Source organism: Schistocerca serialis, chromosome 1 (assembly GCF_023864345.2).
Source record: "Schistocerca serialis cubense isolate TAMUIC-IGC-003099 chromosome 1, iqSchSeri2.2, whole genome shotgun sequence".
Taxonomy (NCBI): domain Eukaryota; kingdom Metazoa; phylum Arthropoda; class Insecta; order Orthoptera; family Acrididae; genus Schistocerca; species Schistocerca serialis.
The window spans coordinates 200861527-200933615 of NC_064638.1; the positions used below are offsets into that span (position 1 = coordinate 200861527).

At 44.6% G+C, this 72089-nt stretch overlaps 1 protein-coding gene across 1 annotated transcript; it reads right to left on the reverse strand.

Moving 5' to 3' along the window:
* Nucleotides 1–15820: 15820 nt before the first annotated feature.
* Nucleotides 15821–32181, reverse strand: LOC126458981 (uncharacterized). Its single transcript, XM_050095833.1, has 3 exons — nucleotides 32131–32181; nucleotides 29887–30230; nucleotides 15821–16049 (listed from the first exon to the last, which is right to left on the reverse strand). The coding sequence occupies exons 1-3, from the start codon at nucleotides 32179–32181 to the stop codon at nucleotides 15821–15823; spliced, it is 624 nt and encodes a 207-aa protein (XP_049951790.1).
* Between the last annotated feature and the right edge of the window lie 39908 nt (nucleotides 32182–72089).

A 72089-nucleotide genomic window follows, 5' to 3' on the forward strand; every position in this document is an offset into this window, starting at 1 on the left:
CCGTCTGCTTTGACCAATGACGTCACCAATATGGCGAAAACGACCATTCACACCACCTCCCATATCGCGACTATGACGTCATTAAGTAAACATGACATCAAACACAAAAATAGATCGAAAATCCATCAAACACATAATCCTCCAAAAATATAATGAAACTAATGGGACAAGCGGGGAAATTGGGGGATTTGGGTGGGGACAAACTAAAAATAAACACACGACACTAAACCAAACGACAAAACGCTAAAATAAAACGACTACAACCTTCCCAAAATCAACTAAAAACAATATCCACTGGAATCGAACACTTCCCTTGAGTTATATAGGTCAACAGAAACTACCGATACCAAATCATAAAACCCACAACTACAACCATGTCCACAATCATTACTACCTCAAAAAACACAACAACAAATGAAATCGAGCACTTCCCTTGACCTATATAGGTCAACAGCAACTACCGATACCACACTATAAATCTCAAAACTTTCGCTACCACCACACTTAATACTAGCATAAAAAGACACCTAGGAAATCAAAATTGGAATTGAACACTTCCCGTGACCTGTTATCCTTACGACATCTCCACATTTAGCCGTCCCTGGTCCAAGACGCTAGAACTTTAGTAAGTGTCATTTCTTCATGACGCACTGAATACTTCACGACTTCATCCAAAAATCCGAATAGTTGAAGAAATTTTGTTAGAGACAACGCACTGTCACCCCTCATCGCCGAAAACCGAAAACTGTTGACGCTGTCAGTCACATCCATACCTACCAAAGACATAAACAAAGCAATTTACCAAAATTCACACACGATGAACAGAAAGAAACTACAATAACGTTGACATAACAAAACCAAAATCGTTAACTCACTGAAAAATATTCCGCAGAAAGCACAGTCACTACCGACACCACACACGTGCAATGCTACCACGCAAATGAACCCCATACGCCACATTTTTTTTTCTTTATTGTGATTTCATTCCCCTGCCACATATGGGCAGGGGAGGGCTGCCAGTGGCACAATCCGCCGCTCTTCAGCCGAGTGACACTACAACTAAAACAAGAATAAAATGATACATACATAAGGAGAAAAAAGGGGAAAATAAAACAGAGTAAGGGGAGAAAATGGAGGTAAAATATACACTGACATGGAGACGTTCACGGGGGACAGTTAAAAAATTCACCAGAAAGAAAAAAAAAAGCACAGTTGGCGATTCTTAAAACACAGAGAAGACACTGAATGCGCAGGCACAGGTTAAAAGTCGGCCACAGTAGTAAAAACACGCCGGAACAACACACTCAAAACCCACTCGGAGCACACACGACGAGGAATAAAACTGCCAGGTGGGACCTGCCGAGGGAAAAGGTCAGAGAGGATGGAAAAGGAGGGGAGAGCATGGGGCAGTTGGGGAAGCGGCGGGATGAAGAGAGTAGGGGCGTCAGTGGGTTCACGAAGAGGCAGGAGACACATGGGGCGGGAGAGGAAGAGGGAAGACAGGGCAGGAGGGAGCACAGAGACACTGAAAGGAGGCACAAGAGGTGGAGGGGGAGTAGGAGGGGGAAGCTGCTCAGGAGGAGGGAGGGGGAGGAGAGGGAGCCCTGAGGAGGAGGCATAGAGATGGGGTTAGAGTTGGTAGGAAGGGTACACCACATAACACGCTACCCATAAACACACCACCAGAGAGAACCACCAACCGCAACAATACGCCACCTATAAACACGCCACACACGCAAACTAAACCAAAAACATCACCTACCACACAACACATAAATACACCACCAGAGAGCACCATCAATCACATCAAAACGACACCTACAAACACGCCACTCTCGACCCTAATTCCGATATGAGGTTGCTGGTTTGAAAGAGCCACTGCCGTCTTTGTTGAATGAGATCGCTGATTTTTGTCCTCTGTTGGTAGCTAAAACATTTACTTCATTACAATAGCATTAAGAAAGGAAATGTTTACTTGGATTTGTGAAAGTTCAGTCCTAATTTCAGAACGTCACTCCCTGTCAGAGTTTTATAACGAACACTGCTGCTTTCCATGTAGCTAACAGAACATTTTCGCTCATGATAACGTTTTGCAAATGTACGCTATTCTGGCGATCGTAAAATGCGATAGCCCTTTAATGCTAGAGAAACATGGCGAAGCAACTTGTGCGCAGATGGTAAGACATAACTTTGTTAACCGATACCGATATACAGCTGGCAATCTTTCTAGTCGGCCTATCAATTCCAGAGATCCTCCCCTCCCCCTCCCATTCTCTGGAAAAGTGCAAAACATCCCCACCAACACCTGAGGTTTTGTGGACCTCCTACCACGCCGTGCGTCAGCGCCGGCACGGAGACCTGCCTCTGAACTAGCAGAGTGCCCCATTGATTCGGGCTGAAACACGCCTCCTCTCTCTAGGACAGCTGCAAGACCCACCCGAGGCAGGCGATGAGTCGCACGGCGGTGAAGGTGTGGATGTTTTACCAAATAGGCGCGCCTCCACTGACGGAACAGTTTCTGTCAACCTGCAGATTATGGGGCCCCTCATCATACAAGACATTTCCAGTCAGCGTTTGGTGTGGGAAAATCTTCGGCACCTAATATACACTACTGGAAATTGAAATAAGAACACCGTGAATTCATTGTCCCAGGAAGGGGAAACTTTATTGACACATTCCTGGGGTCAGATACATCACATGATCACACTGACAGAACCACAGGCACATAGACACAGGCAACAGAGCATTCACAATGTCGGCACTAGTACAGTGTATATCCACCTTTCGCAGCAATGCAGGCTGCTATTCTCCCATGGAGACGATCGTAGAGATGCTGGATGTAGTCCTGTGGAACGGCTTGCCATGCCATTTCCACCTGGCGCCTCAGTTGGACCAGCGTTCGTGCTGGACGTGCAGACCGCGTGAGACGACGCTTCATCCAGTCCCAAACATGCTCAATGGGGGACAGATCCGGAGATCTTGCTGGCCAGGGTAGTTGACTTACACCTTCTAGAGCACGTTGGGTGGCACGGGATACATGCGGACGTGCATTGTCCTGTTGGAACAGCAAGTTCCCTTGCCGGTCTAGGAATGGTAGAACGATGGGTTCGATGACGGTTTGGATGTACCGTGCACTATTCAGTGTCCCCTCGACGATCACCAGTGGTGTATGGCCAGTGTAGGAGATCGCTCCCCACACCATGATGCCGGGTGTTGGCCCTGTGTGCCTCGGTCGTATGCAGTCCTGATTGTGGCGCTCACCTGCACGGCGCCAAACACGCATACGACCATCATTGGCACCAAGGCAGAAGCGACTCTCATCGCTGAAGACGACACGTCTCCATTCGTCCCTCCATTCACGCCTGTCGCGACACCACTGGAGGCGGGCTGCACGATGTTGGGGTGTGAGCGGAAGACGGCCTAACGGTGTGCGGGACCGTAGCGCAGCTTCATGGAGACGGTTGCGAATGGTCCTCGCCGATACCCCAGGAGCAACAGTGTCCCTAATTTGCTGGGAAGTGGCGGTGCGGTCCCCTACGGCTCTGCATAGGATCCTACGGTCTTGGCGTGCATCCGTGCGTCGCTGCGGTCCGGTCCCAGGTCGACGGGCACGTGCACTTTCTGCCGACCACTCGCGACAACACCGATGTACTGTGGAGACCTCACGCCCCACGTGTTGAGCAATTCGGCGGTACGTCCACCCGGCCTCCCGCATGCCCACTATACGCCCTCGTTCAAAGTCCGTTAACTGCACATACGGTTCACGTCCACGCTGTCGCGGCATGCTACCAGTGTTAAAGACTGCGATGGAGCTCCGTATGCCGCGGCAAACTGGCTGACACTGACGGCGGCGGTGCACAAATGCTGCGCAGCTAGCGCCATTCGACGGCCAACACCGCGGTTCCTGGTGTGTCCGCTGTGCCGTGCGTGTGATCATTGCTTGTACAGCCCTCTCATAGTGTCCGGAGCAAGTATGGTGGGTCTGACACACCGGTGTCAATGTGTTCTTTTTTCCATTTCCAGGAGTGTATATGTTAACAGCTCATGTCCAAAACTACATTTGAGAACATTTCTTACATCTTTTTCATAATTTCTTGTAAGACAAAGGAAACGTTAAACTTATTTTAAGAAGCAATTTTCGCACCAAACTGATTGAATTCTATATATTTTAAGAAAAGTGATTTGCTTATATTTAGAGCTGGTCTGGCCAAACAGCACTCCGAGCGCCACGGCAAATGGTGCTGAGGGGAACAGGAAATGCAAAGCGAGTCAGCAGCCGGGCGCCACTAGAGAGAGCCTGTCGCCTTGTCATATTTTTCCGCGAACACCGAGTGTGCTAAATTAGATTTACGTTCTGAATTAGGAACACTGCTGCGTCTACGCACTTGTTAAAAGAAAAAGTGGAGAAGTCACATCATTCAGTGCTAAATGGAAATTGCTCTTTGAACGCCATGCAAACTGCTTAATGCACCGTCACACTATTATGAGCTGGGAAAAACATTAATTGGAACGTCGTTACACCACCAAGCACAAAGACGATGTGATTAGGCGAAGAAGAGTTAAGGGGAAAAATATAGCAGTGGCAAAATCTTTTATGGTCGACCTCACCAGTTATTTGATTTCATCAAGTCTTTTACAGCAAGGGGAGAATGATTTACATTTAGAACCGACTATATTGATGTTATAAAACAAAAGTTAATCCTGTCGAAAAATCAGCTTCTAGTTCATGACATGGAACATTTCTCAAAGCTCAAGGCAGTCATCTCTCGACCAGACATTATTATCTTCGTTTCAGTAATTGAAAAATTTCGTCATGAGTTCTCAAAGAAATGTCAAGACTTTGCACGTTGAAGACTGATTTTGATTTTTGTCAGACCGTTCATGGTTGTGGCTGCTGATGTACCCCCTCATTACCTCCCACTGGAGCTGATGTGATCTCTTAGTCCACTACAGGAATTTACAAGAATCTTATACAATATTACATCAAGAGTCATATCCTCGACTGCACAGACAATTTGGTAAAGTTAGTTAACATTTGGTTCCACACAAGTGTGCGATCGGTATTTATTCTGTTCTAAAATTGGGCTAGTCCCCTCAACGTTTGGGTTTAGCAGATTTTAATTTCTGTGACACCACGTGTTTGTATCACGAACCGCAGTTCCATCTGTATCACATAGTAGCTTAGCACCCGATACTTTTAACGCTTAGTCTGTATCGGTTGCACAGATTTTTTTTTGTTTTTCTTTAATCAAATTTTTATATTGTTAACAAATTACAACACCCTCTAAACTTTTCACGCTAACTAAGGCCATAGATGCATTGTCTTGTTTTATAATTCTGACCAAAAAGTAATTCCGGTAACTGTAGTTCAAGGATTCTGTTAATCATGCCGTTTGCGTTCTTGTGATGATATTTCCACTCAAACACATACTTCTTTGTATCTAACCTAGAAGTGAAATACTCGTACCAATTTCGTAGGCTAATCTTTAAAAACTTTCAATGTAAGGAAATATTTTCTTCACAATTTTACCCCCTAAAGGATTGAATTTCTGTAAAGAGTAAACACATTTTTTTTTTAATTTCTAACAGAGAAACCAAATACTAATTTCCAAAGATTTAGCTTTTAAAACGTTTCCGTAATGAGTTGACATAAAAAAACTAGAAATAGGGTAAATTAGTGTTTCTTTTGGGTTATGGTTTTAGGGCGCAAAACTGCTACGGTCATTAGCGCCCGGTCTGGGGCTTAGGAAAAGGTAAAAAAAAACTGGAGATCAGCAGCAATGGGAACGAAACTCAAAAAAAGTGGGGAAACTAAAAACAGAGGGAAAGCTTAAAAAAACAATATAAAAGGGGGGCTGTTTGTCCCCAAAAAGAGCTTCAAATGACTGACGTCATCTCACTGACATTAATAAACTCGAGAAAGTGATCGGCTGAGCGCGTGTCATCTGCTAAAATGGAATATATATCAGGCGACAGCTGTAGACGGGCGCGTAACGGAGTAAAATAGGGGCACTCAAGTAAAAGGTGTCTCACCGTCCACAGTTGAGAGTAGTCCGGAAAAAGTGGGGAAGGATCGCCACTTAAAAGATGTCGTGGCTAAAAAGACAGTGCCCTATCCGGAGTCTTGTTAAAATTACCTCCTGCCGACGACGGGTTCGGGAGGAAGAGGTCCAGGCACAGGGAAGAGTTTTCACGTCCCGCAATTTATTATTGGAAAGTGTCAATCAATGTGCGAGCCATAAAAGAGCAACACGACGACACAGAACACTCCGTAGATCGTCAAAGGGAACCATGCGAACAGCAGGCTGAAGAAGAGAGACTGCAGCCTTGGCCACTATATCGGCCGCCTCGTTTCCACTGATACCAACATGTCCTGGGATCCAGAGGAACGCCACAGAGACGCCCCCCAAGTGGAGCAAGTGGAGGCAGTTCTGAATCCGGTGGACCAGAGGGTGGACAGGGTAGAGAGCTTGGAGACTGTGCACATAATATACTGTATCCGCTGATGGCGACGGATGTATTGGACAGCCTGGAGAACAGTGTAAAGTTCCGCGGAAAAAAAACGAACACTGGTCGGGAAGCCGAAATCGATTAGGGGTGTCGCCAACAATGTAGGCACTCCCAACACCAAATGATGTTTTTGAGCCATCAGTGTAAATAAATGTGGCACCCTTCATTTGTGCGCATAGAGCAGCAAATGTCCGACGATAAACAAGAGAAGGGGTATCATCCTTGGGAAACTGACAAATATCACGGAGCAGGCAGGTCCAAGGCCGGAGCCAAGGCGGTGCTGTACCCCAAGCTGTCAATAAAGTTTCAGGAAAGTGGAAGGAAAGTGAGCGTAGCAGTCGACGGAAGCGGACTCCCGGTGGTAGTAGAGAGGAAGGGCGGCCTGCATACCCTAAATCCAAGAAGGCCAGCTCGCCGATTGGACAGCGGAGGTTCAGCAGTCTCAGCATAAAGGCTTTCCACAGGGCTGGTGTAAAAAGCTCCAGACGCTAAACGTAATCCACGGTGGTGGACAGAGTCGAGGCGCCGAAGAATAGACGGCCGAGCAGAGGAGTAAACTATGCTTCCATAGTTCAATTTCGAGCGCACTAAGGTGTGATAGAGGCGGAGAAGCACCCCAGGAGGTACCATTCAGGACACGGAGGGTGTTGAGGGATCGCAGACAGCGAGCCGAAAGATAGGAAACGTGGGAGGACCAGCACAGTTTTCTGTCAAACATAAGACCCAAGAATTTAGCGACATCCGTGAACGGAAGGTTGACAGGGCCTAGATGTAAGGAAAGCGGAGGAAACTCCATACGACGCCAAAAATTGACACAAACGGTCTTACTGGGAGAAAAGAGGAAGCCGGTCTCGATGCTCAAGGAGTGGAGGCGATCGAGACATCCTTGAAGATGTCGTTCAAGAAGGCTGGTCCGTTGAGAGCTGTAGTAGATCGCAAAATCGTCCACAAATTGGGAGCTCGAGACATCGGGAAGGAGACAATCCATAATTGGATTTATGGCAATGGCAAACAGTGCAACACTTAGCACGGAGCCCTGCGGTACCCCGTTTTCTTGGTAGAAAGTATGGGAAAAAGTAGTGTTCACCCGCACTTTAAATGTGCGCTCTGCCATAAATTCACGAAGAAAAAGGGGCAACCGAGCTCGAAAGCCCCAAGAGAACAGTGTGTGGAGGATGCCTGTCCTCCAACAGGTATCGTATGCTCTCTCCACATCAAAAAATATTGCTACCATTTGGCGTTTCCTGAGAAAATTGTTTATGATATAAGTGGAGAGAGCAACAAGATGGTCAACGGCAGAACGATGCTTTCGGAAACTGCACTGGGCAGGTGTTAAAAGACTTCGGGACTCCAGCCACCAGGCTAAACGGCAATTCACCAAACGCTCCAAAACCTTACATACACTACTCGTGAGAGAAATGGGGCGATAGCTAGAGGGGAGAGGTTTGTCCTTTCCAGGTTTCGGAACAGGAACGGCGATAGCTTCCGCCATCGTCTGGAAAAAGTACTGTCGGTCCAAATTCCATTATAAAGGCGAAGGAGGTACGATAAATGCAGCAACATTTGGATGTGGATACCATTCGGTCCTGGGGCGGAAGAGCGAGAAGAAGAGAGGGCGTGTTGGAGTTCCCGCATGGAGAAAACAGTATTATAGCTTCCGCGATTTTGAGAGGAGAAAGCAAGAGGTCGCACTTCCGCTGCACGTTTCTTCGGGAGAAAGGCTCCCGGGTATTTTGAAGAGCTCGAAATCTCAGCAAAGTGTTGACCCAATGAGTTACAAATTGCGATGGGTTCCACTAAGGTATCATGCGCGACAGTGAGCCCAGAGCCCGGGGAAAAACTAGGCGCGCCAGATAACTGTCGAATCCGACTCCAAACTTTCGAGGAGGGAGTGAAGGTGTTAAATGAGCGACGAAAGAATTCCCAGCTTGCCTTCTTGCTCTCGCGGATGACGCGACGGCAGCACACACGGAACTGCTTATAGCGGATACAGTTGGCCAAAGTAGGATGGTGGCGGAGAGCGCGAAGAGCACGTCGCCGCTCACGTATTGCGTCACGGCATGCCTCGTTCCACCAAGGAACTGGGGGGGGGGGGACGCCGGGGCAAATAGGAGGTGCAAGGTATTGAACGTTTCGCAGCTGTAAGAATAACTTCTGTCGTAGAACCGTTGCTATTCACAATATACATAAATGACCTTGTCGATGACATCGGAAGCTCACTGAGGCTTTTTGCGGATGATGCTGTGGTATACCGAGAGGTTGTAACAATGGAAAATTGTACTGAAATGCAGGAGGATCTGCAGCGAATTGACGCATGATGCAGGGAATGGCAATTGAATCTCAATGTAGACAAGTGTAATGTGCTGCGAATACATAGAAAGAAAGATCCCTTATCATTTAGCTACAATATACCAGGTCAGCAACTGGAAGCAGTTAATTCCATAAATTATCTGGGAGTATGCATTAGGAATGATTTAAAATGGAAGGATCATATAAAGTTGATCGTCGGTAAAGCAGATGCCAGACTGAGATTCATTGGAAGAATCCTAAGGAAATGCAATCCAAAAACAAAGGAAGTAGGTTACAGTACACTTGTTCTCCCACTGCTTGAATACTGCTCACCGGTGTGGGATCCGTACCAGATAGGGTTGATAGAAGAGATAGAGAAGATCCAACGGAGAGCAGCGCGCTTCGTTATAGGATCATTTAGTAATCGCGAAAGCGTTACGGAGATGACAGATAAACTCCAGTAGAAGGCTCTGCTGGAGAGACGCTCAGTAGCTCGGTACGGGCTTTTGTTGAAGTTTCGAGATCATACCTTCACCGAGGAGTCAAGCAGTATATTGCTCCCTCCTACGTATATCTCGCGAAGAGACCATGAGGATAAAATCGGAGAGATTAGAGCCTACACAGAGGCATACCGACAATCCTTCTTTCCACGAACAGTACGAGACTGGAATAGAAGGGAGAACCGATAGACGTACTCAGGATACCCTCCGCCACACACCGTCAGGTGGCTTGCTGAGAATGGATGTAGATGTAGATGTAGATGAGTGACCTCATCGTCGACGCTAGGAAAGTGACGGTCATCGAATGTCGCTAGAGACAAAAAGAGTGTCCAATCGGCTTGCGCAAACTTCCAGTGTCTCAGGTGCATATATGGTAGTTGTGGCTGCAATCGAAGGACACATGGAAAGTGGTCAATGGAGTGTGTGTCAGCAAGAGCGAACTATTCGAAGCGCCGATCTAGCGGAACAGTACCGACCGAAAGGTCCAATTTGTCGTGGAGGCAGACAAAAATGTAGGGTCCCCAGTGTTGAGGCAAATAAGATCCGCTTGGTGGAAGACGTCTATCAGTAGTCAGCCATTCGGACAAGGACGCGGAGATCCCCAAAGCGGGTGGTGGGCACTGAAGTCCCCAACCAGCAAATAGGGGGCCGGGAGCTGACCAAGGAGATGAAGGAAAGCAGCTCTTGCCATTGGTGTGGATAATGGAATGTATACAGTACAAAGAGAGGAGGTGTATCCAGAAAGGGAAAGACGGACAGTAACAGCTTGGAAGGAAATGTTTAAGGTAATTCAGTGATAATGGACAGTATCATGGAGAACAATCATGAGTCCTCCATGTGTTGGAGTGTCATCAACAGAGGGGAGATCAAATCAGACTGACTGAAAATGAGGGAAAACAAAGTGATTGTAGGGACTCAGTTTTGTTTCCTGAAGACAGAAGATGACCGGCGAGTAGGATCATAAGAGGATCGACAATTCATCCCGATTGGCTTGAATGCCGCGGATATTCCAATGGATAATGGACATAGGGTGGACAGTAAAGGAAAGAATGTGACCAAGGTTGCCCTCAATTCAACGGCTGCTCAGAATCGGCGGCCGACAGCGTGGAACGACATTCACCCGAAGGCAGAAGATCCTGATCCATAGGTTGTTCGGGAGCAGTTCCTGCCACCAGCGATCGGCCGGTTGATCGGCCGCCAACTGTGCGCCTTGGCAACACAGAAGATGGTCGAAGGCGGTTACCGCCAGCTTGTGCTGAAGATGAGACACGCCGTGGCGGAGAAGGAGAGGAACTGGGTTTTTTATTAGCATTCTTGGAAACAGGACGTTTAGATGAGGGAGGACTCGATGGTTGTGAAGATGGGGTACGTAAAAAATCTTCACGAGTAGGCTCTGTTTTGGAAGTCCAGGTGTCTGATTTTTGGGCTCGTGATTTAGCAGAACCTGATAAAGGATGAGCCATAGAGTTAGCAGGTGATAGTGGGGAGGTTGAATGGGCGATCTTTGCGCTGACCGATCTGACGAGCGTGGCACTAAAGGTGAGATCACAAGTCTGCGTGTCTACCTCCTTTGTAGGCCGAGGAGAGGCAAGGACAGTGCTGTATTTACCTGTGGGAGGCACTGAGCTTTCGACTGGTGAATGACTTTCGAGCAGCAAAGGTCGACACCTTTTCCTTCACTTTGATTTCCTGAATGAGCTGTTCGTCTTTGAAAATGGGGCAATCTCTAGAGGAAGCAGCGTGGTCACCCATACCGTTGATGCAACAAGGGGATGGAGGTGGACAAATACCCTCATGGGTATCCTTGCCACACGTAACGCATTTGGCCGGATTGAAACATAACTGGCTGGTATGATTGAACTGCTGACGCCGATAGCAATGCGTAGGGTTTGGGATGTAAGGGCGAATGGAAATTATCTCATAGCCCACTTTTATGTTCGATGGAAGTTGAACTCTGTCAAATGTCAAGAAGACAGTATGGGTTGGAACCAAGTCCTTGTCAACCCTTTTCATGACTCGATGAACAGCCATTACACCCTGGTCAGACAGGTAGCTTTGAATTTCCTCATCGGACAATCCGTCGAGGGAGCGTGTAAAAACCACACCACGTGATGAATTTAAAGTGCGGTACGCTTCCACCCGAACAGGGAAAGTGTGTAGCAGTGAAGTACGCAGCACTTTTTGTGCCTGGAGGGCACTGACTGTTTCTAACAAGGTGCCATTTCGTAATCGGGAACAAGACCTTACAGGACCTGCAATTGCGTCGACACCTTTCTGAATAATGAAAGGGTTGACTGTGGAGAAGTCTTGACCTTCGTCCGACCGAGAAACAACAAGGAACTGTGGCACTGATGGAAGCATTGTCCGTGGTTGAGACTCATTTAACTTTCGCATGTGAGCAGACATAGCAGATGATTAGGAAACCATTGCGGAAGTATCCCGCATGATTACCGGCGTCTCCGATGGCGCGCTCCTTCCTTGTGGGGACTCCCGCCTTAGGTGATTGCTCACACCTCAGGTCACCTCCCAAGAAACGGACGGAGGGACCAATCGGCACTTTTGGAAGGTACCAGCTCGGGTAATCACCCCTCCATGGGCCTGACCGTTACCAGGGGTAAGTATGTGTCCTACCTGTCTACCCGGGGCGGGGAATTACGCGTTACCCCATCACCGGCTATGCATGGGAATGCGTGGGTCAGCCTTCAGACAAGCACAGGGAAGAAAAAACAGAAAGGGAGGAACAAAAAAAAAAAGGAAAGAAGTGAGGTCTCAAACGCGGCAGCGGAGAAGAGGGTAAAGAGAAGAGGTGAGAAGGACAGAGATTTACCAGCAGAGAAAGCGAAGAAGAGAAACTGTTTTACAGTTTCAAGCGTCCGTCTCCGGACGTAGGCACTAAACATACTCCCAGAGGGGGAGAAAGGAAAGGGAAGAGGCAGAGGTGAGTGGGGGGAACACGGGGGATGGGGAAGGATGGGGAAAAGCAAGGTATGCAGCCCAGAAAGGAAAGAGGGCCACACTAGCTCGGGATCCCATACTAGCTACGCAAGTATCCACAAAAAAATTGCGAACCCCTGGGGGGAATTAGTGGTGTTTGTTGCACGATTCCAGTGCGAGTCGTTTGCGAGATATCGTGTTTTTAAAAGCTTCCACACCGATACTTGTTTGTGCATTCAATCTGTGTAGTGGTTAGGTACGATGTTACGTTTGCTTACAATATGATTGTGTTCCGCGATTGCACTGCGACTTGCTAGTCAGTGTGTATGTGACAATCAAAGCTGTAGGTCATGAGTGGACGATGGGATTTATCAATGCAGAAAAACCCAAACATGCTCATGGTGTGTGGAGAGTGTAGGAAGAATCCAGTTTGTTCTTGTACGGTGTTTACAGTAAGATATCCCAACAGACGTCAGCCATCTCGGCAATTATGTATCAACCTCTTTAACCAACAAGTTACGACAGAGCAGGCAGAAATTAATGTTCTTGCTACTGTTGCAACTGATCCGCAAATTGGCTCACACACAATCGCACGCGGAAGTGGCATGAGTCAGACAGCTGTTCTACGTATTCTCCATAGACACAGGTTTCATCCCTGTCACATCCTTCGCCATCAAGAGCTGCATAGAAACGATTATGAGATGCGTGATAACTTCTGTACATGGTCATTAAGACAGGATAATCCATTTGTATCACGTACCTTGTTTAGTGACGAAGTTGCATTTGCCAATCACGGCCAGATGAAACGTCGAAACATACACTATTGGTCTGTTGACAATTCCTGTTGACTCCGTCAGTTGCAACGACAGCGCTCATGGTGTGAATGAGTGATGTGGGATAGTGAACCATCAGCTCTTAGGCCCGTGTTTCATGCATTGAACACTAAACGCACACAGTTAATGCAGCCTCCTAATAGACCACCTTCCACAAACGCTAGAAGGCTGGGGACTAGGAGGAACCTGTGGTACCAACATCTTGGCTGTCAAGCCCATAGTGCACTAAGTACTACAGCAAGCCTTCACGAATTGCAATTGCACACATCGAAAGAAGTTTTGCTTCACTCCAGTTCCCAGAAGTCCTGAAGATAGACATTGATTGTGGATATTGCATCACAGACACAGCCCTTTGACTGTTCAGGGATGTCATTAAACCCGCCCAAAGATGTAAACAACCATGCATGTATTATTTAGTGCCAGGAAGGGCTCTCAACAAGTGAAGTGTCCAGGCGACTTGGAGTGAACCAAAGCAATGTTGTTAGGACATGGAGGAGATACAGAGAGACAGGAACTGTCGATGACATGCCTTGCTCAGGCCGCCCAAGGGCTACTACTGCAGCGGATGACCGCTACCTACGGATTATGCCTCGGAGCAACCGTGACAGCAACACCAACATGTTGAATAATGCTTCTCGTGCAGCCGCAGGACGTCGTGTTACGACTCAAACTGTATGCAATAGGCTGCGTGATGCGCATCTTCACTCCTGACATCTACGGCGAGGTCCATCTTTCCAACCACGAAACCATGCAGCGTGGTACAGATGGGCTCAACAACATGCCGAACGGACCGCTCAGGATTGGCATCACATTCTCTTCACCGATGAGTGTTGCATAAGCCTTCAACCAGACAATCGTGGGAGACATGTTTGGAGGCAATCCGGTCAGGCTGAATGCCTTAGACACACTGTCCGGCGGGTGCAGCAAGGAGGAGGTTCCCTGCTGTTTTGGGGTGTCTTTATGTGGGGCCGACGTACGCCGATGGTGGTCATGGAAGGCGCCGTAACGGCTGTACGATACGTGAATGCCATTCTCCAAGCGATAATGCAACCATATCGGCAGCATATTGGCAAGGCATTCGTCTTCATGGACGACAATTCGTGCCCCCATCGTGCACATCTTGTGAATGACTTGCTTCAGGATAACGACATCGCTCGACTAAGAGTAGCCAGCATGTTCTCCAGGCATGAAATCTGTCGAACATGCCTGGGATGGACTGAAAAGGGCTGTTTCTGGACGACGTGACCCACCAACCACTCTGATGGATCTACGCCGAATCGCCGTTGAGGAGTGGGACTATCTGGACCAAGAGTAGAATACAGGGATGCATCAATGCAAGAGGACGTGCTACTGGGTATTAGGGGTACCGGTGTGTACAGCAATGTGGACCAGCACCTCTGAAGGTCTCGCTGTATGGTGGTACAACATGCCACGTGTGGTTTTCATGAGCAATAAAAAGGACGGAAATGCTGTTTATTTTGATCTCTACTCCAGTTTTCTGTACAGTTTCCGGAACTCTCGGAACCGAGGTGCTGCAAAACTTTTTTTGATGTTTGTAGTTAGACTGGACGAAGAGGACATGTACTTTGGCCGGCCCGTGTCCCGGATATGACGCCTGCAGACTTGTTTATGAGGGGGAAGTTGAATGACGCTATCTATCATATTAACTATACCGCAGAAATGCTAGTATGTACGTGCAGTAGTTGTTCCATACCAGACCGGAAGCGTGTATTGCCACTGCTGGTGTTATTGTGAACATAACATGTAATGGTCAATTGTATCCGTTACTGAACTAGTGTACGAAATTGTGTTGCTCTTCAGCGTGTGCTACCACAGATGTCGGCGTGGGAACTTTTCCAAGTAAGAGACCTCGTAAACGACTCGTACTATAGTCCTGCAACAAACAGCACTAATAATCAATTATTCAAAATGACTGTCACAATCGCATTATTTATTTTGCCGCCAACTGGTTTCAACCCGTGACGGGGTCATCTTCAGGGCAATTTACACCATTTGGTCGCTCCCTGGAGTCGTCAAGCTGCCTGTGCACGGTTGGTAACACAGGCACAGGCAGGGTGACGACTCCAGCGAGCGACCAAATGGTGTAAATTGCCCTGAAGATGACCCCATCGCAGATTGAAACCAGTTGGCGGCAAAATAAATAATGCGATTGTGACTGTCATTTTGAATAACTGATTATAAGTAAATTAATCGCTGTTTATCTCCATACAACTATGTTGTCTAAAAACACCACTGACATTCTAATTTATCCGACTTTTAGTCTGTTTATGTCAATAGTCATTGTCCCATATAAAAAGCGACGTTCGCACAAAAAATACGCTTCTAAGTATTATTGCAATATACTGATTGGCTAACAATACGAGCCCGACTGCTAATTCATGCTATGAAAACCACACATCAATAGCACTTTCCTTCCATTTCTAAAATATTTGTGCTGCAAGTTTTAGGTGATTTACCTTGTACATAAATAGCATTTTTAGTGGAACAATCCCTCTGAAATCCAAATTGTGGTACTCTAAGTAAACTGTATTTCTACTTCAATGTCAGACAACACTTGAGTACATTACTTTTTCAAATGCTATGGTAAAAATATCAATAAGGAAACTGGACGTTAATGTTTTTCACCTTTCTTATGAATGGATTTAACAGTTGCATATTCTAATGTGTCTGGGAAAATTCTCTGTGCCAGTGATGCAATACAAACATGTAGTACGTAAATGCTGCGCGAAGCACTTACCTCTGTGTGGGCAGTCCGTCCTTGGGCCCGAGCACAGGGACAAAGCTCACCGACCAGAGGTGGCGCGGCACGGGCGGGCGGAACCTGGCGAGCGCGTCCTCGAGGCTGAGCATCAGGTGCTGCTGCTGGCTGGGCGCCAGCCGCGAGCCCACCACCACCCCGCTGTCCAACACCCCCACCAGCACCACGCCACCCACGCCTCGGTTCAGGAAGCCGCACAGGTTCCTGCCACAGGACACCACCGTCAGTAGATTAGGATCTACTGCACGGAGGACGTTCCCGTGTTTCACGACCAAATCGCTGAAGTGCAGACTGCGTCCGGTTCGCAGTATGGGGGACGGGTATTATCGTGCAAAAGGATAGTTCTGTCCGAAAGCATTCTTGGATGTTTTGACTTTATGGAAGATGTGAGAGATTTCCAAAGTTGGTTTTGCCGTTTGTCCTCGCGCCGTCAGAATTCTTTCACACAGAATCATCCTGTTGCACAATAACGCCCGCCCCCTCACTGCTAATCTGATGAAGTCTACGCTTCAGCGATTTGGTTGGGAAACACTGAAACATCCTCTGTACAGCCCAGATCTGTTACCGTGTGATTTTTACATCTCTGGTGACTGAAGAAAGACCTGCATGGAAGTTGGTTTCAGCCGGATGAGAAAGTGCAAGAGTGGGTGCTGTTGCGCAACCATCAGTGGCTGACCCCGTTCCACGAAACAGTAATTCATCGTCTCGTCTCCGAGTGAGGTAAATGTCTTAACGCGAGTGGCGATTACTTTTGAATGGAACCATTCCACAGTCCCGTTGTGGCGGGAGTTCGGTGTCCATTTGACTGAACCTGATAGTAACAATATAAATGAAATATTATGAAATCGCAGCCAGAAATGGATTCTCTATCTCCTATGTATAAAACTCAGTACATCGAAGGAACTCCTAAGACAATATCTCAATGAATAAACTGTCCACCGAGGTGTCTAGCGGAAACTTCAGAATTTAATCGTGAAGCAGCAAACAAAGAGAGAATCTCTAAATTACGTAAGTATTAAGGAATGACCCAAAACACGCATAAAATCACTAATCCGAAATCCAGAAAACCAAGAAAGAAAAAATCTGAAGAAAATTTTTGGCCAAATTTACAGAGGTGGAATACGGATGTAAATGAAATATCGGAAATTATATCAGCATGCTGAGTATATCTCTTGAATTGTTAGGAAGAGACGATTAAAACTGCACGGTCATATGCTCAGAATGAATCACAGGCAGCCTAGTAGCATTCTTGGTTTGAGTCATATCAATTAAATTTAAGAAAAGTCGGCCGCTAGAAATTGTGACAGAGCTTTACGGAATAGGGATCACAGGTGACATGGTACAGGATATAACTGAATTCATAAAAACTGTCGACAATCATTTGTATGTAGATTAACTGGGTACTGGGACCAATAGAACATGGAGACAGAAGAACAGAGAAGGAACTTCAGTGAGAAGAGAAGGTGGTTTTGAGAAATGAGGAAAGCGAGCTCATCAGCTGAATAATTTCCAATGGGCTCCTCAGCTCACCATAACTGTGAACGACAGTTGAAAGGGGAATACTGGATCAGTTAGGGCATGCTGTTACACCTTCAGGTATAATGAGTCGGCGAAACAAGATCCCTAACAGTTGCAATGGGCTTGCTGGCTGCTACCTCAGCCAATCCCGTAAAGTAATTTTGTATAAGTCTCTATGGCAACGCCTAAGGATTATCGCACGCCTCTAGTCAACTATGGTTTTCATCTTCAGTCATTTGTGCTTCGTAGTTAAATGCTGGCAGCAGCTTTGCCAGCTGTCAGCGGTCTACTTTTTGCCGACTCTACGATAGTGGTCCACATACGTCTGACAACGATATGGCAGCTTCTCTGGTAGGTAGTTCAGGGTGCCTATTGGCAATTGATTTCATTTCTAAGAAAGAGCTTGTAAGATGGCAAAGCACAGATTGATCTGGTGCTTTAACGAAGAAATTGGGTTCAGAGTTTCATTCATTTTCATGGGCTGGCAGGATGAACCAAAAACTTTTTTTCTGCTGAGCTCCACGCAAGTGAATAAGGATATCAACTATACAGGGCGTGGTGGTCAATATTCAGGGATACAACAGGAATGATCATTAGAAACAAAAAAGTCAAGTAAACATGGGGTCTAAAACTCATACATTAAGAGCAATGGACAATTCTTGATCTTCGATACTGTGAAACAAATCTGTGCTACTGTAAGCTCTTTGCTTTCCCTATTCTGGGAAGTGGTAGTATGGACCAATACAAGAAAAAAAGTCCAGTAAAGATGTGCTCGAAAATGCATACCTTAAAAGTTATGAGCGCTTGTTCATTAAAAAGCGTTGGTTTCGAAACAGCGAAGATGAACAAGTGCTCATAGCTCTTAAGTTATGCGTTTTCGGTCACATGTTTACTGGATTTTTTTCTTGTTTTAGTCCATACTACATCCTATCACTTCCCAAAATATGGAAAGCAAAGAGCTGGCAGTAGAAGAGATTTGTTTCACAGTATCGAAGATCAAGAACTGTTCATAGCTCTTCAGGTACGTGTTTTAGACCCCATGTTTACTTGACTTTTTTGTTTCGAATGATTATTCCTGTCATGTCCTTGAATACTGACCATCACTTCTGAAACACACTGTATATTCCAGGGAAGAGCTAGAAAAATGTCTGATTCTTCACGGAGGATGAAAAAATAAGCTGAGTAAAGCCCAATAGCGCTTCGTGAATGAAGGCTCACCAACGGTGACTGATGTCAGTAATTGGGTTTGAGAACATGTTGTCAGGATGTACGAGGAGCCACGAATCCTGAGTTCTTGCAGACTACCAGCGTGTCCAATTTGATGCACTTCGCGGAGTGTATGCCAGACATGATTTCAAAAGTGTCTGCAGTGTCAGGCAACGGAGAGATTAACAGTCGCATCCAGTCGATGGCAGCGGACGTACTAATAAATGTTTCATAAATAAATTGAGAAAAAAAGACCTAAAGACCAATATGACTGCTACAAGAATGGTGGCGGCCACGTTTTCCGAGTCGAGCAGCCACTGGTGAAGTGCCTTTCAATTAGTGCAGATATAATCGCGAAGAGCAACAATAGCTTGCATTGTCGCAATAATTTATTTTTTTAAAATGATACTGGTAGACCCTTTTTATTTTTTAGACATATTTGAAATTAGTTGGTCCATTTCCTTTCTCTCTGAATCTTATATCAGCATCATTCTTATTCTCTTCTTCCTCTCTCCTCTCTCTCTCTCTCTTCGTTACGTAAGTCACCTTCTATCATTTAAATCTTACAATTAGCATCAGTAAAGTAGTGTAATGCGGTGTCAGATTTTGAGGCTGTACGGTGAAGTTACAGTATCTCTTTAATATTTTGCAATTGAAGATTATTATTTCGTCTCTACTATAGCTTTATCACGGTGTACTGTATAAAGTGATTCACTTGAGACAGCACGAAAAGAATCTCATTATTCCTGACCAATTTAAATCTGAACTAACTTATGTGTCTGGAATCTCGCGAGGAAACGTCGAAATCCGGTCATCTGGAGTATGGAGGCCGGGTGAACACGTCTCCAGGATGACACACATGAACTAACAACATTGGAAATCGTGAGTGAATTACTATAATTCAACCTCACGAAATTTGTGCTGCGAAAGATATGTTTCTTACCTCAAAAACAAGAGAGTGACATGAGAAAACGTAACATTTTAAGATGCTTGTGACCAATGCATAATGCATTTCATTATATACAATTACAGGCCGCTGAAGATGCTTCATAAATAAACGATGCGAAACGCGTATGGCAAAAAAAAAACTACCTTTCATTTAGTTGCAAAGACGGTACATACCTACATGAATTTTGATGCAGCTAAGGAACGACGGAAAACTGGCCTGTAGTAGCTTCGATGATGCAGGTCGCATACGAAAACAGCAACTAAGCACGCTGGACAAAAAATTTGTCATTTCCAGGAGACGCCATGCAAATACCGCCTCTAGCCTTCATACTGGTCTCAACTCAGCAATAAAGATATTCCGGTAATTTCTTCAAGTATGCCGTGTCCAGATGAAGTCTCTCACTGATGATTAAGGATGCTGAATGCTATGTTTCACACGCTGTTCCAAACAGTCCCAGATATTTTCTACGAGAACAGACTCAGCCGATTTAGCTGACTCGTCTAGGAGCAGTAGCGTGTTCCTCAAGCAATTAATGTATGCATAAAGCTCTGTGAACCCGGATGTCATCTTGCAAGACAGAGGTGTCCACAGTGCACTCGTCATGAGTTTTCAGAAGAGGACGACATTTAGTCACAAAGAATGTAGAAATAAACATCGATTCATGTGTTTCGTGGAGTTTCCCCGGTGGATCGAATATTGCATCATTTTTGGGCGTGCATCATGGTTATTAGTACCTCTTACACCGAAAATCTGGCAGACAACCTTTCAGCTATTCTCACCGTGAGTAGCTTCCAAGATTTTTAAAATACAGGGTGACACAGAAAAACGGGAACACTTCCACAATCCAATAAAACTAGGAGATATGAAGGGAAGAAATTACACTTATATTAATCGAAACCTTACAACTTTGCCATTTACGAAACATTGATGGCATTTATAATTTTTACGTTCTTTAGATGGCGTCTACTGTACGAATACATTCGTGAAATCTGCTTTTGAGATTCCTCATTGACCGCTGCAACATCTCAGCTGGGATACCGTGATACATCCCGAATTCCCTGCTTTAACTCATCCAGGGTTCTTGGTCGAGTCGTGCAGACTTTGCTCTTGAGGTAGCCCCACAAGAAAAAATCACAAACCGGATAAATTTGGCGATCTAGGGGACCAGGGAATGCTACCGAATCGTGAGATCACACGGTTGCCAAACAATTCTCGCACATATGCCATTGATTGCCGTGCAGTGTGTAATGTCGCTCCGTTGTGTTGATGAAACGAGGCTTCCTGAACGTTTAGAAAGTTGTTCAATGCAGGTGTAACGAATGTTCGTAACATCTCCACGTAACGATCGGAATTGACAGTTATTGTGTTTCCCTGTTCATCGCAAAAAAACTGCCATTTTACTAGCGGGTAAAGGGCGCTCATGAACGTCATTAGGATTAGTGTTGGCCAGTAACGGTAGTTCTGTTTATTTCACATAACCTGTGAGATGAAAATGTACCTCATCTGACATCCACAACTTGTTTAGAAATTCAGCGTCATTGTTTATTTTTGTTATCATTTGTTGACAGAATCCTAATAGTAACAGGTAATCGTTGTCCTTCACTTCTTGCACCTTGTGTAGTTTGTATGGATGAAATTTTAAATCAAGATAAAGAGTTCTACGAACACTCTTCTGGGACATTCCAACCACTGCTGCTTGACGCCGTGGGCTCCGTAAGACACACTCACATGCAACATCAGTGTTCGCTCGAGAACGCACATTTCTTGGTCGTCCGGTTGGTTTCTTCTTGAGGGCAGATCCAGTCTCTTCAGAGTTACTAATCCAACATTTTATCGCGTGTTTCGACAGAACGGCATCATGACACCCTAAATTATAAAAACGTCGAAACTCCCTCTGTGCCGCTGCCAAACTATCATTGTTTTTATAAAACATTTTTGTGCCTAACGCACGCTGTTGTCCGTTCCACTGATCCATGATTACTGAAATGGCGGACTGTTTACTCGCTGTGACGAACCCGCAGTGCTGCCACCTGCCCATGGCTGCCACTACTCATTTCAAATATTCCTGTTATTCTGTGTCACCCTGTACACCTCAACGAGTAAAACAAATAAAGCACCTCTACGAGCAAAACAAATAAAGCACGAACTCAGCGAATCCACAGTGCTTACGAAGTACTTGGTTGATTATTATGGATGACCTACAGAGTGAGCAGGCAAACTTGGAAGGAACATTCTGTAAGAGTGGATATCATCATCTTCAGTGTTCTGCCCTAGGGCAGCTATCCATGCAGTCCTGTCGTTTGCTACCCTCTTCTTTTTCTCATAATTATTTTCTATCCTTATTCTCTCCACCATCTGGTTTCTTCATCCTCATATTCCATTCAACGTTCCTTTCATAGGTCAGTAAACCATTTCCTCTCGTCTTATGTCCAAACCAACTGCATTTTCTCTTCCTGATTACCATTAAAATTTCTCTCATTTCCTCCATTCTTCTCAACACTTCTCATTTCTCACTTGTCTACCCATTTTATACGTTCCATCCCCCTGCAAGTCCACATCTCAAATGCTTCTTCTTTCTTCCTCTTTCCTCAGTGTCCATGTCTCAACTCCATATAATGCCACACCCCACATACAGCATTTCGCCAGTCTCTTCCTCTGGTCCCTGTGTATGTACCGTCTTATTAAATGCCTCTTGAGCAAGTGCTATACGCGTTTCCACCTTCTTATCGCATCCCATGTCATCTGTAATTATGCTTCCCTGATAAACATAAAGTTAAGACGGCTCCTCAAGCGAAAATGCCAGTCCAACCAAACGAAGAGCAAGAAAAAAGAGATGTGAAGTCTACGGTCTTTCTACCGTGTGTGCGAAATATTTATTTAAAAACAGCAAAAATAAGAAGAATAAAGTATACTCGTTCCATCAGCCAAGACGCCAGCTCTTATGGGATGTGTTCGATAATGTGTCGTTACGAACGGCGGATATATTCGAAATGCCTCGTGGGTGTGGTAAAAGGTGCGTAGGATAAATAGTACGCACTGTAAAAGTGTGTTGCAGTGAACATAAGCGATACACCCGCCTACTAAGGCCAAATATATCTGCAGTGGATGAACATTGTGTTTCCACTGGTCATTCACAGATTACCGGAAAAGTTACGATACTGGCCCTAGCCTCATCCTACTGGGATTCTGTGGTCAAGAAAACTGTGGAAAAACAGTTAGCAGACAGCTTTCTCAACTGAGACGAGGGTTTCCAACTCGACAAATCATGGAACTCCCTCACTTCACGTATGAACTCTATTGGTCTACGTTTTCACTGCTGGCACTCCAACATGTGCCATCCACAATAATCAGTCAAATATTTCGTAAGCACTGTGGGATTCGTTGACTCTGGGCTTGCTTTGTTTTACTCGTACTGCCGTACAGTTTTATCTATGACCTGTTACAAATAATGTTATCCCTGATGCATATGCCTTTACTCGTCAGTGTGAAGTGTTTTAAAAATCTTGCAAGCGACTCACTGTGAGAATGGCTGAAATGTTGACAGCCGAAATTTCGGTGCTAGAGTTAATAATACCCCAAAAAATGATGGATCCTGATGCATGTTGACGATAATCTGAATGCGTGGGCCCGACTAACGTTACGCAAAATATCAGAGAACTTCCTCCGGCCTGAACTACACCCTCTACCTCGGCTACAGGTTAAGCGCTTCAGTGGGTCGTTTGTGAACTGGACACGTTGCATCCTGAGGCAAGAGCGTGGCTCATCCGACAACAATATATGCCTCCGGTCACCTATTGTCCGATTTCTGTGTGGTTTCTCCAGCTGGAGATGCACAGCTTCGTGTGCTGCTGTGAGCAATGGTCTCTTTCGAGTTACCCTATTCAAAATGTTCACTGGAAACTGTTCCCTTCACAATGTTCACTTGGAAACTGGTTGAGTAGACCTTCATTCACTGACAGCAGCAATATCTGTCCGGTTTAAATCCGGTCGTCAGTGACAAGGCGTGACAATCGACTCTCGACCCTGTCGGTTAGGAAGTTTTTGCGACCACTGTTTTTAAGGTGTGTTTAAACGTGCGCGCCTTGTACCTAGTGGCCGTCTGAATGTGCTTGCTCCGCCCTGATGAAGAGGCACGGGTGTGGTGCATGCCTGTTTCTCAACATGTGGACCCTACGCATACGCGATTCCATTCACACCTAGAGAGAAGCACGTACGCTATTGGAGATGTCTGCTTTGTTAGCAACAGCTACCAACATATTATTCTGATAAAAAGACGAAATAGTACTAATAATTACAAGGGCAGGGTTAATGAATACCTTTTGTTTCGTAATGTATGTGTGAGTTTGGTGGAATAAATAAAGATGGCCGCGCGGAGTAGCCGCGCGGTTTGAGGCGTCATGTCACGGATTGCGCGGCCCCTCCCGCTGGAGGTTCGAGTCCTTTCCCGAGCATGGACGTGTGTGTTGTACTTAGTATAAGTTAGTTTAAGTAGTGTGTAAGTCTAGGGACCGATGACCTCGGCAGTTTGGTCCCTTAGGAAATCACACACCTTTGAACATTTTTTCAATAAAGATAGCAACTGGTGTGCTGTTTAAAAAGTTTACTCGTTTGTCATCGAGTGATTTCGAGGTAATACTTCTCCATCTTGTTGGGTCAATGATAGAAAAGGAGACTACGAAATACAGAAACTCTAGCTATACCATTAGCGACAAGACAGCGGTGACACTTCAGTTTATTGCTACTACCAACAGATACCCCAGTCGGACGTTCCTGTTCAACTTTCTCTACCGCATCGATATCTGACATAATACCAGAAGTTAGTAACGCTCTGGTGAAATTCCTGGAAAGCTACATTAAGGTAAGTTGATGCTTAATGTTTACAGGCAGTAGTTCAAGGAGACAGGAATATCTTGTTAGTTCACACTATACAATGCTGCAGAGCGATATAAATGGAACTGCTGAAAGAATAACACATTTGCACACAAATATACATGAGTAAAACTTCGCCAGTATTGGTGTGCACGCGTGAGTGAGTGTGTGACGAGAAAGCGAAGAGGGACGAGAGAGTACCTTATTGTATCAAAAGCGGCTCATTATATCATCTGGTTTCTTTTTTGTTTACTTTCAGCTTCCAGGCTCAGGAAAAAGAGTGATTGGTTGTAGGGCAGTATTTTGAAGTGAGGCGGAGTTTCCCGCATTTTTTGGGGGGTTTGGCGGTAAACATGTGCTTGTATAGTGGCAGCAGCTACTTGTACTATAAGACTCCCGTCGAATCCGACTATTTATTTCGGTATGTAAATGTAGGTATTCCAGGCCAGACATCTGATGGGAGGATATTTCTCCACACGTCATTGTACATCGCTACTGCAAATGGAAAGTTAAATGGAAGTTTTAACCCAACACCATATGTATTCGTCGCAGGTGATGCCTTTCCGTTATCAAGCTACATAATGAAACTATTTCCTGGTGAACTGCACTCAGGATCTCCGTGACGTGTGTGCGGCTATAGACTGCGAAGAGCACAGCGTGTGGCTGACAACGCCTTTGGCATTTTAGCATCCTTATAAGGGATTTTTAGAAAGCCAATTGATGTGAAAACTGACACAATTGAGCTTGTTGTTCTCACACGTTCTTCTCTACATAACTTCCCTCGAAGACTTGTAGTTTCATCTTATCTACAGGGTCTGGCAAAAACACCTCCCATATTTCAAAGGATAGTTCCAAGCAAACAAAGAAAGATACACAGAGCATTCTTTTATTGGTAAACAACAAATGCTATGCCATTTTACATTAGCTGGTTTTAAAAATTATGTCCGGTAAATGGCGTCCTCCATTGTTGACACACTGGCGATGCCTTTCCCACAAGCTGTCCATAGTGCTTCGTGTCATTTCACGTGGTTCAGTGGTTTCAGTTGAAGGCTACAAGACTAATGGTTTGGGATTTGGTGTCTGGCTGATCCTATGATTTTCTCTGTTACTTATCGCTTTTTTCACCTATGATAATGACACAAATGGCAAGTTCAGTTGTACCGTATTTCGGAATACCTGTTGAAATATCTCTCTTCCTCCAACTGGCCGTATTAAGCCTGTTCAAAGTTAGGAGGAAGTCAAGGGCACACCACCATGCCAAGTAATGATCTGGAGTGCTGAAACCAACCTTAGAGTTGAGCACAGCTTTACTTGATTTTGAGCCTACTAAGTGAAACAAAAATTCTTATAGGTGGGCCGGCCATAGAAGTTCCACTACAGACGTTCGTTCAACTGTCCCTGCACTTGCCAGTACTTCTCGCCCTTCCACACTAGTTTGCGCAAGTATTCAACGTGAGCAACAAACATGAGAATGCAGCCGACAAAAAAACTTAATCTTCGAACCCCTCTTAGATTGCTAACATTATCGGATATACACTGATTAGCTATAACATTGTGACCACCGACTTACTATCGATATAAACCCGTCCAGGGCGCTAGCAGCACTACCTGGCTAGTTAGGACACATGCACGGTGTGAGCGTGCTATTCGTCTGTGGAATGAGGAAGGGGCGAGATCTATCTGAGTTTGACCGACAGCAGATTGTGATGGCCCGGAGGCTGGGCACGAGCGTTTCGGAAACTGCTCGACTTGTAGGGTATTTGGCAAGTGTCTTCAACGGGTGATGAAACCAAGGTGAAAACACGTCCAGACGTCTTGGGTTGGGCGGCCACCCCTCATTACCGGCGTCGGACGTCGTAGACTGGAGTGGTAAAACAGGACGGGTTAGAACTGTGGCGGAATTAACGTCAGATTTAATGCTGGGCAGAGTACAAGCGTGTCTGAACACACAGCACACTGAACGTTCGTAATGATGGGCCCCTGTAGCCGACGACGCACGCATGTGCCAAAGTTAACACCACGACATCGGCAACTTCGACGGGAATAGGCACATAACCATCGGCACTGCGAGGTGGAGCAGTGGCAGTGCGGTGCGTGATCTGATGATTGCCGGTATCTTCTTCATCATGAGGTTTGGAGGGCGCGAATTCGTCGGCTTCCAGGAAAAGAACTCCTTAACAGCTGTACTGTGGGACGGAGACAAGGTGGTGGCGGCCGAAATGCGGGGAAATTGAGGAAGTACTTGCGTATCTTCTGGTTCGCTCCGGACAATTTGTACATGGGAACAAGTATGTGGCAACAAGAGGAATCCGGGAAAACGTTGACATCGAAAAGAAGGGAATCACAGAGGCAGTCAATTTTTTTTTCCGTCGAGGCAGCATTATACTGTATGTCTATTGAGGTACCAGAGATACACGCGAGATGACTACTGTATTTGGTGCTTTTCAGGAAGACAGAGAACTATTCACCTCAACACTTACTTCCATCTGCGCTAAAGGATAACAGAGACTGGATGGGTTAATCGTTTGAGATAGAGCTGTAACGAGGTACGATTAAATGGTTGACTGATTCATTTTAGAGAAGGAGAAGTTGCTGCAGGTCAATTTTTTTCCAGTGTTCTGTCCGGATGCATCAGTCACGTGACATAGGCTGCGTTCTACTCATATATAGCCACGTGTTCCATATGTGGATTAAAGCACTGTCTACTTGCGATAGTTAACGGTAAACCTGTCGGTCATCAGAGGACATCCATCTCATGTGTGACGAAACTTGACACTGTCCTCTAAACGAACTTTCATTTATGCGATTCCCCCTCCCCCCTGTCGCATCATGGATGTAAAATCGAGACTTCGGCATCATAACTAAGTTAGTGGTAGGAGCTTGTGAGGCGCTGCAATCCTCGTGTACACAATTGCCCGACAGATGAGGTGTTTACAGGGTTAGTAACGGAATGACTTGTAATTTTCACATGTAGGACGCTGCTGCTATGCGTTTATCTGTTTCCATGTAGGATGTATCCCCCACTGTTAACGATTATTTTATATAGGCCTGATGCAGGCATCATATAATTTATGAACCGTGATCGGATGTGAACAGTGGATGCTATACGTCTCCGCAAAGCTATATTGTGCTCGTATCATGCAGGGCGAGTGTTTTACAGAAGTAGTTTGTTTTTTGTTTTACGGTTCGATAAGATAGTTCATCGTACAGAAACCAGGTAAACATGCGCTTGAAATATATTTCTTACAATACAATATTAATGACGCTACATTCCCTATGACTGATAGGTCGGAAACATAAGCGATCTAACATTATAGGCCCATTTGAAGTGCAGAACGTTATAGCCTTAGGAGTGCGTGTGTTTATGTTCTCTCTCTTAGTAATACCTTTCAGGTACCGATCCTAGACCTTAGAACAATACTTTAGAGCTGATAGCTTGAATAATTTGCGTAAAAGTGTGTCGAACTCCATCCGTCTGGAACTCCATCGCGTATAAAAATGAATCGTTTCTTGTTCTTCTTAAGTGTCTCTATTACATCACGGCACTTTGAAATCTGTTACTATACGTCGATAAGGAGTGCTAAGCTCCTCCACATGATCGCATCTCGAGAAATCTCGTGCACTTGGATGGGTTAGGACTCGGAAAGGTCCATTCATTCACGAGACGTGGAGTGTAGCGGTCTTCATCTTCTGATTGTTTGTACATTAATTCGGTAACGGTGCTGCATGGCGGGTTTGTGAATGACAGTGTGAGGATGGTCTTTCACTCTCTAATTTTACCCTAAGACAGCGAGAATGCTCTGTGACTCCCATACACAGAGAGATGGATCGTAAATTAAGTACTATGCTCGAGGTATTAGAAATATGTAGAGCGCTGTCTGGTATACTTTGATGATTTATGTGTTCGAGAATTGACAGTGAATGGGCGTACTGAGCAGTTATCTATACATGTTCGCAATGATACTCGCAAAGTAGAGAAGGGATGGTTTAGCTATGATACTGAAATTGGGGAAACATGCTGTCACATGATTGGCAGGTGTTGGAGTTACTGTAAAATTGCTAAAATTGTACATATTACGGAACTCTCAGAACCGAGGTGATGCAAAACTTATTTTGATGTGTGTATTTGAATCCCAGTTGTAGACCTTCTGTTCATTTCCTGCATAGCTTTTTCAATATGTAGGTGGAACAGTGGATGAGAAAGACTGCATCCCTGCCATGCACATTTTTTTCATCTCAGCACTTCCATTCCTATTGTCCCCTCTTGGTTTTTGTACATACTGTATATTACCCGTCTTTCCTTGTAATGTATACCTGGTACACATTTGTATTTTAAACGTGTTGCTCTAGTTTACCGCATCTAATATTTTTTGTATGTAACAAATTCCGAGAAATGAGTGACTGATTAAAATTCTGATTAGCCCACTATATTAAGGGTACACCCTGTATCATATTTCAGTACAAAATGCAAGCCAATGTCACCCTAGGGGAGTTATACACAGTGGCGGCTCGTATGTATACCAGGTAAATGTGAGAGTGCTAAATTAATAGCATCTGCTGTATAATAAGCGTAAATTGTTGTGTGGGTGCAACGTAAGAATGCCTGATTTTCAGCGCGCAAGCCAATTCGTTAACTAATACATTTTTCCGAAAAAAAATAAAAGAGCCCGAAAACTACTCACATTTACACAAAAATGCAAAACGGAGAGTAGCGAAAGCTTAAACGGAAGAAACAGAGGAACCAGCTAGACGACTTTTCACGAATGTTCAGACATACGTGCAATGAGGGCCTAGAGTACAGATAAACTTAACCCACCATAAGATCAACAGATGTCAGAAGCATGAATAAATGCTACACTCTCACAATCGACGATGTTGTGCTTTATGATTCTCAGTGCCTCAAATGGATTACTGTATGACAAGATCCAGAACTTAATGTACTATATCTCATTCAGAATCCTACAACATAGGTTTTTCTATCAGTATAACATATATTGGTGCCGCAACTAATCTTGCTATATAGCAAATGAATTGGCACGTCTGTGAAGTCTGCTACTGCCTAGTGGGATTTATGTCGAGCGAATATGGATGAAAGTTTACTGCAGTGTGCTACCACCTGGTGACACTGAAGTAAACTTGTAGCTGAGTGGTAAGGGCTAACAGTGCACACCGTGAATTGTGCCCATTGTTTATGAAATCCGTGTGTATTTGGGCCGTAAGGCAGTTACGTCAAGCGAGTTGCGCATGTGCAGAAGCTCCTTAAAACGTGCACAAGTGAAGATGTGCTCGCGACCCCGATGCCAAGTTTCACAGAGTCGAGAGAGCATGTAGCACAGTGCGTTAGATTTAGTGCCTCGTATTTCAGATTACCGCATCTACATTACGTTTAACAGCATTCAAATAAATGTAACCAAGAAATCCGCAAGTTGTCAAAAGTTAGGGTGTTCAGGTGCTCTTACACAACAGCCGCTACTGGTTGCACAGCTAGGTGTTACGCACCTGGAGATGGAAGAGCGCGTGCGGCTGGAAGTGTCCTGCGCGCGGCGGCACCAGGGCGGGATGTCCTCGGGGCAGACGTTGCGGTGTCCTTTGAACTCGTGGCGCTCGTCCTCCTCCACGGAGAGCACCTCTCCCAGGCGGTACCAGCGCCGGCGGCCGTCCTTCAAGCCGTCCCCACTAACGCCGCTACCCTCTGCCTCCTCAGACGTCTCCTCCAGAGGAACGTAGCTATCCTCTGCGTCTCTACTCTTCTCTTCAACAGACAGCTGTTCCTCTGCGTCACAAATCTTGTCCTCCCCGTATGTCTGGCATTCCTCTCTCTCTTCTGTGTGCTCCTGCTCCTCCTTGAAGATCAACAGCTACTTTAAAAAAAGGTTGCTGTTGTGCCTATGTTTAATGGCTGATGACTGTAACTACTGTGGCAGGAATTGCAACAACCAGTCGCTACTGTATTATCAAATTTATGTCGTTGTCCTTTACCAGTTTCATATGTTTTCCCACCCATCTTTAAAAGTTGTACACTTAGGTTATTACGATCTGTAATACAGGGTGTACATGAAGTCCGGGAACACTTTCAGTTATTTATTGCACAAGAATCAAACATTGTACAGATATCACACATACGTCATTTTGAAGAGAAACCCTGAAAGTTTTTTTCACGTGTACCGCTACAGCGTAGTTTGGTAATTTGCCGATAGTCGGCACTAGTCGCAAACATGGCGAGTTCAGGTGCGGAGCGAGCTTTCGACGTTGGAGTTCACTGTTTCGTGAAATGGCCTCTCCCTGTGACTTTTTTCTGTGGGGACACATTAAAGATCTGGTGAATGTACAGTCTCTACTACGGGATGTAGCAGAACTCCGGGAGAGAATACGGGAAGCGACTGCCACAGTCGACGACGCCATGCTGGGACGGGTACAGCAAGAATTCCATTACCGTACTCACGTCTGCCGGGTCACTCATGATTCGCATATCGAAGGTGTGTAAAAAAAACTTTCAGAGTTTCTCTTCAAAATGCAATATGTATGACATCTGAACAATGTTTAGTTCTTGTGCAATAAATAATTGAAAGTGTTCCCAGACTTTATGTACACCCTGTATTTGTCCTTAACATTCCCAGCTTGTTCTTCCTTTTTCCACCAGTGGCTACCAATACATGAACACAGTGCATCATAAAAACAGTTTCATATTGCTTACGTTGCTTTTCACATTAGCTGCTGCAATCTCTTCCATAGTAAAGTGTAGGCAACTAAAATGTGGCACGCTGACACTAGAATGTCACAAAAACCTTCTCACGCTGGAGAAGAATACACACCTCACGCTGGAGAAGAACACACACGCAGGGGCGTGGGTGTGCAATACGAAGATGTGTTAATACTACTGATGGAACGTTAAGTGTATCACTAGTTAGTATACTGAGTGGTATTGAAGACTAGTAAGTTTATTCTAATTAAATCTAAGCCCTGTGTTGTTTGGTAACATGTATACGGTAAGGAGCCATTCTCATAAACAAATCGTCTACGCGTAGCCTGTACAAATACGAGGGTTGTCCAGAAACTAAGTTCCGATCGGTCGCTAAATGGAAACCACAGTGAAAACCAGAAACGTTTTATTTGCAACAGTTAGGTACACCTTCCACCTACTTTTCTACCTAGTCGCCGCTCCAACTGAGAGTTCTGTCGTAGTGCTGTATCAGCTTTTCCAATATCCTCGTCATAGAAAGCAGTCGCCTGTGCTTTCGGCCAGTTATCTGCCCTGATCCGCAGCTCGTTGTCTGTGGAAAAATTTTGTCCATAGCCAGCGGTTCTTGTGAGCATAGATGAGACTCCGGGGGAGCCAATTACGTACAGTATTGTGGGTGATCAAACACACAGGCGAAATCTCTAACCAGGCCCTCATACTCGGCGGGAAACGCTATTCCCTACACATCTTTACGTGCTCACTGTTCACTCAAAGCTGAAAAGAGCGACGCGACACGATCGACGGGCATACTAGAGACACTGCCCAACACATCTGTGCAGAGCTTCACCGGATTTTCCCAGTGGTTTCCATTTTGTGACCGATCAGAAGTTACTTTGTGGACAACCCTCGTAGCTTTCTGCCTTTGATATTTTTCGTTCAGCAATGATCAACGACGGATTAATAGCCTCGTGGTCATTGATCTGTGTCTCTAGGTTAACTGAACGAAAAATTACAATTTTTCACGGAGAAACCAAAGTCAAATGAATTAAAATGAGCGGGCTCACCGAATCGTAGCCGTCTGGTTCCTCCAGCTGTTCACTCCAGAGTGTACTCATCCCTGCCACAGCAACTGCCAAACTTGTGTGGCTTCCTAGGAGGATATCTCCCGCAGTAATACTTCACACGGTACGTTTGCTGTAACAAAATATAGTAATTACTTATTGCTGCCACGGATAAGAAAAAAATAAAAACCAAGATAGCAAACTGAATCCCTGGATACTAATACGTGTATTTCCGAACTGAACTTTATGGAGCCTGGGGGAAAGCCTAGGAAGACCGAATTCGGTTATCAGTGTCTCTCGCACTTCTTAGAGTGCTGCCTTTTACTACCCCCCATGAACCGAGGACCTTGCCGTTGGTAGGGAGGCTTGCGTGCCGGAGCGATACAGATAGCCGTACCGTAGGTGCAACCACAGCGGAGAGATATCTATTGACAGGCCAGGCAAACGTGTGGTTCCTCAAGAGGGGCAGCAGCCTTTCATTAGTTGTAGGGGCGACAGTCTGGATGATTTACTGATCTGGCCTTGTAATATTAACCAAAACGGCTTTGCTGTGCTGGTACTGCGAACGGCTGAAACCATGGGGAAACTACAGCCGTAATTCTTCCCGACGGCATACGGCTTTACTGTATGGTTAAATGATGATGGCGTCCTCTTGGGTAAAATATTCCGGAGGATCTGGCAGGGGACCACTCAGGCCGACGTAGTTATCAGGAGAAAGAATCTACGAATAGGAGCTTGGAATTTCAGATCCCTTAATCGGGCAGGTAGGTTAGAAACTTTAAAAGGGGAAATGGACAGGTTAAAGTTCGATATAGTGTGAATTAGTGAAGTTCGGTGACAGGAGGAACAAGACTTCTGGCCAGGTGAATAGTGGATTATAAATACAAAATCAAATAGGAGTAGGTTTAATAATGAATAAAAAAATAGGAATGCGGGAAAAGTACTATAAACAGCATAGTGAACGCATTATTGAAGCCAAGATAGACACGAAGCCCGTGCCTACTACAGTAATACAAGTTTATATGCCAACTAGCTCCACAGATGACGAAGAGATTGAAGAAACGTATGATGAGATAAAAGAAATCATTCAGACAGTGAGGGGAGACGAAAATTTAATAGTAATGGCCGGCCGGTGTGGCCGTTCGGTTCTAATCGCTTCAGGCCGGCCGAAGTGGCCGTGCGGTTAAAGGCGCTGCAGTCTGGAACCGCAAGACCGCTACGGTCGCAGGTTCGAATCCTGCCTCGGGCATGGATGTTTGTGATGTCCTTAGGTTAGTTAGGTTTAACTAGTTCTAAGGGACTAATGACCTCAGCAGTTGAGTCCCATAGTGCTCAGAGCCATTTCTAATCGCTTCAGTCTGGAACCGCGAGACCGCTACGGTCGCAGGTTCGAATCCTGCCTCGGGCATGGATGTGTGTGATGTCCTTAGGTTAGTTAGGTTTAAGTAGTTCTACGTTCTAGGGGGTTGATGACCTCCGATGTTAAGTTCCATAGTGCTCAGAGCCATTGAACCATTTAATAGTAATGGGAGATTGGAATTCAATAGGAGGAAACGGAAGATAGGAAAAGTAGTAGGTGAATATGGAAAGGGGGTAAGGAACGAAAGAGGAAGCCGCTTGGTAGAATTTTGCACAGAGCATAACTTAATCATAGCTAAAACTTGGTTTAAGATTCGTGAAAGAAGGTTGTATACGTGGAAGAGGCTTCGAGACACCGGAAGGTTTCAGATAGCTTTATTTATTTAATTGTATGGCTAGGGCTCCCCGTCGGGCAGGCCGTTCACCGGGTACCGATCTTTCAATTTGCCGCCACTTCGGCGACCTGCAGTCGATGAGGGTGATAGGAAGAAGAACAGGAAAGCACAACATCCAGACCCTGCGCGGAGAAAATTCCCCGACCTAGCCAGGAATCGAACCTGGGCCCAGAGGATTGACAATTCGTCACGTTGACCATTCAGCTACCGGGGACGGACACTCAGATTATATAATGGTAAGACAGAGATTAAGTAACTAAGTTTTAAGCTGTAAGACATTTCCAGGGGCAGATGTGGACAGATGTGGACTATGACCACAATTTACTGGTTATGAACTGTAGACTAAAACAGAAGAAACTGGAAAAAGGTAGGAATTTAAGGAGATGGGAACTGGATAACCTGAAAGAATCAGAGATTTTAGAGAGTTTCAGAGAGACCATTAGGAACCGACTGACAAATTCAGGGGAAATAAATACATTAGAAGAAGAATGGGCAGCTTTGAGAGATGAAATAGTGAAGGCAGCAGAGGATCAAGCACGTAAAAACACGAGGGCTAGTAGAAAGCCTTGGGTAACAGAAGAAATATTGAATTTAATTGAAGAAAGGAGAAAACATAAAAAATGCAGTAAATGAAGCACGCAAAAAGGAATACAAACGTCTCAAAACTGAGATCGACAGGAAGTGCAAAATGGCTAAGCAGAGATGGCTAAAGGACGAATGTAAGGATGTAGAGGCATATATTACCAGGGGTAAGATAGATACTACCTACAGGAAAATTAAAGAGACCTTTGGAGAAAGGAGAACCACTTTTACGAATATCAAGAGCTCAGATGGAAACCCAGTTCTAAGCAAAGAAGGGAAAGCAGAAAGGTGGAAGGAGTACACAGAGGGTCTATACGAGGGCGATGTAGTGGAGGACAATACTATGGAAATGGAAGAGGACGTAGATGAAGATGAATTGGGAGATATTATCCTGCGTGATGAGTTTGACAGAACACTGAAAGACCTGAGTCGAAACAAGGCCCCGGGAGTAGACAACATTCCATTAGAACTACTGACGGCCTTGGGAGAGCCACTCCTGACAAAAGTCTGCCATCTGGTGAGCAAGATGTATAAGACAGGCGAAATACCCTCAGACTTCAAGAAGACTATAATAATTCCAATCCCAAAGAAAGGAGGTGTTGACAGGTGTGAAAATTACAGAACTATCAGTTTAATAAGTCGCCGCTGCAAAATACTAACATAAATTATTTACAGACGAATGGAAAAACTGGTAGAAGCCGAACTTGGGGAAGATCAGTTTGGATTCTGTAGAAATATTGAAACACGTGAGGCAATACTGACCCTACGACTTATCTTGGAAGATAGATTAAGGAAAGGCAAGCTTACGTTTCTAACATTTGTAGACTTAGAGAAAGCTTTTGACAATGTTGTCTGAAATACTCAAATTTTGAAGGTGACAGGGGACAAATACAGGGAACAGAAGGCTATTTACAATTTGTACAGAAACCAGGTGGCGGTTATAAGAGTTGAAGCGCATGAAATGGAAGCTGTGGTTGGAAAGGGAGTGAGACAGGATTGTAACCTAATCCCAATGTTATTCAATCTGTATATTGAGCAAGGAGTACAGGAAACAAAAGAAAAATTTGGAGTAGGAACTAAAATCCATGGAGAAGAAATAAAAACTTTGAGGTTCGCCGATGACATTGTAATTCTGTCAGATACAGCAAAGGACTTGGAAGAGCAGTTGAAAGGAATGGATACTGTCTTGAAAGGAGGATATAAGATGAACATCAAGAGAAGCAAAAAGAGGATAATGGAATGTAGTCGAACTAAGTCAGGTGATGTTGAGGGAATTAGATTAGGAAATGAGATACTTAAGGTAGTAGATGAGTTTTGCTATTTGGGGAGCAAAATAACTGATGACGGTCGAAGTAGAGAGGATATAAAATATAGACTGGCAATGGGAAGGAAAGCGTTTCTGAAGAAGAGAAATTTGTTAACATCGAGTATAGATTTAAATGTGAAGAATTCTTTTCTGAAAGTATTTGTATAGAATGTAGCCATGTATGGAAGTGAAACATGGACGATAAATAGTTTAGACAAGAAGAGAATAGAAACTTTCGAAATGTGGTGCTACATAAGAATGCTGAAAATTAGATGGGTAGATCACATAACTAATGAGGAGGTATTGAATAGGATTGGGCAGAAGAGAAGTTTGTGGCACAACTTGACTAGAAGAAGGGGGCGATTGGTAGGACATGTTCTGAGGCATCAATTTAATAATGGAGGGCAGCGTGGAGGATAAAAATGGTAGAGGGAGACCAAGAGATTACACCAAGCATTAGATGGATAGATCACATAACTAATGAGGAGGTACTGAAGAGAATTGGGAAGAAGAGGAATCTGTAGCACAACTTGACTACAAGAAGGGATCGGTTGGTAGTACACATTCTGAGGCATCAAGGGATCACCAATTTAGTATTGGAGGCCAGCGTGGAGAGTAAAAATCGTTGTGCGAGACCAAGAGATGAATACACTAAGCAGCTTCAGAAGGATGTAGGTTGCAGTAGGTACATAGCGATGAGGAAGCATGAGAGCTGCATCAAACCAGTCTCTGGACTAAAGACCACAACAACAACAACAACAAATGTCGCTACTGAGACGTTACATGATTATCGCTTTAAAAAGGGTATTTTTATTGTTAAAACAAAACCAATTCAGAAAGTTGTCGGGTAGTTGCTTTTGGGAAACTAAAAAAAAGTGATGTGAGAAAAGGAAGTATCACGCTAAGGTTTCCGGTGGGGCATTTATCTTTAGGAAAGAAAACTGTCGGCTTGTTAGTTCAACAGGACCGTCAGGTAACATACCGTTAGATACAAGCGCCCTTAAGCGTATCAAAGACTCTAGTACATTCAATTTTGCATGAAAATTTAACCTTAAAATATATGCATCTCACATAGCAAAAGGTTCATGACAAGTGGCATTATCAAATGCTAAACAGTTTAACTGAAGAAATGCAAAATCCGTATGAAACCAGGGTCGGTTTACGCCCAAGCAACTCAAGAAACCACTTGAGGTGCCAAGCTTAGTGCCCAATCTTCCTGCTGGAAGATCACGGTTAAGTACATTAACCTATAGCACAAAATTCAATTTCACTGACATTTTCCCCCTACGTTTGTTAGGTTTCCTCCTGACATGATTTGATTTACGTAATCTGTAGGTAGTGGTAAAAGCAGTTATTTCAAAACTTAAACTGACAAAGACACACCATACGCCAACAGTTTAACAAGCATGATTGTTAAAATTGAGGCGCTCCGTGATAAGTAGAGCCCAGATTTTAATGATCTAAAAACAGCGAAATATGCAACCATTTATGACCTAAAGATTGTATAAATATGACTTAAAAATATGGCTTCATATAAGTTTATTTAAAAATATTTTTGTTTATTTTTTATATTGCGTGTAATGCAAAATTCACTCCTGAATAAACTGGCAGTATACTACTTATTTTTTGCAGTGTTTGAAACTAACAACACTTATTTTTGAAACATTTGCATGTGCCAGAAAAAAACACGAAGTTTAAGCTATTCCAAATTAGTTAATTCATCCTATCGCTTTTCAGTTTATGCACAGTTGCACTGGATGACACAGGAGCGTGTTAAACTTTGAAGGCGCCGAGGTCACTGTTTACGCCAGCTTTGGCCAATTGTTTTCGAATCTAGCATTTCCAGAAAGACCGTCAGTAATTGAGACTGTCGATAATTTTGTACATTGCAGAATATCTAGGATTCCGCTGGAGAACACTTAGCAGATTGTTATTCCACTTTGTCAACCACTTGACCACGAGCTCAAATGAGCTCACTCTGTGCACATATTGCACAATGTCCAGGGCGTCACAAAGTTTAATAACAGCAGTTTCCATTCGCGTGATGACTTTTGACACCACGGAAAAGTTGGCGTTCATGTATGTCAAGTTTCCAAACATGGTGCCTGTAAAGACCTCTTTCACGGTTACGACAGCACTTGATTCATTACTATCAAGCTCGGAAATGATTGTCTTTATTTCGGTGTAATTGGTGCAGTGCAGTAGTTCTCGGCAGCATTAAGCCAACAACTCCATTCTATAAGAATAGACGAAGGAGGATGCAGTGAAAGAGCTTATTCGTTGAATTTCTGCACCCGTAGCGGAGCTTCCACGTAGCTATGTGACGTACATTTTATCGGGGTAAGGATTATGAAGCGAACTGTTTGATTCAGCCATGTACAAGATGACAATTATTGAACTGATGATGATGATGTTGATGATGAGTCCCATACTTCACAGAGCGTAGGGGGGCGACGCGGGAGAACCGCGCCGCCTTACTAGGCAAGGTCCTAGTGGAGGTGGTTTGCCGTTGCCTTCCTTCCGACCGTAATGGGGATGAATGATGATGAGGAGGACAACACAACAACACCCAGTCATCTCGAGGCAGGAAAAATCCCTGACCCCGCTGGGAATCGAACCCGGGACGCCGAGCTCGGGAACTATATGAAATAAATCGTCATAACTTCTGAACGGTTTGCGTTAGGACGTTCAAACTCCACGGTTGGCTGTCGGACATGATGGCATGATGGGAATTACTATGCGTACGTTTGGTGTGGCTTAGCGGCGAAGCCCACTTTCATTTGGATGTGTTTGTCAGTCAGCAAAATTGGCGAATTTAGGGGACTGAAAATACGCATTTTGCGATCGAGAAGTCTCTTCACTGTGACTGGCGACTGTGTGGTAGCCCAGTCACGGAATAATCGATGCAATTTTCCTTGATGGCACGGTGACTACCGCACGGTACATGAAGGTTTTGGAAGATAATTTAATTCCCATTATCCAAAGGGACACTGATTTCGACAAGATGTGGTTCATGCAAGACGGAGTTCTACCCCATCGAAGCAGGAGGGTGTTGGATGTCCTGAAGGAGCACTTTGGGGACCGCATTCTAGCTCTGGGGTACCCAGAGGCCACTGGCATGGGCCTCGTTTGGCGCCATATTCTCCGGATCTTAACAGATGCGAATCCTTTCTGTTGGGCTATATTAAAGACAAGGTGTATAGCAGTAATCTCAAAACCTTGCTGAGCGAAAAATAGTCATTCAGGAGGTCATCGACAGCATCGATGTTCCGATACTTAGGCGGGTCATGCAGGATTTCGCTATTCGCCTGCACCACGTCATCGCCAATGGTGGCAGACATATCGAACATGTCATAACCTAAATCCGAATATCTGTAGTGATGTTTGAATGTTGAAAAAAGTGCGTGCACGATGTAGTTTGTAACTAATTTACTAATGAAGCACAATCTCTTACTAGCAGCCTAACTTTGTCTCTGTTCACACCAGTCTAATACATGTTAGAATGTGGTTCACACCATCCGCACACAGTAGCTTCCTAGAATTGTCAAACAAAATGGAAATTGTGGAGTTGTTTACTCTCTCCGAGAGCTCCACACGTTCGGAAGAACATTTTACCAGACCCGCCAACTTTTAGAACATCGTCAACAACATTTGCGACGTAACGCCAAATTGGTGGTTTCGTCTATGGGCAACCAAAACCTTTGGCCAATAACACTGATTCTTATTTTGTTGAGCACGATCTCGTAGCACACTGGTATATACGTTGAGTACTTCTCCAAGAACTATCTGAAGAGTGTATCATTCAGCTTCTCCAGTGGGATGTTGCAAGACACCATTATCTCACACAAGTTATTGAGGAATGATAAGAGATTTCCAGGGACAGATATCGACAAAATTGTGTATTTATTGGTTACGAGCCGCAGATTAAAGCTAAAGAAATTGGAAAAACGTAGGAAATTAAGGATATGGGACCTGGATACGCTGAAAGAACCAGGGATTGTTGAGAGTTTCGAGGGAACATTAAGGAACGATTAACTAGAACAGGAGAAATGAAGAGACGAAGTACTGAAGGCAGCTGAGGATAAAACAGATAAAATGACAAGGCCTAGTAGAAATCCTTGAATGACACAGGATATATTACAATTAATTGATGAAAGGAGAAAATATAAAAATGCAGCAAATGAAGCAGGCGAAAGGGAATACAAATATCTAAAATATAAGATTAACAGGAAGTGCAGCATGGCTAAGCAGGAATGGCCAGAGAACAAATGTAAGGGTTTAGAAGCATGTAAGTACGAGGGTGGTTTGAAAAGTTATCGGAACGGAATAGAAAGAAAGTACTTACATCACTGAAACTTTTTTTGTTTTTCAATGTAGTGTCTTTGTAGATTAATGCACTTGAACCAACCATGTTCCAGTGTCTTGGTCCCATCCCGAAAATGAAAGTTTCCTCCAGGGCTGCAAAATAGTTGTCAACTCCAGCTATCAATTCTTCGTTTGAAGTGAATCTTCGTCCACCAAGAAAAATCTTCCGTTTTGGGAACAGATGAAAGTCTGACGGAGCCATATCAGGTGAATAAGGCAGGTGTGGCAACAATTCATACTTAGTTCGGGTAATTCTGCCATGGCGACGGCACATGTGTGCGGGCGCGCATTCTCTTGATGGAAGATGATTTTCTTCCTTGCTAAACCTGGCCTTTTTTCGCGCATCTTTTGTTGCAATTTGTTCAGGAGGTTAGTATAGTATTCTCCAGTAATTGTTTGTCCAGTTGGGACATAATCTACACTACTGGCCATTAAAATTGCTACACCACGAAGATGACGTGCTACAGACGCGAAATTTAACCGACAGGAAGAAGATGCTGTGATATGCAAATGATTATTAGCTAAGCAGAGCATTCATACAAGGTTGGCACCGGTGGCGACACTTACAACGTACTGATAAGAGGAAAGTTTCCAACCAATTTCTCATACACAAACAGCAGTTGACCGGCGTTGTCTGGTGAAACGTTGTGATGCCTCGTGTAAGGAGGAGAAATGCGTACCATCATATTTCCCACTTTGATAAAGGTCGGATTGTAGCCCATCGCGATTGCGGTTTATCGTATCGCGACATTGCTACTCGCGTTGGTCGAGATCCAATGACTGTTAGCAGGTAATACGGACCGCCGTGCTGGATCCCGACGGCCTCGTATCACTAGCAGTCGAGATGACAGGCATCTTATCCGCATGACTGTAACGGATCGTGCAGCGTCTTGATCCCTGAGTCAACAGATGGGGACGTTTGCAAGACAACAACCATCTGTACGAACAGTTCGACGACGTTTGCAACAGCATGGACTATCAGCTCGAAGACCATGGCTGCGGTTACCCTTGACGCTGCATCACAGACAGGAGCGCCTGCGATGGTGTACTCAATGACGAACCTGGGTGCACGAATGGCAAAACATAATTTTTTCGGATGAATCCAGTTGCTGTTTACAGCATCATGATGGTCGTATCCGTGTTTGGCGACATCGAGGTGAACGTACATTGGAAGCGTGTATTCGTCATCGCCATACTGGCGTATCACCCGGCGTGATAGTATGGGGTGCCATTGGTTACTCGTCTCGGTCACCTCTTGTTCGCATTGACGGAACTTTGAACAGTGGAGGTTACATTTCAGATGTGTTACGACCCGAGGCTCTGCCCTTCATTCGATCCCTGCGAAACCCTATATTTCAGCAGGATAATGCACGACCGCATGTTGCAGGTCCTGTACGGGCCTTTCTGGATACAGAAAATGTTCGACTGCTGCCCTGGCCAGCACATTCTCCAGATCTCTCCCCAATTGAAAACGTCTGGTCAATGGTGGCCGAGCAACTCGCTGGTCACAATACGCCAGTCACGACTCTTGATGAACTGTGGTATCGTGTTGAAGCTGCATGGCAGCTGTACCTGTGCACGCCATCCAAGCTCTGTTTGACTCAATGCCCAGGCGTATCAAGGCCGTTATTACGGCCAGAGGTGGTTGTTCTGGGTACTGATTTCTCAGGCTCTATGCACCCAAATTGCGTGAAAATGTAATCACATGTCAGTTCTAGTATAATATATTTGTTCAATGAATGCCCGTTTATCATCTGCATTTCTTCTTGGTGTAGCAATTTTAATGGCCAGTAGTGTACAAACAGAATCCCCTTCGCATCCCAGAGCACTAATGCCATGACCTTTGCACCGAAAGAACTGTCTTTGCATTCTTAGGTGAGAATCAGCATGTTTCCACTCCTTGACTGTTGTTTTATCTCTGGGGTATAATAGTGCACCAAACTTTCATTTGTGGTCACAAACCGGCGCAAAAATCTTGTTCGTTTCTCCTAAAATGTGCCAAACATTGTTCCGATAGGTCCATTCTGATGTGCTTTTGATCCAGCGTCAATAGTCGTGGCACCCATCTTGCAGATAATTTTTTCATTTCTAATTCTTCAGTTAAAATGTGATATACCCCTTCAGATGACATCTGGGAAGCGTGTATAATTTCACACACTTTCAATCGGCGATCCTCCGTGATCATTTTGTGTGCTTTTGCAATGATTTCTGGAGTAATGACACATCTTGGCCGATCACGGCGCGGATTGTCATCTAAGCTCTCCCGACCAAATTTAAATTCATTTGTCCACTTGGCAACAGTTGATTATGAAGGAGCAGAGTCCCCCAGTGAATTCTGGAAGTCCTTTGGTGTCATACCTTTCTTTACGAAGTACTTAATCACTGCTCGAAACTTGATTCTTTCCATCTTCGCAAATCGCTACGCGGGAACAATAGAGCCACGTCACTGCCACAGCTCTCTTCCACGAGCAACGACGTGGCACGTGTTTACAGGCAGGGGTAAAATATAAGGAGCTGAAAGCTATTTACAACTTGTACAGAAACCAGACGACAGTTATAAGAGTAGATGGGCGTGAGAAGGGAGCAATGACTGAGAAGGGAGGGAGACAGGGCGTACACTATCGCCGATGTTATTCAATCTGTACACTGAGAAAGCACTGCAGGAAACGAAAGAAAATTTGGACAAGGAATTATAGTTCAGGAGAAGAAATACAAACTTTGAGGTTTGCCGGTGACATTGTAGCTCTGTCAGAGACAGCAAAAGACTTGGAAGAGCCGCTGAATGGAATGGACAGTCTTTAAAAGTGGACATAAGATGAACATAAACAAAAGTAAAACAAGGATAATGGAATGTAATCGAATTAAATCAGACGCAGCTGAGGAAATTAGATTAGGAAATGAGACACTTAAAATGGTATATGAGGTTTGCTATTTGGGCAGTAAAATAACGGATGATGGCCGAAGTAGAGAGGATATGGAACGTAGACTGGTAATGGGAAGAAAAGAGTTTCTGAAGAAGAGAAATTTACTAACATCGAATGTTGATTTGTGTGTTAGGAAGTATTTTTTTTTTTTTTTTTTTTTTTTTTTTGTGAAACATGAACAATAAAAAAATTAGATGAGAAGAGAATAGAAGCTTCTCAAACGTGGTGCTACATAACAATACTGAAGATTAGAAGAGTAGATTATGCAACTAATGAGCAGGTACTGAACTGATTTGAGGAGAAAAGAAATTTGAGGCACAACCTGACTAGAAGGAATCGCTTGATAGGACACAATCTGAGGCGCCAAGGAATCACCAGCCTAGTACTGGAGGGGAATGTGGGAAGCTAAAATCGTGGATGGAGACCAAGAGATGAATACAGTAAGATGTAGGATGCAGTTGGTTGTAGTAGTTATTCGGAGATGAAGAAGCTTGCGCAGGATAGAGTAGCATGGAGAGCTGCATCTAACCAGTCTGCGGACTGAAGACCACAACAGCAACAACGAATCTCTTATAGTCGAAGAAGCCTGGCCAGCCTGAATGCAGGCAACTGAAAAGAAGTTATGGAAAAGGAACCACAGTCTTTTTCCAAAGTGATACTTATGGATAGGTTGACGCACCACAAGGAAAGAAACCACTACGAGTAAGGCCGCCTTCACACGCACCTACTGAGAAGCGCGGGTCAGCAGCACTGCCACCGGCAAATAATTGGTTTAAATGGACGTCTTCAGACGCGCTTCTGTGGCGATCAGTGTCGGACCACCGCCACAAGTGGGGCAAAGGCGCCACCGGCCACTGCTAGCGGAACATTGCTTCCAATAGCGGCCTTCACACGACGACACTCAGTGGCGCTGCTGTCTGGTCAAGCAGCAGAAATGCTCCATGTCAACTGTCGGTTCGTGACGTATTGGGATTGCTGCTCACTGTTATTTGGTAATACGGTAGTGTACGACCTACTACAGTTGGCTAGAGATGGAAGTAAGTACAAAATATTTCATCTGTGAAACTGAAGGACATCTATCGATCTTCAACACAGTGTGAGGAATATTCAGATAAACTGCAGAAAATCTGAAGTGTTCACCAGACGTTGGAGGCAAACGTCTTTAGAGAAGACAACGATTGGTGAGCGTCACTCACATGTCTTCCCGCTTGTCTACGTTTTTGCGCAGTAACAAAGATGACATTTGGAAACCTTAATTATCAACGATTACAAGTAGAAAGTAACCACAGCCGTCATACAACTGCCTGCTGTGAGGAAAATTTGGTTACATTTTAAATTAACTTCTTATGAAGCAATCAATTCTTGAACACAGATCAACCTGGCCATCTTGTATTTGCTCCAGCCTCAATTAACATGAGTCTATAGGAATCACACATGACAGCAAAACTATATCGAGATTTCTTGTTCTTGTTGTTGTAACAGAGCTACCACGAGTCAGCTGCCTTGTGTAAGTTGGTTGTCTTTTTAGTAAATCTTTAACTACTCTTCCTTTGCGAGATAGTGGCACCCAGGATTTACTTTTAAATTGCCTCTTTTTGATATTTTTATTCAGTAAGAGACCTAAAACAGAAACATCCTGCTCATCAGACTCCATGACAGAACCGAAACACCGTGGCGCGACGGCAGCGGCTGATCAAAGCGGTGACAAAGGAGCCGCTGCAGGCTCGGCGCGCTGCAGACAAGCGCTTCTCGGTGACTCGTTTGAAGCGGCCCTAGGACGAGTCTTTAGTATTAGAAATCCTGATGATGCAATACCAAATCTTGCTTGGTACGAGTAGGTTAAGGCTGTTCTCAGACAGAGGTTATTGACTTATCTCAATTGAGAATTGGAAGAGGGAATTTTTGTCATTGCGCCACAGGAAACCAAGAAAAATACTCAAGAAAAGAATAAAATTTGGTGTCTGAAACGAGCATCTATGATCTTAAACAGATTAGATGTTGTTCGAATCGGTAATTATACAGGGTGTTACAAAAAGGTACGGCCAAAATTTCTGGAAACATCCCTCACATACAAATAAAGAAAAAGATGTTATGTGGACATGTGTCCGGAAACGCTTAATTTCCATGTTAGAGCTCATTTTAGTTTGTTCTTCCACCTACGCTCAATGGAGCACATTATCATGATTTCATACGAGATACTCTACCTGTGCTGCTAGAACATGTGCCTTTACAAGTACGACACAACACGTGGTTCGTGCACGATGGAGCTCCTGCACATTTCAGTCGAAGTGGTCGTACGCTTCCCAACAACAGATTCGGTGACCGATGGATTGGTAGAGGCGGACCAATTCCATGGCCTCCACGCTCTCCTGACCTCAACCCTCTTTTCATTTACGGGGGCATTTGAAAGCTCTTGTCTACACAACCGCGGTACCAAATGTAGAGACTTCGTGCTCGTATTGTGGACGGCTGTGATACAATACGCCATTCTCTAGGGCTGCATCAGCGCATCAGGAATTCCATGCGACGGAGGGTGGATGCATGTATCCTCGCTAATGGAGGACATTTTGAACATTTCCTGTAACAAAGTGTTTGAAGTCACGCTGGTACGTTCTGTTGCTGTGTGTTTCCATTCCACGATTAATGTGATTTGAAGAGAAGTAATAAAATGAGCTGTAACATGGAAAGTAAGCGTTTCCGGACACATGTCCACATAACATATTTTCTTTCTTTGTGTGTGAGGAATGTTTCCTGAAAGTTTGGCCGTACCTTTTTGTAACACCCTGTATAAAGCATTAACAAGGATAAAGATGAGTCAGTCAGCAGCTGATCCTGGTATATAACGCAGAAGAAATGTATAAGGAGCTACAATTTTGGCTGTATGGATTGATGACACTTTTATTTTGACAAAAGGTGAAAGTTCAATGAATAGATTCCAGAAAAAACTTCAGTCTGGATTTGATTTAGATGAAGTGAAACAGTATCTTGGTACGAAGATCCTACGAAGTGGCAATGGAAAAGAATCTGCGATTGATCAATCAATGTACACAAACAGAATACTAGAAAAATTTGGCATGAATAATTGTAAGCTAGTTTCCACACCTATCGAACAGAGTGTGAAGATTCCAGAATGAGAAAGAAGGCAAAGGTCCCGAGTTTGAGTCTCGGTCCAACACACAGTTTTAATCTGCCAGGAAGTTTCAAGTTTCAGAGTGTGAAGATGTTAGTAGAAGAATAAGATGAAATGTGTGAAAAGGAACTACCTTATTTGGAGACAGTGGGAAGTCTTTTGTATTTAGCTCAAACTTCCAGATAAGATATTGCCTTCGCTACAAATACTGTGAGCAAATCTTGCGAAGACCCTAGAATTAAACATTGGATTGCACTTAAATGAATATTTAGACGTTTTAAAGGAACTGTTTGAGTACAAACCAACGTACTGTAAGACAGGAAACTAGAATGACACACTGTCGCGGACTAGCGAAACAAACTGTATAAGACATTCTATTACAGGTAGCTGTTGCAAATTGCGGGGAGCATTAATGTTCTCGTCTTGCAAGATACAAAGGACAGTGGCTTTGAGTATTGCTAAGATTGAATATTAACACTGTCTTTCACCACACAAGAAGCGTTATGGTTAAGGACTCTTTAACAGGTGAGACTGAGCCACATATGATTATCGAACAGACCAAAGTGTTTTGCGACAACATGGGAGCTATCAAGTTCAGCTCAGAAGCCAATAACAAGGGTGTGATCCAAGCATATTGATGTTAGGCACCGTCTTATTACGTACAACCTAAACCAGAAAGATATTAGTATGAACTATGCGTGCACAGAAAATGCTTTCTGATTTACGACAAAGCCTCTTAGTGAATACAAATTCTAGAAATTGGTAAAACTGTATAGTTTAAGAACATAAAGTTTCATTCATAGGGCTCTGAGATGGTGTAGTGTTCAAGATTACTGTGAGCACATAAAAATATTTGCTCAAGGGGAGATGGGATTTAGTGAACAAAATATTCCCTATGTGTGTCGGCAGTGAGTTGATGTGAGTAGACCTTTCTGTCCTTTCCGTGTATTCTGAGGTAAATCAAATGTCGTGTGACTAGGGCCTCCCGTGGGGTAGACCGTTCGCCGGGTGCAAGTCTTTCGATTTGACTCCACTTCGGCGACTTACGCGTCGATGGGGATGAAATGATGATGATTATGACAACACAACACCCAGTCCCTGAGCGGAGAAAATCTCCGACCCAGCCGGGAATGCAACCCGGGCCCTTAGGATTGACATTCTGTCGCGCTGACCACTCAGCTACCGGAGGCAGACTATTCTTAGGTGTCTATGCTACATATTACGTGTCATATGCCTTTGTGCAGTATGCCTTTGTAAATTGCTGGGAACATGTTAAATCTAACAAAATAAATGTTCCTAAATGGTGTTTCTCCATCAATATTATTTTACTGCGCGAATATACGTACATGGAGTTTCGGCTTCTGCCGTGACTGATGTTCACATTAATACAGCTGCTGTGATTGTCGTGTGGATCGGCGTATAACATGCCGTAACTTCACTGAAGTGTTGAGAATTGTAAATGGCAATATCCTTAACATTATGCATGATCATCTCCATATGACCCGTGTTTGTGCCCGTTGGATGCCCGTTGACTCCCGAACAAAAGGCTGTGTAAACTGACAGAAGCCGTTAGGTGTTGCGCCTCTCTGCTGATGGAGGGGACGCGTTTCTGGAATCGATTATCATCGGTGATGAGTCGTGGCTGCGTCATTGTCATTCTGTAAGGCAACGAGCGAGCGCAGTGTGGAAATCACCAGGTTCTCCAACACAAAGAAAGCAAAAGTTGTTCCATCTGCGGGAAAAGTAATGGTGGTCACTATTGTTACAACAGCCCAGTACACGTCAATATTGGTTAAAATAAGGAACCACACTGCAAGAAAACGACAAGAACTTTCTCGGACTGGATCGCGACTTCATCATGACAATGCACAGCCTCACGACGGAAACCAAGTCATTACATTCAACGATACCTGAGTGCCGCATCTGCCTTGTAGATCCGATCTTGTATCGAGTGATTTTTTTTTTATTCTCATCATTTATTCCCATCATTACTCGCCCATGAACCATGGACCTTGCCGTTGGTGGGGAGGCTTGCGTGCCTCAGCGATACAGATAGCCGTACCGTAGGTGCAACCACAACGGAGGGGTATCTGTTGAGAGGCCAGACAAACGTGTGGTTCCTGAAGAGGGGCAGCAGCCTTTTCAATAGTTGCAAGGGCAACAGTCTGGATGATTGACTGATCTGGCCTTGTAACACTAACCAAAACGGTCTTGCTGTGCTGGTACTGCGAACGGTTGAAGGCAAGGGGAAACTACAGCCGTAATTTTTCCCGAGGGCATGCAGCTCTACTGTATGGTTAATGATGATGGCGTCGTCTTGGGTAAAATATTCCAGAGGTAAAATAGTCCCCCATTCGGATCTCCGGGCGGGGACTACTCAAGAGGACGTCGTTATCAGGATAAAGAAAACTGGCGTTCTACGGATCGGAGCGTGGAATGTCAGATCCCTTAATCGGGAAGGTAGGTTAGAAAATTTAAAAAGGGAAATGGATAGGTTAAAGTTAGATATAGTGGGAATTAGTGAAGTTCGGTGGCAGGAGGAACAAGACGTTTGGTCAGGCGAATACAGGGTTATAAATACAGAGTCAAATAGGGATAATACAGGAGTAGGTTTAATAATGAATAAAAAAATAGGAATGCGGGTAAGCTACTACAAACAGCATAGTGAACGCATTATTGTGGCCAAGATAGACACGAAGCCCACGCCTACTACAGTAGTACAAGCATATATGCCTACTAGCTCAGCAGATGACGAAGAAATTGAAGAAATGTATGATAAATAAAAGAAATTATTCAGATACTGAAAGGAGACGAAAATTTAACAGTCATGGGTGACTGGAATTCGGTAGTAGGAAAAGGGAGAGAAGGAAACGTAGTAGGTGAATATGGATTGGGGGTAAGAAATGAAAGAGGAAGCCGCCTGGTAGAATTTTGCACAGAGCACAACTTAATCATAGCTAACACTTGGTTCAAGAATCATAAAAGAAGGTTGTATACATGGAAGAAGCCTGGAGATACTGACAGGTTTCAGATAGACTATACAGGGTGTTGCAAAAAGGTACGGCCAAACTTTTAGGAAACATCCCACACACAAATAAAGAAAAAAAAGGTTATGTGGACATGTGTCCGGAAACGCTTAATTTCCATGTTAGAGCTCATTTTAGTTTGTTCTTCCACCTACGCTCAATGGAGCACATTATCATGATTTCAAACGGGATACTCTACCTGTGCTGCTAGAACATGTGCCTTTACAAGTACGACACAACACGTGGTTCGTGCACGATAGAGCTCCTTCATATTTCAGTCGAAGTGTTCGTATGCTTCTCAACAACAGATTCGGTGACCGACGGATTGGTAGAGGCGGACCAATTCCGTGGCCTCCACGCTCTCCTGACCTCAACCCTCTTGACTTTCATTTATGGGGGCATTTGAAAGCTCTCGTCTACGCAACCCCGGTACCAAATGTAGAGACTCTTCGCGCTCATATTGTGGACGGCTGTGATACAATACGCCATTCTCCAGGGCTGCATCAGCGCATCAGGGATTCCGTGCGACGGAGGGTGGATGCACGTATCCTCGCTAACGGAGGACATTTTGAACATTTCCTGTAACAACGTGTTTGAAGTCACGCTGGTACAATCTGTTGCTGTGTGTTTCCATTCCACGATTAATGTGATTTGAAGAGAAGTAATAAAATGAGCTCTAACATGGAAAGTAAGCGTTTCCGGACACATGTCCACATAACATATTTTCTTTATTTGTGTGTGAGGAATGTTTCCTGAAAGTTTTGTAACACCCTGTATAATGGTAAGACAGAGATTTAGGAACCAGGTTTTAAACTGTAAGACATTTCCAGGGGCAGATGTGGACTCTGATCACAATCTATTGGTTATGAACTGTTGATTAAAACTGAAGAAACTGCAAAAAGGTGGGAATTTAAGGAGATGGGACCTGGATAAACTGAAAGAACCAGAGGTTGTACAGAGTTTCAGGGAGAGCATAAGGGAACAATTGACAGGAATGGGGGAAAGAAATACAGTAGAAGACGAATGGGTAGCTCTGAGGGATGAAGTAGTGAAGGCAGCAGAGGATCAAGTAGGTAAAAAGACGAGGGCTAGTAGAAATCCGTGGATAACAGAAGAAATATTGAATTTAATTGATGAAAGGAGAAAATATAAAAACGCAGTAAATGAAGCAGGCAAAAAGGAATACAAACGTCTCAAAAATGAGATCGACAGGAAGTGCAAAATGGCTAAGCAGGGATGGCTGGAGGATAAATGTAAGGATGTAGAGGCTTATCTCACTAGGGGTAAGATAGATACTGCTTACAGGAAAATTAAAGAGAACTTTGGAGAAAAGAGAGCCACTTGTATGAATATCAACAGCTCAGATGGCGACCCGGTTCTAAGCAAAGAAGGGAAAGCAGAAAGGAGGAAGGAGTATATAGAGGGCCTATACAAGGGCGATGTACTTGAGGACAATATTATGGAAATAGAAGAGGATGTAGATGAAGATGAAATGGGAGATATGATACTGCGTGAAGAGTTTGACAGAGCACTGAAAGAGATGAGTAGAAACAAGGCCCCGAGAGTAGATAACATTCCAGTAGAACTACTGACAGCCTTGGGAGATCCAGTCCTGACAAAACTCTACCATCTGGTGAGCAAGATGTATAAGACAGCCGAAATACCCTCAGACTTCAAGAAGAATATAATAATTCCAATCCTAAAGAAAGCAGGTGTTGACAGATCTGAAAATTACCGAACTATCAGTTTAATAAGTCACGGCTGCAAAATACTAACGCGAATTCTTTACAGACGAATGGAAAAACTAGTAGAAACCGATCTCGGGGAAGATCAGTTTGAATTCCGTAGAAATATTGGAACACGTGAGGCAATACTGACCCTACGACTTATCTTAGAAAATAGATTAAGGAAAGGCAAACCTACGTTTCTAGCATTGGTAGACTTAGAGAAAGCTTTTGACAATGTTGACTGGAATACTCTCTTTCAAATTCTGAGGTGAGAGGGGTAAAATACAGGGAGCGAAAAGCTATTTACAATTTGTATAGAAACGAAATGGCAGTTAAAAGAGTTGAGGGGCATGAAAGGGAAGCAGTGGTTGGGAAGGGAGTGAGTCAGGGTTGTAGCCTCTCCCCGGTGTTATTCAATCTGTATATTGAGCAAGCATTAAAGGAAACAAAAGAAAAATTCGGAGTAGGTATTAAATTCCACGGAGAAGAAATAAAAACTTTGAGGTTCGCCGATGATATTGTAATTGTGTCAGAGACAGCAAAGGACTTGGAAGAGCAGTTGAACGCAATGCATAGTGTCTTGAAAGGAGGATATCAGATGAACATCAACAAAAGCAATACGAGGATAATGGAATGTAGTCGAATTAAGTCGGGTGATGCTGAGGGAATTAGATTAGGAAATAAGACACTTAAAGTAGTAAAGGAGTTTTGCTATTTGGGGAGCAAAATAACTGATGATGGTCGAAGTAGAGAGTATATAAAATGTAGACTGGCAATGGCAAGGAAAGCTTTTCTGAAGAAGAGAAATTTGTTAACATCGAATATTGATTTAAGTGTCAGGAAGTCGTTTCTGAAAGTATTTGTATCGAGTGTAGCCATGTATGGAAGTGAAACATGGACGATAAATAGTTTAGACAAAAAGAGAATATAAGCTTTCGAAATGTGGTGCTACAGAAGAATGCTGAAGATTAGATGGGTAGATCACATAACTAATGAGGAGGTATTGAATAGGATTGGGCAGAAGAGAAGTTTGTGGCACAACTTGACTAGAAGAAGGGGTCGATTGGTAGGACATGTTCTGAGGCATCAATTTAATAATGGAGGGCAGCGTGGAGGATAAAAATGGTAGAGGGAGACCAAGAGATTACACCAAGCAGATTCAGAAGGATGTAGGTTGCAGTAGGTACTGGGAGATGAAGAAGCTTACACAGGATACAGTAGCACGGAGAGCTGCATCAAACCAGCCTCAGGACTGAAGACCACAACAACAATTCATCATTAACGGCAAAGCTTCGGGGCTTTCGATTTGAGAACTCTGAAGCAGTGCTAAAGAAATGTGAGGCGATTCTCAAGGAACTAAGAATGGCCTGCACCACGAGTTCAAAGGCTTGGAGGGGTGCTATAAGAAGTGCATTCAAGCAGGAGGGGGGTACTTTGAATGATATCACTGATGTCTATGAAAAAACATCACTCTCAGTCGTTTTTGATTAGCCCTTGTGTAACCCAACAAGAGGCAATTTATCTATGAGTCTAGCAATGAACCTATTGATGAAGGTGAAGCAGAAAGCTCAGTTAAGGCAATTTTATTCTACCTTATTGTCCATACAGCTTTCTGATCACTAACACAGCTTTGAGCTTATTGACCATCACAGTAAAGAGCTTCCGCTTTCTGCACAATATTCATGATTTGTAGAGGTGGGGAAGTGAGACGGTGAAAAACTAAAAGCAACATGCATGGCTCGTGGAAAATAACTAAGCAATGAAATCTTAATCTTAGCATCCATTTTTCTATTACAATCAGAAATTCTAATGACATGGTTGCTAATAATTTTGTAACCTTGGAATCCTCCTGACTTTACCTGCATCTGTAGCTAGCGGCGAACGGAGTTTTTCAAAATTCAAACTGATGAAGGAATACCTTTCGTCAACACTTTCTCAAAAACGATTCTGTACACTATCACTGTTAACAATTGAAAGCAATACCTTGGCGATCATCACAGAGGAAGTGTTCAAGAGTGGTATGGCAGGAAAGTAGGAATTCAAACATCACCCGATTCTGGAAAAAGGATTATAATGTGCCACATTGGAAAAGAAGATATGATTCGTGAAAAATGCTGGCTTACGTTTTGTTGGGCAAAAAAGAGGTGCAAATTATGACTCTGAAATGAATGCCAGACACCATGAAGAGTGGTCTAGGAGCGTTCTCGAAAATTTACCAAACACATCTGCGATTGTTTAAGATGAGGCACGATATGACTCGATGATAAATATAGTATCACGAAATCCATCTACGAAATGGAGAAAGGATTCTAGTATTGAATGGATGGAAAGCAATTGTGGTGGCCGCGGTCCATTTAGTACGTGTCGGACCCGCGTGTCGCCACTGTGTGATCGCAGACCTAGCGCCACCACAAGGCAGGTCTCGAGAGACGATATAGCACTCGCCCCAGTTGTACGAGGAGATTGCTAGCGACCATACGGACGAAGCCTTCCTCTCATTTGCCGAGAGCCAGTTAGAATAGCCTTCTGCTAAGTCCATGGCTACGACCTAGCAAGGCGCCATTAGCCTTACCTACTTTGAGAGTTATAGTATAAATGTCTCAAGAAGAATGCTGTAGTCATCAACTAATAAAGTTAAGTATAAAGCAGTTACGTACTTTTCTTGCTACCATTCAATAGTTATCCTGTTCCAGAATTGACGCCCGTCGGCGTGTGTGTGTACGCGTGCCTTCCTTTCTTTCGGCTACCCGTCACTGTGGACTGGCTGCCTTGTCAGTCCACTTCATTGGCGACGAGTCTACAAAGGATCTTGTGTTTTGCTTTGCCCTAATTTATTTGTGTCATGGCTTCGCCAGATGTACTGTCCGAATTTTATCGCTTGCAGAATCAGCAGACGCAGGCGTTATTGGATGCCCTTGGACAGCTCGTCCAGGGTCAAAGTGCGCTGCACACTGATGCGGCCGCCGCCGCTTCACCACTACCGCAGCCACAACCTGCCGTTGCACCGCCTTTTAGGCACTACGACCCGAACCAGGAGACGTGGCAGGAATGGTCCCGACAGTTCGCCTTCCACCTCGCTGCCTACAGAATTCAAGGTAATGAGCGGCAGCCGTTTTTGCTTTCTTGTGTCGGTGTGTCCACCTACCGTGTGATAGTGAAATTGTTTCCCCGACGAGACGTAGCAACTCTGTCCTACGAGGAAATTTTGTCTGCATTAGATGTCTATTTCAAAGAAACAGTTAATGTGGTTGCAAAAAGGTATACGTTCTTTCGTACGAAACGTACGGCCGGTCAAACTAATAGGGAGTGGGTAGCAACATTGCAAGGACTTACTAGGGACTGTGCCTTTGAATGTGACTGTGGTCTTTCTTATTCAGATACAATGGTGCGTGATGCAATTGCACAGAACGTTTCTGATGTTCGCATACGGGAGCAAATTTTGAAACTAGTTAATCCCTCCCTTCAACAAGTGATAGACATATTGGATAGACAAGACACACTTGACTGTGCTCAGGAATCTTTTGAAACTTCGCCAGCTGTGTGTAACATTAACCGGCCCGCCGGGCGCGCTCGCGCTAAGCGGCCCGGTCAACTGCCCTCGCATACGTCCGCACAGCTGCCGCCGCGCGCTAAGCCAGGTGTGCCGCGCCAGCACACAAATGAAGTGAAATCATGCCCGCAGTGTGCTACTAGACATTCGCGTGAACATTGCCCGTCACGCCAAGCTATTTGCTGGGCAAACCTCCGTTGCGTTCCGCAAATGTTAAGCTAACCACATATTCAGGACAGACAATACCTGTGTTAGGACAGTGCAGCCTTCTTGCCACATACAAGGGACAAACAAAACTGGTGTCATTTTACGTTCTTCGTTCTTCTACGGCAGTGAACTTGTTTGGCTTACATTTATTTCAGTTGTTTCACATGTCTATTGTAAATCAGGTCCTCTCAGTGAATCAGACTGTGCCTTCAGACAGTGTTTCTCGCTTATGTGACGAATTTGCAGACATTTTTGCACCGGGCTTAGGTTGCGCTAAAAACTATGAAGCACATTTGGAACTGAAAGTTAATGCGCAACCGAAATTTTTCAGAGCGCGCAATGTTCCCCACGCCTTGCGTGATGAGGTCGCAAGAACATTAAACGATCTAGAATCACAGGGTGTAATTGAACGTGTGCAAGCTTCTCTCTGGGCCTCACCCTTAGTAATTTTGCCAAAACCTTCCGGCAAATTGAAACTTTGAGTGGACTTCAAGGCCACAGTCAATCCCCAACTAGTGACTGCTACTTTTCCTTTGCCCCGCCCGGAAGATCTTTTTGCTAAACTGTGCCCGGGAAAATATTTTTCAAAGTTGGACCTAGCCGATGCGTACTTGCAAATACCGGTGGACGACGAATCCCAGCGCGTATTGGTGGTTAACACGCATCTTGGATTGTACAGGTTCAAAAGACTGCCGTTCGGGTGTGCATCAGCCCCTGCCTTGTTTCAGCAATATTTACAAACTCTTTGTGCGTCGGTCCCTACTGCCGCAAACTATCTGGACGATATAGTGATCTCTGGACAGACAGAAGAAGATCATCTTGCGAACCTCCGAACGTTATTTCAGGTCTTGCGACAAAATGGTCTTCGCTTGAGGAAGGACAAATGTGTGTTTTTTGTTCGTGACTTACCATACCTGGGCCATGTCATCAATGCCCAAGGCATACATCCGAGTCCAGAACTCCTCCGTGCCATACAAGATTTACCTTCCCCTCGCAATGTGAAACAGCTACAGAGTGTGTTGGGTAAAATTACGTATTATCACGAATATATACGCAATGCCTCTTCCATTTCAGCTCCGCTTCATCGCTTACGCCGTAAAGGTGTTCCGTTCGTCTGGACGACGGAATGCGAACGCGCCTTTCGCCAGTTGAAATCGGCGTTGCTTTCTAATACTTGTCTCACGCCTTTCGATCCCCAGAAACCCCTTTTGTTGATGGTAGATGCATCGGATTTCGGGATCGGTGCTGTGCTTGCGCACAAAGTTGGCTCCCATGATCGCCCTATTGCCTTTGCGTCCAAATTGCTCTCGTCTGCGCAAAGAAATTATTCACAGATAGAGAAAGAAGCTTTGGCTCTCGTGTTTGGTGTTACTAAGTTCCATGATTTCTTGTATGGTCGTCACTTCACCATCATCACAGACCACAAACCTTTGACATCGCTTTTTCATCCGACCAAGCCTGTACCTCCACGTACAGCGCAGAAATTCATTCGCTGGTCTATTTTCCTCTCGCGGTACCGCTACGATATCTTGTATCGGTCCACTGCTAAGCACGGAAACGCCGATGCGTTGTCCCGTTTGCCTGTTGCTGAGGATAAGGCATTCGATTCTTCCGAACTTGCTTGCATGTTCATCGATTCGGAAACCGATGAAGTGGTCGAATCGTTTCCGATTGATTTTCGTCGTGTAGCTACAGCCACAGCTGCTGACCCTGTCCTTGCTACTGTTTTGCGTTTTGTTGCTACGCAATGGCCTTTGTCAAAGTCTCGGATCGAGGATCCGTTGGTTCGCCGATTTTTTGCTCACAAGGAGAGACTTTTTGTTCGACGTGGTGTTTTGTTGTTGCGTTCTGATAATGATCAGTCCAGGGTCGTGGTCCCAGGTTCGTTACAGTCCTCTGTTTTACGGCTTCTTCACCAAGGACATTGGGGTATAGTGCGAACGAAACAACTTGCTCGTCAGCACTGTACTTGGTTCGGAATCGATGCTGCGATTACGAATAGGTGTTCTTCTTGCATGGCGTGTGCCGAACAACAATCCGCACCGCCGCGGAAAGTCTTTGCGTGACCAAAAGCCACTTCCCCTTGGCAACGCTTGCACATTGATTTTGCTGGTCCATTCTGGAATGCTCGATGGTTGGTTCTGGTCGATGCCTTCAGTAACTTTCCTTTTGTTGTCCGGATGTCTTCCACGACGTCCTCCGCCACCATCCAAGCGTTGTCTGCTATCTTTTGCATTGAAGGTCTTCCGCAGACTATTGTTTCCGACAATGGCCTACAATTCATGTCCGCAGAATTTCAGTCATTCTGCCAGGCCAATGGTATTCAACATCTGACATCCGCGCCGTTTTCGCCTCAGTCAAACGGTGCCGCTGAACGATTGGTCCGGACTTTCAAGTCACAGATGTTGAAATTGAAAGAGTCGCATTCTCGGGAGGACGCATTGTTGCTCTTTTTGTCTTCGTATCGCTCTCAGCCCCGAGATGGTCGCTCGCCGGCTGAGTTGCTCCACAGTCGTCCTCATCGCACCTTGATGTCTTTGCTACATCCGCCGCATCAGGTTCCTGTGCAGCGGCAGACTCCTGCTTTTGCTCCAGGCGACGTTGTATTTTATCGCAACTATCGCGGTTCACGGCGTTGGCTCGCAGGGCGCATTCTTCGCTGCCTCGGCCGCGCGATGTATTTGGTTTTGGGGGCCTCTGGTGAGGTGCGTCGGCATCTCAATCAGCTGCGCCTCTGTCGTCGCACGGGTTCTGCCGCTCCCCGTCTGCTTTCAGCGACGGTGCCGTCCGGTCAGCGCCCTGGGGACCCATCTACTGGCTCGCCTCATCCCCAGGTGTTACCGACGATGCCTTCCATTTTGCCCCATGGCGACGCGCCGCCGCAGCCGCAGCCGCCGCCGCCGCCGCCGCCGCCGCCGCCGCCGCCTGTTCTTCCGCCGGCGCCGCCCGCATTCGACGCTTCGCTGCAGCCGCCAAGCGCCTCCCAGGGTCACGCGCCGCCGATCGCTTCCCGTGACCAGCTGTCCTCCGCCATGGAACTTCCGACCGCTCCGGACCACATGACGTCATCGCGCGTCGGCTACCCCGACGCAATGGAGTTCGACACTTCGGCCCCTCATGTTTCTTTACGGGCGCATACACCGCATGTTGACGTGCACCCTGGACTAGCTTTTCAGGCGTTTCCTAGCTCCCCTCGGACCGAATGGCCGGGTGCGGGTGGCACAGCCTCGCCTGTTGTTAGGCTCCCCACCTCGTCGCATACGTCAACATGGGGTCCTCCCCACGGCGGGCGGAAGCCTTATCTCACGACCGTTCGCCGATTTGCGGGGGAGGAATGTGGTGTCACCGCCAGACACCACACTTGCTAGGTGGTAGCTTAAATCGGCCGCGGTCCATTTAGTATATGTCGGACCCGCGTGTCGCCACTGTGTGATCGCAGACCTAGTGCCACCACAAGGCAGGTCTCGAGAGACGATATAGCACTCGCCCCAGTTGTACGAGGAGATTGCTAGCGACCATACGGACGAAGCCTTCCTCTCATTTGCCGAGAGCCAGTTAGAATAGCCTTCTGCTAAGTCCATGGCTACGACCTAGCAAGGCGCAATTAGCCTTACCTACTTTGAGAGTTATAGTATAAATGTCTCAAGAAGAATGCTGTAGTCATCAACCAATAAAGTTAAGTATAAAGCAGTTACGTACTTTTCTTGCTACCATTCAATAGTTATCCTGTTCCAGAATTGACGCCCGTCGGCGTGTGTGTGTACGCGTGCCTTCCTTTCTTTCGGCTACCCGTCACTGTGGACTGGCTGCCTTGTCAGTCCACTTCAGCAATAGTGTAGAGCTTCTCTTTAATGCCAGACCACACGAGGAATTTACAAAAGCTGACCAACTGGAACAAGCGCGACCGCACTTCAGGGCGCAGGAATACCTTTGTGGAAAGTATAGTGCGATCAGTGGACAAGAAAATTAAAGTTCCGTGATTGCCTTTAGCGCACTGCGAATAGAACGCCATTCAACTTACTTGGGCGTTTGTCAAGAACAGGATAGCAAAGGAGGATAACAATTCTAAAATAAATTACTTTACAGTTGTATCGCTCCGCTCTGGAAAGTGTTCCCCAAGTGTCTGCAGGAATTCCGTGAATCAAGTACGCAAACTTGAAAACAGCCCACTGTCTTGACATAGCAATAGAACCGCTGCTGATCCAAGTAGGCGACTGCAACAGTAGCAGCGAGTCCTCATTCAGTAGCGAAAGCGGTGGAGGTAGGTATTATTTCAGTCATCGTTCTTTACAGCAAAATTTGTTCGAGCTAATCGATTTTCCCATTTACTGTTGAAATGTGCTATGCAAATGTTCATTTATTGTGAGCTGCTTGTATGTCGACCATTTATTTGCAATTTCTCATCTTATTTCCCTCTACTTCCAACAAAAACTGAACCCAGCAATACTGTACTGCAATGCGACTACGAATTTGCCGTTCTTCACTGATGAACAGGCGCTTATGGCGCATTACAACAATGGCGCCCCGCTGGTGTGACAACAACGCTCCACCACAGCATCGCATGTTGCAGCTACTAATACAATATTGCTTTAGAAACTCTTCAGTAACAATCACGAGGAGTATTGATAAAGACATAACCACTGCCTTGTCCGTCGCAACAGTTACAACAAAATGTTCAAATGTGTGTGAATTGCTAAGGGACCAAACTGCTGAGGTCATCGGTCCCTAGACTAACACACTAATTAAACTAACGACACACACACACACACCCATGTCCGTGGGAGGACTCAAATCTCCGGCGGGAGGGGCCGCGCAATCCGTGACATGGCGCCTCAAACCCCGCAGCCGCAAATGTAAGCTCAATCGCAGCGTCTGACGTTTGACATTATAGTGATGAAACGAGTAATCAGAAAATAACGAAAATCCGCCTGTAAATAGAATAAACTTGTATCTGTAAACCGTGCAAAGTAAAATTTTCTCCTAATTCCGGCCTTATAGTTGACACTCGTCGAAAAATGCTAGAAAAAGCACGGTTTCTCTTAAATATTACCGCATGTGACGCTCCCATTTCAACTAAGATGTAATATGTATTCAAACACCAAATAAAAGTAAACCTTTCTACGCTCGGACAAGGTACAGCATATCGATGTTCGTAATGCGATGTTGAAACGGTACAGTAGTTTCCGCTCCATAAGCAGCAGATTTCGCTGCTCACTCGCACAGGGAAATACGAACGGAGGCGACTCCGCCGCCAATTTTATAGCACGACGCGGCCGGCCGCGGGTGCAACAGAACTCATGTGGACGGGTGGAAAGAAATGTATCAGGCTTCATAATACATATTTATATGTGTCGTTGTTGTTGTTGTTGTGGTCTTCAGTCCTGAGACTGGTTTGGTGCAGCTCTCCACGCTACTCTATTCTGTGCAAGCTTCTTCATCTCCCAGTACCTACTGCAGCCTACATCCCTCTGAATCTGCTTAGTGCATTCATCTCTTGGTCTCCCTCTACGATTTTTACCCTCCACGCTGCCCTCCAATACTAAATTGGTGATCCCTTGATGCCTCAGAACATGTCCTACCAACCGATCCCTTCTTCTAGTCAAGTTGTGCCACCAAATCCTCTTCTCCCCAATCCTATTCAGTACCTCCTCATTAGTTATGTGATCTACCCATCTAATCTTCAGCGTTCTTCCGTAGCACCTCATTTCGAAAGCTTCTATTCTCTTCGTGTCTAAACTATTTATCGACCACGTTTCACTTCCATACATGGCTACACTTCATACAAATAATTTCAGAAACGTGCTGTGTATTATGCATTTCTTCTACGTGAATGTGAATCTGCACATAAACTTTCCTAATCCTCCTCATACCTTTCCATAAAGCGTGGCCAAACCTTAGTTGGGAAGTAGTTCTGAAGTATAGTAGTGCCAACCTTACACCTGGGTAGGGGATTTGAGAGACAGCACAGGCAGGTAAAAGTCAAAGACGTTCCAGTGTCACAAGATATGGGGTGGAGAGGCTGGTCACGGCCAAGTGGTTCGACCACCCCCTCCACCGGAGCCCAGGAAGACCTCCGGGAGCCCGCGATATTCTGGGAGTGTTAGAGAAGACGTGTAAGTGAGCAGACATGCCGTCAGTCCGTCTGTCTCGATGTTCACCCGTGGAAGACAGGTATTTGACTATTTGCACTAATTCTTTTATTTCCAGCTTCAGATTGTGTAAGGAAGTGAATGTTCTCGTTTAATTTCGGAAATTTGACCCCTGTGTTAATGTATCTCGTCCCTAGTTTGCCTGTTATCCTCCTCACATAGTGGATGTCCCATGTAAAATATTGGGAGACTTTGGTGGTATACATTTGGCCAACGCAATTCCGTCTTGCCCGTAGAAATGTGCATGCAGATTAGTATACAATATACCCGAACTATAAGTTGTAAAATTGTAATATCTGTAAACTGGAACAATTGCTGCAATCGCTGTAAAGTCGAGTGATAATGTTTCAAATAAATAGGTAATCAATTGTCATCAATCTTTAACATACCCTAAAAATCACATAGGAGTCAAGTTACAGGAATTCATTTAAAATAAAAGATATACAATGCAGGGATCCACACATCAGCGTGTGAGCCCTCCAGCCCCTTGCCTAGTATCTTACAGAAAGGGCACGCTCTCCAGGTAGCGCTCTCAAGCTCCCCTCCCCAGTTATCCGTTGCGCAGTTTTCATTCAGGGCTTGACACCAGCAACTTTCATCTGGCGTCCCTAGGCAAGGAGGTTTGACGGTAATCTTTCAATGTGACCAGAATATGAGCTCCAAGTCAACGTCAGTCATTGCGAAGCGGATAATAGGGCAGGTGGCCTGACCACTACGCCACCCTGGCACAGTGGCTTTGCACAACTGCACAGGTTACGCTACCTCCTTCATCAAAATTCCCACTCACGCCTCAGCCTACATGGTATCCCTGCTAAACTCGAACACCGTTGTAGTGGCTCTTCAACTGTATTCGGATAGCAGCTCTGCATCACACGAAACGGGGAATCCTGCCTGAAACCCCCAGGCATACAAGCTTTAATCAAGTGAAAGTATACGGTTCCAGAGACCTATTCAAGTATCAAACATCTATGATGTATATATGCAGGCTCTCCCTCTTCCACAGTAGATACATGCATTATAAAGACATTATTTTTCGCCTTTTCTTTGTCATGTACACAACGGAGCAGCAACGCTCTCTGATGGATACTAGTATCTCATCCATAGTCACTGTAGCTCCCAAGGAAATGCTTTGTTGGCTGTTTTCAATAAACACTCTAAAAATCTTTGAAATTGCTGCAGCAGGATCTTCCTTCTTTACTTCCCCCATATCTTCTGGATAAGCAGTCAAAATAAACAGCAATCTATCTTTTGTCATGTTACATCGCAAAACGTCACGACCGGTGCCCTCAGTTATAAAAAGACAGCCCAGGAAATCACTTCCCGTTTTGAAAATCGCTGTATGTACAAAGAAACGAATGAATTCCTTTAGTTCTCTCATTTGAAGATACAAATAAAAGTCAATATCTCCTGATTCTCATAAGTTGCTCTAATTTTTTATATTACTGCATTTGTCTATGAGATTATTTCTGACAGAATATTTTCTGGGAATGAGTTCGGAAACGAATTCTATTTCTGAATTTTCTCCCAAACTTCCAACTGGTGGATCGAAGTGGAGGAACTTGAACAATGATGTTATGGCTCAAAATGGTTCAAATGGCTCTGAGCACTATGGGACTTAACATCTGAGGTCATCAGTCCCTAGAACTTAGAACTACTTAAACCTAACGACATAACACACATCCATGCCCGAGGCAGGATTTGAACCTGCGACCGTAGCGGTCGCGCGGTTCCAGACTGAAGCGCCTAGAACCGCTCGGCCACACTGGCCGGCTATGTTTATGGCGCCTTGGTCCTTATTTTCAATGGATGTCGTTCCTTCTTCCACATTATTCGCACTAACAGACTATTTTCATGATTCCTGCCATTACTGCTACCTCTGGCACGTCATCTAACTAGGCCCTATGGCTCTTCTAAAGGTTCTTCCAAGTCCCTGTTACTGTCTGTAAATTCAGCAAGAATAGCCAGAAGACTGACCTCAAAATTAGGACGATTTCCCCTTAAAATGCCCGATGTAGATGTTCTCGCTGCCGCAATTTCTGTAAAGACTAAACCTGGAGCTAAGTTTCCTTATTACCCTACGTTTGAAGCTAAAGGAACAAAAACCGATTTAAATTTACAGAAAATAAATTACCTCAAACAATATGTAATTGCTATGGCGCCTCTCACAGACCGTTATTGGAAGTAGCATACATCAGTGCAGAAACTGACAGAAGTAGGAAACACAAGCTCTTCACGGCACGATCTCCAAACTTAAACTGATAGGTAGAGGAAAGAAGTTTTAGTTTGAATACGTCAAAAAAAAAATGGTGCCGGTATACGAGACAACTGCGTGGAAGTTAAGGGCTGTTTGACATAGCGGAAGACGAGCTTATTATCCTGATGGATTTTTCCAATAATTATTCATTTATCGTTCAGGAAGAAGTGCAAGGTTTCCGCTGGGAAAGTGACGAAGTATCAACTGATCCATTTGTATCTATTTTCACCAAAATCAGAAGGTTAGTTGTCGGTGACTGCCTGCGACAGGACTCAATTATTGTTCATGTTTTTCAAGTTGGCCAAATCATTATGTAAGCTTTGGAACGATGGTAGAACGGAACTTATTTGCTGCTAGTCACCTTGCGTTGGTACTGGAGGTGCAAAATAGTGACTTGCAGCAAGAGCAAGCTTGCAACGGCCAGTTAAAGGAAGAGATTAGTGTTAAACGTTCCGTCGACATCGAGGTCATTTCAGACGGAGCGCAAGCTCGGATTAGGGAAGGATGGAGAAGGAAAGCGACCGTGCCCTTTCGAAGGGAGGAAACATCGCGGTATTTGCGTTAAGCGATTTAGGGAAATCACGGAGAACCTAAATCTGGTTGGCCGGACGCGGGTTTGAACCGTCGTGCTCCCGAATGCGAGACTTGTGTGCTAACCACCACACTCATGTGCTAACCACTGCACTACCCCTCTCGGTACGCCCAGTAAATCGGCAGATACTTACGGCTATAGAACTGTTTCGCTTCTGCACCGGGAGTATTAATGAGATAAAATTTAGTTTCATCAGCAAAGATGAAATTGAACAAAATAAAGCGTCACAAGACGAGAGGTTTAAACATGGACATACTCTATCAGAAGCTAGAGAAAATCATCGTTTTCTGCCAACTGCTGAAACAATTCAAGTCAGCAAAGTCTGAAATTATGCCTCGACTTTTTTGACCTTAGTGACAGTAGTGAATAGGTATATTAACATAGGTCCTCCAGTCAGGACAACACGCTGCACACATTTATGAAAACAATGGTGAATTGGAAACATCTGCAAGCTATCCACTGCGTGGAAGGGCATTTAATAACCCACATGGGTTTCGGAACAGCACATTTTTGCAACCCTCAGCTCCACCCTCGTTTGTAAATTGTTGGAAAGCAATAGGAGAATGGAATTTTATATTCTAAGGAGTTGTCTTGGTAAACAATAACATGCAAAGTTTCAGGGTTATCACTTACTTCATTTTTTTTTTCAAGTGGCTCTTTTTTTTGGCTGATTTCCTTGAAATTATCCATATGAAAATAGTTCATGAAATTTTTTATCATTATTTCATTTAAGACAGCGCAGGAAGTTGCACAATATGAGGTGTCTTGTTCCTTTCAAGAAAATCTTGCCAAAGTTATTACGCCTCAATGCTGTTGAGGAGTACACTGTTGAAAGCTGCGTTATGGGGTCAAGCAAATGATTGTATTTCCGCACGTATTGAATTGGTGAATGTAAGACTTCGTCAATATCTATTGGAAACATCTCCGAATGTTCACAGAAAATTTCATCATAATATATGACGGTCTCGGGAACCTCTAGACCACTGTTTCTCACAGTATTCCGCGCACAACAGTGTTCCGCGGGAAGTGAAGTTCTCCGGGAAATTTCTATATAGTACTGTAGCCTACTTGTTATATAAAATAAGAAAGCAACCGATTTTCACACGCACTACATTTAGGTTTATTTTTTAAAGATCTTACCAAGTGCCCACGGAAAGACAACTGATGTTTGAGCGATGAGGCTGTTTTCTTATGTATAAAAATATTCTTGAACCGGCCTTGCGTATACTGGTAACTCAACTGCACGTTGTGATGCTCAGTTACGATTATATTCTATCTATTAATCAAGAGTAAATCGACTCACAAAAATAACTTTAACTATTTTTCAGAAATAAATCGAATCTAGTGTCGCATTAATAGCTCCACAGTTGGACTGGTAATAACGATACACAGTACCACGAAAACAATATCAAAACTGTACGGAACTACTATTTCAATTGCACACCAATAAGTGACGTCACAGCAGTTATTGGTCATAGCCGACTGCTAGTATCACAAATTCCTCGATCTGCAACAAATATCTAAACTTTACGCAGAGTATATTGATGACATGTTTACAAACTAATCAAGAAGAAGATGGCCGTTGTGATATTCTTAATCTTTTGTTTTTATTTACTTACTCATTTTTTTCACAACACTCTCTTGAATTATTCCTCGTATCGAAAGTGTCTAAAACGTAGTACACACTATTTTTTCAAGCTTATTGCAAAGCAGAAAGGCCGTGTTGCTTACGTGCAACTAGAGCCGACCCTCTGTATCGCGAACTCCTTTTAAACCAGAAAGACAACATTAAGAATTGCAACGCTGCGATTTAATTACGAGAGTAATCCAGAAACTCAGAGTGGAACCCTATGTTGGAGCACAAAAATCGTCAGTAACCTGCTAGCGGCCATATAACACGAAACTGGGACTCTAATTATAAATTAAGTGACAACTTCTTCCAAGCATATATCGTCTGGCGAACTCGTTATCTATGTAAGGTCAGTAAATGGGTGTGTATCAGTTTCTCCATGTCGGCAGCTTGCGGCTGTGCACCGAAATTAACAATGTCAAATATTACAACTTCTGGTAGTTATAAAACCACATTAATTGTCAATGTTATTTTTGACTTTGGAGTTAACTGGTAATTCCGTTTTGGCCAGAATTAAATGTTAGCCTATTATCTCCAAGTAAACAAAAGTTGTTTCAACGGATGTATGAATACTGCAATCCATTATTTGTATATCTAAAAAAATTACCACTTATCTACATAAAAGTACGCACGCACTTAGCAGTGCTACTGACACTTTTTGAAATAAATAATACAGGTGACCGGTTACTCAAACAATACTCCTTGATTCCAATCACATTATTTCTTGTCACTTCCGTTTTCGCGATCTTGTATCCACGGATTACTTATTGGAAGCACTGACTGGCACTGACTTAAAAGCGACTAGAACACAAATATAGAAGTGTTAATCCTGTAACGCACACCAGTACCCCACATTTATGCGTATATCAAAATGACCGACTCACAGGAAAAACCACCTGCATCTATTTACACAACGGACGTCACAAAGCACAGCTGCGCTCCATAGGTTAAGTTCGTAATTTATACTTACCTACCAGTGACCACCGGGCGTTGTATCACATTTAACCTAGAAGACAAATACTAACAACTAACATAAAAATAACTAGCGAAATTCCAAAATAACAGCTTCCAGACATTTAACTCGCTTTTCCTCGTCAACAATCACTCACTGCCTTCAGCTATTCTTGCTGCTTTTAGGCCTACAGTGCTGCCAACACCTCAACCAAGGCTTGGAGCAATAGCTGATGAGAAGATGACGTTCTTGGTCGCAAGTAGACTGCAGCAAACATGTCGAGCTCAACCACTTATAGCTCATTTCATTTCACACCAATTTCCCCGTTATTTAGAATACCACCAAATTCGAAATAGCTACATTCGTTTATCGTAGATAATTTTCGTTTCTTCTTACACATTATTCGCGATTGTATAATGTCTATCAACCTCGAAAAGTAAAATGTGTTCTAATTTAGGTGTAAATAGTCGATTATCAATATCTTTCATTTTTAAATAGCTGAAGATGAACTATACAGGTTTCGCTTACGGAAACAAATTCCCTAACTGTGTTCTACATCTACGTCCCTACTCTACAACCCATTGTGAAATGCATAGCAGTGGGTACTCCCCATTGCTCATAATATTAGAATTTCTTCTCGTTTCATTCGCTTATTAAGCACGGGAAAAGACTTCGACCGCGCTGTAATTAGCCTGATATCGTCTTCGTGGTCTCTCCAGGAGCGAGATATAAGGGGGATGTGGTATACTCCTAGATTCCTCACTTAATACAGGTTCTTGAAACATTTTAAGTAGGTTTTCACGAAACAGTTAACGACTGTCTTCCAGCGTCTACGAGGTGAAGTTCTTCAGAAACTGTGACACTCTCCCATGAGTCAAACAAGTCCGTCAACGTTAATGCTTTCCTTCTTTGTATACGTCCGCTACGTAATGAAGAAGAGAATTAAATATGATCAATGCTAGTTCACAACGATTCTACATCCAGATTTGAAAACTCAAATGATACCGACTAGAATGAGACTTACCTCGACAACAAGAAGGCACACTTAGTAATGTTAAACTTACCACTCATCAGTTTACGTACATGATTGGTATGATGTTGATACCCGATTATGTCGTAAAGAAAATTCGGGGAATTGTAATGAGTGTGAAAATAATATGAAGAGGTCTGACCCATTAAGCATAGCAATGGGTACTCCCCACTCCGTATAACATTAGAATTTCTTATCGTTTCATTCGCTTATGATTCATTAGGTTCACATGCTGGTGCGAGCTCTCGTTCTGCTGTCTTTGGTACGATGCGGCTGCTGGATGGGATCGTCCTCGAGTGCCACACTGTGTGGGTTTGCATTACTGTCCCTGGCGATGATGCACTCTCCTCTAGTTTGAAGCAGGTAGGTTGCATCTTCTTCTGATAAGCGCCCTGTAGGTGATCTGTAGACTGGAACGAAGGTGACTGTGCCTTGTCTGGTCACCAGTGCGACTCAGGCACCTTCTATTTCCTCCGTTGGCAGTGGCTGCGCTTTGAGTGGCGAAGCGAACTCCTGATAGATTTCGCAGTTCCATCCCCAGTTGTCAGTGGGCGACTGTGATAACATGCATAATTCTCATTGTTTGCTCGGTGCGCTGGCTGTAAGTGGGTTTGTCTGAGGCCAATAGATCTAGACAGTGCGTCCCTTCACTAGTGATCATTTGTTAATGGCTTCGTTACTGACGTGGCCGTGTAGGGGGTATTTGAGTCTACTGGTCGCTGTTATGCGTCTTCCTCTGACTAATACCCTTTAGCTTGAGTGGTGGGATATCCATCTATTGTAGTCGTGCATTTTTGTATGTGATGCGGCCTCTACAACTGGCTGAATAGTTTCCTTTGCAGTCGCAGCATACTGCTGCAGAGTTCCTTGACGTTTTCCTCTGTCCCGCCCTTCGCCACGTTTCATATATCTGAGCTCTTGAGAATTTTAACATTGGACGGCAACTGTATTAGCTCGTAGATTTCTGACTGTTCCAACCAGGTTGTAAAATCATTCCATGCTGTATACTGGTCGGTGCTTCTGGAAATCTGGAATTATAATTACTCTCCTGGGCGTCATCTTATGCGAGGCCAGTATTTTTAGCCAGTCAACGACCGTGGCGGTATATCACTCTTCTCTCACGCCTTCTTGGGAGTAGCTATAGGGATTCCTTAGATGAGTCCTATAATCATTTCGGGTTCACTGTCGGGAACGTGTAGCACGGTATCTCTTCAGCTCCTACCATTCGCATTACTTTTACGTAATCGGTGTTATTTGTAAGTAGAAGCTTCAATTTATCACAGTCGTCTTGCTTGCCTGTGAAATGTTTTGTGCAGTTTCTTTCTAGCCAAGTACCCAGCTTCCTATATTTTTCTGAGTAGTGCAGCAAAATGGGTAGTATAACCTGCTTTTGTTGTTGCTGCTGCTGCCGCTGCTGTTCAAAAATTGGTTCAAATGGCTCTGAGCACTATGGGACTTAACATCTGAGGTCATCAGTCCCCTAGAACTTAGAACTACTTAAACCTAACTAACCTAAGGACATCACACACATCCATGCCCGAGGCAGGATTTGAACCTGCGACCGTAGCGGTCGCGCGGTTCCAGACTGTAGCGCCTAGAACCGCTCGGCCACACAGGCCGGCTTACTGCTGCTCAGTACTGCTTTCTTGTTCTGCAGGTTCTTCGTCTCGTAGCACGACGAAGCTGTTGGTTTATAGAGCTGGTGACGCAGGTGCTGCCTTTGCGTGGTTTCATGTAACCTACGTCGCTGGTTCCTGGTGCTAGAGGTGTGTAGCTTGTCGTGGTTAAAACTGAGCGTTTCCACTTGGAATCGCAAGTAGGTAGTTCTTTCTGTTTCCATGTTGTTGTCACTAGCCAAGTCATATTCAGTAAGCCTCTCGAAGTCGGTGGAATATGCTGTGTCGTCATGGCTGTGGCGACCGATGGGTGCTCCGACAGAGTAAGGCTGCGGTCCCAATGGCACTGACATCGGTAGATTCTGCCAACGATCGACATCCACTGAAGACGGTTGATCTTCTCAAATCAGTACCCCAGTATGTATGCGGTCATATTGCAGCTAGTCTTTTCGCCCAAAATACAGACTTCGATCGTTGGAATTCAGATTACTTTGTTTTCTTCGATCGAATTGGCCGACGTTCACACACACGTACGAGGGACGTTCAATAATTAATGCAAAACATATTTTCTTTGGCCAATTTCAGTTGAAAAAAATGCGCTAGTTATCGTGGCACATCGTGGAATACGACTGCTTCAGCCGCTATTGTTTCATGAAGTTTCGATAAGTGGCGGCGCTTTGCGAAGCCTTCAGAACGATATCTGTAAAGGAGGCGCGTTCCAAGCAGAGAGCTACCTTTGAGTTTCATTTGCTGGAAAACCAGAGCATCTCAGATATTCGTAGCCGCTTGCAGAATGTCTACAGAGACCTGGCAGTGAAGAAAAGCACGGTGAGTCGTTGGGCGAGGCGTCTCATCATCGCTACAAGGTCGCTCCGACGTGTCCGACCTCCAGCGTGCCGGCCTGCCGCACACAGCTGTGACTCCTGCAATGCTGGAACGTCTGGGCACTCTCATTTGAGGTGATCGACGGATCACAGTGAAACACCTGGCTGTTCAACTGGACGTCTCTGTTGGTCTGCGCACCCGAGAGGAGCTCACAAAATTCTTTGGACTGTCCTTTCTCATCCACCCTAAAGCCCGGATCTCGCACTTTCTGATCTCCGTCTGGCCCAATGAAAGATGCACTCCGCGGGAAGCGGAACGTGGATGATGGGGAAGCTATTTATGCAGCAGGACGTTGGCACCGACGTCGACCAGTAGAGTGGTATCATGCGGGCACACAGTCCGTCCCAGTAAGGTGGCTTAAGGCCGTCGCACTCAACGGAGGTTATGTTGGAAAACTGGGTTTTATAGCCAAAAGATGGGGAGTAACATCGTATATTGGAGTGCTGAATGCAAGCAACCTACTTACAGAAAAATATGTGTTGCATTACTTATTGAATGCCCCCCTGTACATGGACTAAGAGAAGCTGATAAGTAAAGTCGTAGAAAAAAGTATCCAGCATCCTGAAGATGAAAAACATCATAACCAGGGCATAGCTCGGCATTTGTGGACTGAAATCCCAGCTTTATTGGAAACCACGAATAAGGAAAATCTTTATCGGAAATATTAGGCATAAATTATAACCTCAAAATCTAATTTTTTCAAGCGTCAATGGTGAGACACCTTATGCTTAAAGTTACTGCAGTGAATCCTTTTTCGGTTATGGCAGGTGGCCAATAGCTGTCTCTGAATTTTTATTATAGCTGTCTTTTAAGTCAATAGGTTGGTAATTCTGTTGGGTGAGTTGGTTTGCAAATGTGGTGTAGCCCTATGTGTTTCCTCTTTTCAGTGGTTTAGGTGTTAAGAGCATCTCATTCTAAAACATGTTTTCTATCACACGTGTGCTGAATGACCGTCATTGAAGGTTAAGTGAGATGTGTCTGTTTTGTCGAATCTAGCAGTTGTGCATAGGGTTTGAAATCTTGAATTTCAAAGTCACTACGAACCATCTCCAGTGATTAATAGAATCTTTCTCTCTTCATTTTTCGTATTCGTAAAACTTATCCGGTTATTCCAGTAACTAAGCAAAGAATGTACAGTACTCGCTACTTTCATTTCGAGACAAATATAGCTCACTCACATGTAGTCGACGCATTGTTAATAGCAAAAGCCGCAATGTGCAGCACTCGTCTCCCAGTACAGAGGCATCGTGCCATCCGTCCCGACCAAGGAAGTTAAAATAAATTCAAATCTCCTTGATCGAATAGATCCTAACGCAACGTAACCTCCTCCATCCTGTTAAAAACTGATGAAAGAGATCGGACGCATTGTGAGTAACCTATCGGCCGATGTTATCGGGCGATCTCTCGCGACGGCGTCGGTGCCACTGTGAACGCAGCCTAGATCCTGCCGCACAGTGATCGGCCCACCCCTGAGCGCACAAACGGTCCGTTTCCTGCTACATCTCGCCTCAGAATAATGAGAACGATTCTCCATGCATGTACGCAACGGATCTCCACGTAGTTTGCATAGTTCTCCGGCTACTTTGGACTTTGCACCATCTGTATGTTTTTCCTTCTGTTCTCTTTTTTTCCCTACATACCTATTTAGGTGGCCACGTATGAGCGGATTTTAGCGACGGGCCACGCACATTTCCGGTGCATTCTTGACGATCTGCATTCCGCACCTGTGCGTTAGTGAAGGCGCAACATGAGGACGTTACGTGCGGTTCTGAAATCTGCCGATGCGGCCTCTCAGCAGGTACACACACGGGTGGATTTCTGGGATGGGCCTCATCCTGTACTTGTCAGGATGGTATGAGGAGTTCAGGTGCGCATCCGGGGTGATTTTCCTACTCGTAAAATGAGAAATGTCGGGATTCGGGGGAAAATGGGCTTTATTGCCAAGAACTACCACTAATGGGCACAATATTCATGATAACTGTCTACGGATGCGGAGTGAACCGCACATTGTAAGGAAAGAGCATTTCGCTCTCAAAAGGAAGGACCGATGGACACGTGTAGAGGATAAGGAAGCTGGCAGGCAAGAGAGCGACCCGCTGTTGCGGCCTCTACCTCGCCGACCCTATGGCGTACCTCACGTCACGGCACCCGGTCCTCCCATTGGCGGGTTTGTGGTAGAAAGTTGGCGTTTCTCACTCAGCAATACTGTGGTGGCGTCCTAGCTCAGTGTAATAGCCCCAAGTACTGCGGAGTAGTTTATACAACTGTTCACGCCTCCTCTTG

What these genes read in the sequence shown, in the direction of transcription:
- LOC126458981 (XM_050095833.1), bottom strand. Translation starts at nt 32,181, where the DNA reads ATGAGTACACTCTGGAGTGAACAGCTGGAGGAACCAGACGGCTACGAT. An exon ending in AACCAGACGGCTACGATTCG is followed by an intron (nt 30,231 to 32,130) that starts GTGAGCCCGCTC and finishes TTGATCTTCAAG; the next exon opens with GAGGAGCAGGAGCACACAGA. An exon ending in ACGCGCTCTTCCATCTCCAG is followed by an intron (nt 16,050 to 29,886) that starts GTGCGTAACACC and finishes GTCCTGTGGCAG; the next exon opens with GAACCTGTGCGGCTTCCTGA.